The sequence below is a fragment of the Nicotiana tabacum genome, chromosome 1 (assembly GCF_000715075.1).
Source record: "Nicotiana tabacum cultivar K326 chromosome 1, ASM71507v2, whole genome shotgun sequence".
Lineage (NCBI taxonomy): Eukaryota > Viridiplantae > Streptophyta > Magnoliopsida > Solanales > Solanaceae > Nicotiana > Nicotiana tabacum.
In genome coordinates this window covers 131,865,917-131,938,005 of record NC_134080.1, presented here as the reverse complement: position 1 = coordinate 131,938,005, position 72,089 = coordinate 131,865,917, and the positions used below count along the sequence as shown (strand labels likewise).

Sequence of the window (72,089 nt, the reverse complement as noted above, 5' to 3'; positions counted from 1 at the left end):
GGTGAGAAACCACCATGGATGGTGGTGGATGAGTGATGGTGATGGTGATTTAGGGTTCAGATTATAGAGCATTTGAGAGGAGGAAAGGTGAGTGACGGCGGGTGAGAAGAGAGAATGAGAGGTTTGGGGGGTCGTTTATGGTAGGAAGGTTCTGGGTCGTTGATAAAAAATGATCAACGACCAGGATTCAACAAGAACTGGGTTGGGTAGGTAAGGGGTTTGGGCCTAGGGTCTTTTGGGCTTACTTTTAAGGGTATATGGGCTGGTAGATTTTATGTTAAAATTGAAATAAAAGAGGCTAGTTGTTAAATACCCCAAACAATTGATTAAAAATAATTTGTAAAATAACTACTAATTATAAAAAAGAATTTCATGCATAGAAATGTTTTAAAAATAGTTATTTAGTATTTAAAAATACAAAGGACTAATTTCTAGTAAAATAATACAAAAATGTACGCATAGGCTATAATTGAAAAGTTATTGCAATTATAGCCAAAAGGTACCAATTTGGCTATTTATGAAATAGTTTGGACTCAATAGGACCATAATAGTAATATTAAATCAAGACATGCTCTAAATTCATTTGTGATGAATTTTTACAATTAATTATAAAAGGTAAAATACTAAGCAAATTAATTTAACAAATGTAGAATTGTGAAAAAATACCAACTGATGCTAATGCATGATTTTGAAGATATATATGCATTTTAAAACTATATTGGGAATCAACAGCTGCCCCTCTTTACCCGAGAAGGATGAAAGAGTTTTCGGATAAAGAAATGATGGCCAATTTTGATCAAATGGGATGTTCTGAAAAATATAGGCCGAACCCTGGTCTTTGAACTGCCTACATATCCATGGTTTCATAGGAATCAGGCCTGTGTAGTTCAGATCCATCGGCGGAATATACCGATGAAGTCATTACAAGAATGGACACGAGATTTCGGGATGGATGAAAGAGTGGTTATGGTGAACGGTCAGGTTTGAGATAGTTGAAGGAACTGGAGCGAGGTCGCTCCTCTAGGATAGAGGTTGCTTACTGGTCACTTGCAGATAAAGAGATGCTACAAACATGTATTTGTGCAAAATTTAAACATGATGTAGATTCCCTTTGGACCATGAAAGTTGTCTTCGGACGGTTAAGGATGATGTCCTGGGCCATGAATTGTTCAGTGAAGGATTCACAGGCCATGAAATGATGTTCTCGGTCCATGAATATGGTGCCTGCAAACCACGACGCCTTTGAATAATGATATGCAAATTTGAGAGATCTCGGTTCATGGCATGGTGTCTTCCGGCTATAAGGTAATGCCTTTATACTATGACGCCTTTGGATAGATTGGCAATATTTCAGCCCATGAGATGCAATAATATGATGTTAATAAGACAAGGCTTAGTCTTGTGAAATGGAGGGTTGAGCTTAGCCCGACAGAAGAGCAAATAGATAGTACCAAAATAGAGCAACATTTATGCAAGGAGGGACAATGCTTAGTCCCATGCAAATAGAAGGAAATGCTTAGCCTTATGCAAATATGGAGGCATAGCTTATCCTCATGCAAGATTCAGGATAGGGCTTAGTCACATGAAAATGGAAGGCGGTGCTTAACCTTATGCAAATATGGAGGCAAGGCTTAACCTCATGCAAGATGTGGGACGGGGCTTAGTCCCATGCAAATGGAAGGCAGTGCTTAGCCTTATGCAAGATGTGGGACAGGGCTTAGTCCCATGCAAATGGAAGGTAGTGCTTAACCTTATGCAAATACGGAGGCAGGGCTTAGCCTCATGTAGGATGCAGGATAGGGCTTAGTCCCATGCAAATGTAAGGTAGTGCTTAGCCTTATGCAAATATGGAGGCAGGGTTTAGCCTCATGCAAGATGGAGACAGAGTTTAGTCTCATGCAGGATGCGGGACAGTGCTTAGTCCCATGCAAATTTAAGGTAGTGCTTAGCCTTATGCAAATATGGAGGCAGGGCTTAGCCTCATGCAAGATGTGGGACAGGCTTAGTCCCATGAAAATAAAAGATAGTGCTTAGCCTTATACAAATATGGAGGCAGGGCTTAGCCTCATGCAAGATGCGGGACAGGGCTTAGTCCCTTGCAACTAGAAGGCAGAGCTTAGACTTATGCAAATATGGAGGCAGGGCTTAGCCTCATGCAAGATGGAGACAGAGTTTAGTCTCATGCAGGATGCGGGACAAGGCTTAGTCCCATGCAAAAAGAAGGCAGTGTTTAGCCTTATGCTAAATGGAGGCAGGGCTTAGCCTCATGCAAGATGCGGGACAAGGCTTAGTCCCATGCAAAGAGCAGATAGAAAAGTAGAATGTTTCTTAGCTAGGGATACATTCAGTGTCTGGTGTCCTGATTGATAGTGATTTTGTTACGTGTATATATTTGCGAATTTTATTGCTACGTCAGATGTGCCTGAGTTCAATGAAAAATTGTAAGTTTTGTGAAGGAGAGGTTGGTTCATGCCTTTGTCTGTTGGCCTTGCTTTGCTCCGTTCTAGAGGTCTTGTTTGAGTTTCCCTGGGTAACACCTGGCTGTTATGGAAATAGATTTTTGAAAATATGCAATTATTGATAAAAAAATAGAGTTATTTTAGAAACATATTGAAATATCAAGTAATTTTGGATGAACTAGTGACTGTAACACATTTCAGAGACATTGCAGCTTTCTCGTGTTAGAATATTGAGGGTCCTCCTCAATTCTGCCCCAGTTTGGTGGATGATCCTTCGGTCATTTGCGAGTAACAAAACTTGTTGATCCATCTTCAGAATTTTGAGAATCCTTCTCAAAATTCTGCCCAAGTTTCTTAACTAGTTTCTGATTTTCTGGCATGCAATAGCGTTGGCTGAACTTGCTCTGGAATTCAAGGGTCCTCCTCAAAATTCTGCCCCAATTTCTGATCTTGGGGGAAATGAAAATTTTATTATGATATGACCGAACCCACAGGGCTGCCTACGTATACCCTCTTAAATGGGAATCAGGTCAAGCGTAGTTCAATTACATGATGTGAATGTGAAACATCTAAGCATAATATCTTTTGACTACGTCTGAATTGATTGGTTTTGGCCAGACTTCTCCGTCCATTTTTGCAAGTATGAGTGCTCCTCCTGTTAGCACCTTGTGAACCATATAAGGACATTGCCAATTGGGAGAGAATCTTCATCTTGATGTGGGAAGATCTTCTTCAGTGCCAGCTATCCTGGTGCAAACTATCTTGGTTTGACCCTTTTGTTGAAAGCTCTGGACATTCTATTCTGGTAAAGCTGACCGTGACATACTGTGTTCCTCTTTTTTCCATCTATAAGGTCCAATTGCTCATAGCGTCTCCTTATCCATTCTGCATCGCTGAGTTCGGCTTCCTGTATAATCCTTAAAGAAGGAACCTCTACCTCGGCTGGTATGACAACTTCAGTACCATAAACCAGCATGTAGGGAGTCACCCCGGTTGATGTGTGAACTGTAGTGCGGTATCCCAACAAAGCAAAGGGTAGTTTCTCGTGACATTACTTGTGGTTTTCTACCATCTTCCTTAGTATCTTCTTGATGTTTTTGTTGGCGGCTTCTACGGCTCAATTCATCTGAGGTCTATAGGTTGTGGAATTCTTGTGCTTGATTTTGAAAGTCTCACACATGGCTTTCATCAGATCACTATTGAGATTGGCGGCATTATTAGTGACAATAGACTCGGGAACTCCGAATCAGCAAACAATACGATCTTTGACAAAGTCTACGATGACTTTCTTGGTTACAGCTTTGTAGGATGCAACATCTACCCATTTTGAGAAATAGTCAATGGCTACTAGAATAAACATGTGCCCGTTTAAAGCGGTGGGCTCGATAGGACCGATGACATCCATTCTCCAGGTGGCTAACGGCCAAGGTGAGCTTGTCGCATTGAGCTCATTCAGCGGCGACTTTTATCATATCGGCATGCACTTGACATTGGTAGCATTTGCGGACATACTGGATGCAATCTGTCTCCCTAGTCATCCAAAAGTAATCGACCCTAAGTATCTTCTTGGCCAGGACAAAACCATTCATATGTGGGTCGTATGTCCCATCATGTATCTCCTCAAGTAGCTTAGAAGCCTCTTTTGCATCGACACATCTTAGCAATCCCAAATTAGGAGTTCTTCTATACAATTTTCCTCCACCGTGGAAAAAGTGATTGGACAATCTCCAAAGTGTCCATTTCTGTGTGTGGTTTGCATGCTCCGGATATTCTCCTTTTGCCAAATACTCTTTGATGTCATGGAACCAAGGTTTTCCATCTGTTTCTTCTTCAATGTGGGCACAATACGCGGGCTGATTATGAATTCTCACTGGAATGGGATTAATGAAATTCTTGTCCGGATGTTGTATCATATATGACAAGTTGTCCCATGCATCGGCAAACTCATTCTGAATACTGGGCACATGCCTAAACTCTATCTTTGTGAACCTCTTTCTCAGTTCCTGTGCATGGTGCAAATATGGCAATATCTTGGAATTCTTGGTGGCCCACTCTCCTTGTACCTGGTGCACAAGCAAATCTGAATCACCTATTACCAGCAGCTCCTAAATATTCATGTAGATTACCATGCTGAGCCTTGGTATGCAAGATTCATACTCTGACATGTTGTTGGTGCAGGGAAATCGGAGTTTAGCAGAAACCGGATAATGTTGACCTATTTCTGATACCAAAACCACTCCAATGCCCGCTCCTTTGAAATTTGCATCTCCATCGAAGAACATCCTCCAATCGTCGTATGCTTCGGTAATGTCCTCTCCTAAGAATGACACCTCTTCATTAGGAAAATACATTTTGAGGGGTTCATATTCTCCTCCCACCAGATTTTCAGCAAGATGGTCTGTCAATGCTTGTCCTTTGACTGCCTTTTGAATTACGTAGACGATATCGAACTCACTCAACAGTATCTGCCACTTGGCTAACTTTCCAGTTGGCATGGGTTTCTGAATTATGTACTTCAAAGGGTCCATCCTGGATATGAGGTATGTGGTATAGGCACAGAAGTAATGCCTCAACTTCTAGGTCGACCAGGTCAAATGTTAAACCCTATGTTTTCGTATGTTAGAGTATCTGTAAGTCAATTGATGTAAGCTCAGAAATGAGATCAACTTTGAAAGTACGCAAAGTAGGTTAATCCTTTTATAATGGAGGTTACAAATCTTTATAATCGTGAATAACGAGTACCAAAAGGGTTGGAAAGCTTAGGCGCTAAATAAATTAAAGAAAATAAGTTTCGTCGAATGTCGACAAGTTTGGAATGTTATAACCTATACTTTTGGGGTGAGACAAGGGTGATTAACATTATGATGAGGTTATGTTATGAGTTAGTTTAGTCGTATGATGGTCGTGTGATATGTTTTTAAGTCAAGCAAGTTGTGGAACAAAAGTTGGAAAAGGTCATCACAAGTTACATTCAAGAATGTGTTGAAACTTAAATTAAATGTAGCTGATATTTTATCCCAACATGCTTTGAATCAAGGGATGATATACATATGAAATGGAATATCTATGAGTCTATTTTTCAACTCATTAAACCGTTTATCAATACGATCTCAGAGTATAGAGATATTCGCATTTTCGCGAGACCGCGCAGCTAGTAGGTGACAAGTAGGTGCATCACCTAATTGCCAAAAAGAGAGGCCTCAAATAAGTCGGTCAAGAGGGTAATTTTAAGGGATTATAAACTCAGTTATTTCACCTATCTTTCAGACCAAGAAAACCTAATTGAACCCCTGCAACTCCTCCCCAAAAATCCCACACAAACCCTAGGGTATTCCGGGTGTTACGACGCGATTCTAGTGCTGAACAGTCCGCACAGCTTGCTAGTTTCTCTTTCTCCTTCTTCTAGCCGTGTTGAGTGACTTATTTTTGATGAAAAAGGACCAGGTTTCATGGGTTATACTCAGTACAAGGTAAGTTTATGCTTCTCCTTCCATTATCTATGCGTTTGCGAGTTGTAACTCGATCGTAAAGAATAGACCTAGCTAGTTTCGAAAGAATGGTATGTTGTTTGTTCTTGTGTAATGGTTGGATGGTTGTAAACTTATTTCTAAGTTGAATTCATGGCCGGTTTATTGGATAAGAGGTATAATGATGTACTTTTGGTTGTATTTCCCAATTTGAAAGAAAAGGCAAGTCGAAACGTATATAAGTAAACTGAAAAATTATTTTTTAGTTGATGAACTTGTGGGAATATTTTTGGGCTGTTTTGTATTGGTATTGGGTTGTCTCTTTTACTAATATTTTTATGGAGTTGATAGGAGGAAGGTTGCGGAGAAACATCACATAATGACAAGGTTGTTTGTTGGTCGTTTGTCGTAACATTTTCGGGTTGGTGGACACTATTATGGTTGTCGTGTTGTGTATGAAGTGATAGGGGTATGTTGGGCTGTTTGTGATTGTTTTGACTAGTTTGAAGTCATATATATAGGGGAGGTTCTGTCCGTTTCATTGTAAAATAGGTTGTGGTCGATACATAATAGTTATGACGCTTAAACGATAACGAGAGTGTCATTTCTCTTATTGTAGACTAAGGAGCCGTGAAATTGCATAGCTTGAGGTTAGGAAGAATATACAAGGTATGTTAAGGCACTTACTTCTTTCTTTTGGCATGATCTAAAGTGACATGAACATAAACGGTACGCTAATTCATAACGGATCTACTCCTAGAAACTAAGGTTGTCCATGTTGTTCTTTCCTTATAAAGTTATTCTAAACAAGTGTGTATGATCCTTAAATCCCACTAAGGTTCATATTGATGGTAGGGATGTCCATAATGTTAATCGAAGGTGCAATGACCTTACATCACTCCGAAAGGGTTAGAACGTGATTCCATGAGTCGAGCATGCATTATATATATGTATCTATTTTACTCTACCGAGCCGCGCTATAGTCGGTCGGGTATGGCACCTATTATGAAACCACTGATCAGTTGGGTTTACCGAGCTCCACGTGGCCGGGTACGATTCTACCGAGCCTTATGATGGCTGGGTACGTTTTTACCGAGTCCTCTTTGAGGCCGGGTATGATATGATGATGATGATGCCCACAGAGGCAAATGTTTTTAAAAAGTTCATGTATATATATGTATTATGCATTTCTTGTCAGTAGCCCCCAGAGGCACTCAGATGTTACAGGTTGTATCTCCTCTATCTCTCTTTACATTACTATTCTTGTTTATGCTTTCCTGCCTTACATACTCAGTACTTTATTCGTACTAACATCCCTTTCGCCTGGAGATGTTGCGTGTCATGCCCGCAGGTCCCGATTGATAGGTTGACAGTCCTCCTAGTAGTCTATCAGCTCAGCGAAGGTGTTGGTGCACTCCACTTGCTCCGGAGTTGCCTAGTTGGTCAGTATTCTTTGGATATATATTGATTGGTATGGCGGGGCCCTGTCCCGATCTTTATGATTTTATATACTCTTAGAGGCTTGTAGACAGATGTCAGGTGTAGGGACACTTGTATGGCCTTGTCGGCCTATGTTTTGAGTTTACAAATGGTCATGTCGGCCTTATAGGCCCTTATGTCACATATATAAATTTGTATATCATTTTGGGTCTTCATATGTTGAGTATTCCCTTATGTTTTATTCTTGTTATCTCATGACCGGTTTTCTGGCTCATTTACTCATAATAGTATGATAAGAAAGATATGTTACGTTGGTACTCGGTTGAGTAAAGCACCGGGTGCCTGTCGCGGCCCTCTGATTCGGGTCGTGATAAAAGTGGTATCAGAGCAGTTCTGTCCTAGGGATTCTACAAGTCGTGTCTAGTAGAGTCTTGTTTATGGGTGTGTAGTGCACCACACTTATAAGCAGGCGGCTACAGGGCATTTAGGACTGTCACTCTTTCTTCTTATTCTAGATCGTGTGGTAGAGCTCTGTTGTAAGAATTCAAACTCCTAAATTCAACTTTAGTCGTAATACAACGATACCTAAAATTAAGAAGATTGTTGGTAAAAAATTGTATGTGGCTGTGAAAGAGTTGAGTTAGAGTAGCTCGCTTTTGCATGATGCATATGATGGGTAAATATAAGGTCTTCAGTAGATCATGTGTGTATTAAGAAGTGTAAGCTTCTCGATAAGGAGCCTTAAGACAAAGAATATATATCCACCCCTAAAGGCAACGAAAGATTCAAAAGATAGATACAAGCTTCAACAAGTAAAAGGAGCAAGATGGGAAGGGTACAAGGCACCTAGTTAATAAAGATTATTGGTATTTTCATCTCCGGCAGAAAAATATAAGCATTGTAAGTTACCTTCAACAATAACAGAGGTATGTATAATTGACCATACCCATATTAGTTATACCCTATTGGGGGATAACATGTGTAGATTAAGAAAAGGACGAGATATCAGGATCCGGTATGGGTTAGGATAACCCATAATGGTGAATTGATTGTTTGTGTTAGTTGACAATTTCTGAAGGATAATGCAAATATGCTAATAAATCTCCTTGTGAGATACCCAGATGGCGCACTCTAAAATAGTACAGCTAGATATGAGTACTATAAAGATAGCCACTGGAAGCCTTGAAGGGATAAATATTACCTTAGCATGGCTCGTGTCCCTAGGAGAGAGAATTTTAGGCATCCCAAAGAGCCAGTGAGATGAAGCAAGGGGAGCTAAAAGCAAAAGAATGTCTTGTTGATGTTTTCAGAATAAAGTGATAGACATAAATGTTAGTAGGAAAATAAGAATAGAGTTAATGAATAATTATGAGTAAGATGTCCACATGGATGACAACGGTGGAAAAAAAATGATGATTAAAATGACAGAATTATGGAGTCTATAGTTAAGTGAAAGAAAATGATGAGAGGTGACAGGCCTTCAAACAACAAAGGAGTATAGGCCATAAATTCATATCTTCTTTTCGAGAAATAAGTTCGCAACTCTAACGCGATTACCAGCAGGAAAAGATATACCCTAGAGTAGTAGAAATCAGTATGGGCTGGTAAACAAGATAAACTAAAACGTGAACTAGGGACTAAATGATATGATAATAGTTGGCATCATGAGAATTTCAGAGGTTGTGTTTCGGCGATAATAGAATGGATGACAAAAGAATGCCCTTTAATGGTCATTCAGGAAGTCGCTTCCCTAAAGCAAGCAATATGAGCAAAGTTAAGCTTAAGGGACTATGTGCGCTAGTTACACTAAGTGTCATCCTCGCGAGCAAGGAATTTTACTATCCTTGGTACAAAAAGCATTACCACAAGGCGAGTAAGGGTAATCGATGATGTGAAAAGACGTCAAATATATAGAGGTAAAATATCTATAGGTAGATCGTCGTAGCTCCAGCTCTTAGTACTCCTGTAAAGGGGGAAATATGGAGTGATGTGGCATGAAGTCAAAATTTAGTGGTTCTACTAATCATGGAGTGGTAGAAGAATAATACGGTAATGTGAAAAAGGGATGAGATTGTACTTATTCAAAGCCTACAGATATGCTACGATATCAGTGCATTACACAAACACGACGTCAAGGAAAGGAAGTAAGGTTTCGTACCCGAAATGTCATTGATAGATCAGAGGCCAGTGCATGAGGTAAGTTAAAACAAAGGAAATAACCCAAGAAAGATTACGCGGAAAATTAATGTGAGGATAGGCCAACGAGTATTTGGGATTTGATTAAGGAAGAGCCCAGTTATGGCTAAACAGGAGGTTATAGACGAGTCAACAGATCATGCAAGATAAACGTAGTGAATCCTAATATAGTGAATTCAGTCTCGCAAATATGACATCATAAACCTTGAGAAATGCTCAGATAGGAGTTGGGGTATTTAAAGGTATTGTATAAGTATTACGGGAATAATGGAGGGTGCCACTAAGGAGATAATCAAAATCTGATTTTACAAGTAATCCTACGAGCACAACGGCACGGAGGTATGTAAGTAAGGATGTTTGTAGGCAAGTAAGAATATCAAAAAATTCCTTCGAGTATACAGTATAACAAGATCACAACTTTACAAGATCCAAAAGGTCTCCTAAGTACTACCACGAAAGACTAGCTGGGGAAATAAGGAAGAAGGTTTCCACCTAAGCATAGTGACCTAAAAAGGAAATGATCTTTGATCTTGTAACAGCAGTCTCACTATAATATTGCATGCACTCCATAAGAAAGTGGCACCTATCATGGCTAATGAACAGAAAAAAAAGGAAAAAAAAACATCAAAGGTGATACTTGAGAGCATACGAGTTACAGGGAATTCCAGTGTTTGTGGGCACTATGATAAGCCAAGTATCCATGTAGCAAGGGGCAGAACGACCAGAAAAAGTAATTATTTACATTTAAAGACAACTGAGAATGCGCAAAAGGGAATCTAAGGTGCTAGCAAGTTAAAGGAAGGTTCTGAGTAGAATAAATAAATATGTGTAGGTCGCAAGAGAAAGTATAGTAGAGTGAAAAGATTTTGGGTAGATGTGAGTAAGGGTGAGAAAAGGTGAGTTAGAAGCTAATAAGAATAGGTAAGACCTCGGTATTAATCCCATCAAACAAGAGAGATGATGGTTTATATATGTTATAAAAGGCTCAGTATAGCTTGAATTAACACGGAGGAGTCTAAGACTAGGAGCATTTAGAATAGATGGAATGCTCCTCTGGTCATAATGTAAGGGTGTAATAGTGGCAAATTATAAAAGGATGATATATAGGCCTTCATTTGAGTAATGATTCAAAGAGAAGAGATTTCATGGATGGCACGGGACTAGGATACCCCCATAAGATGAATCACATTGGGATGCTATGAAATACGGTTATTGAAGTATAGTATTGTCCCTAGGTGGATTAGGAAAATCATTTCAAATGTTCCCCGATGAGATGTGAGACTTGTGGATATGTATTATGTAAGAGGTTTCAAGTTATCAGTGGTGGATTATATATTAACATTAAGGTAAGTCAATAATAGATGGATAAAGATTCCAAAGTATGAGAGGAGATTATGATGTCATTCTTTAGATGAACGGTAATAAGGATTATACATATAGGATAAGCGGTGAGAGAGTAACCTGGAGTTGGGTGGAAGACCTCGATAATAGTAAACCAAAGTAAGAGTTATTGTATAATATGACCTACCTAGTTGTATTAAATCCATAAGCATAGATAACTGAGGCTATGAAACAAGATATAGCAAAAGTCGTAAGTTTAACAAAGTACCGAGTGAAGAACTTCAGTATACCCATGGATGCCCAGACGGACAACATATCAAGCTTTGTATACATTTACAACGTGCTACCAAGATATTGGATAAAAGCTGGAGGAAAAAAAAGAGTTGCATAGGCGCACATACAAGGAAAAAGTCGTACATGCTACATGACAAAAAAGAGCAATAGTTACGAGATTGAAAGGGGTCCGACCACAAGACGTGATATGAGAAGGAGTACTAAAGGGGGAATACCCTAGACTTTGAATTTATTCAAAGAACAGTTGCCTACATGGCTAGAAGAGTATTAAAGTGTTCACAAGAGCTATGGGTTATGAAAATGATAAGTGGATCAATCAACATTCGAGGACGAATGTTCCAAAAGGGTGAATGATGTTACACCCTATGTTTTCGTATGTTAGAGTATCCGTAAGTCAATTGATGTATGCTAAGAAATGAGATCAACTTTGAAAGTACGTAAATTAAGTTAATCCTTTTATAATGGAGGTTACAAATCTTTTTGATCATAAATAACGAGTACCAAAAGGGTTGGAAAGCTTAGGCGCTAAATGAATTAAAGAAAATAAGTTTCGTCGAATGTCTACAAGTTTGGAATATTATAACCTATACTTTTGGGGTGAGACAAGGGTGATTAACATTATGATGAGGTTATGTTATGAGTTAGTTTAGTCGTATGATGATCGTGTGATATGTTTTTAAGTCGAGCAAGTTGTGGAATAAAAGTTGGAAAAGGTCATCACAAGATACATTCAAGAATGAGTTGAAACTTAGGTTAAATGTTGCTGAGCTTTTATCCCAACATACTTTGAATAAAGGGATGATCTACATATGAAATGGAATATCTATGAGTCTAGTTTTAAACTTATTAAACCGTTTATAAATACGATCTCGGAGTATAGAGATATTCGCATTTTCGCGAGACCGCGCAGCTAGTAGGTGACAAGTAGGTGCATCACCTACTTGCCAAAAAGAGAGGCCTCAACTAAGTCGGTCAAGAGGGTAATTTTAAAGGATTATAAACTCATTTATTTCACCTATCTTTAAGACCAAGAAAACCTAATTGAACCCCTTCAACTCCTCCCCAAAAATCCCACACAAACCCTAGGGTATTCCGGGTGTTACGACGCGATTCTAGTGCTGAAAAGTCCGGACAGCTTGCTAGTTTCTCTTTCTCCTTCTTGTAGCCGTGTTGAGGAACTTATTTTTGATGAAAAAGGACCAGGTTTCGTGGGTTATACTCAGTACAAGGTAAGTTTATGCTTCTCCTTCCATTATCTATGCGTTTGCGAGTTGTAACTCGATCGTAAAGAATAGACCTAGCTAGTTTCGAAAGGATGGTATGTTGTTTGTTCTTGTGTAATGGTTGGATGGTTGTAAACTTATTTCTAAGTTGAATTCATGGCCTTTTTATTGGATAAGAGGTATAATGATGTACTTTTGGTTGTATTTCCCAATTTGAAAGAAAAGACAAGTCGAAACGTGTTTAAGTAAACTGAAAAATTATTTTTGAGTTGATGAACTTGTGGGAATATTTTTGGGTTGTTTCGTGTTGGTATTGGGTTGTATCTTTTACTAATATTTTTATGGAGTTGAGAGGAGGAAGGTTGTGGAGAAATACCACATAATGACAAGGTTGTTTGTTGGTCGTTCGTCGTAACATTTTCGGGTTGGTTGACACTATTATGGTTGTCGTGTTGTGTATGAAGTGATAGGGGTATGTTGGGCTGTTTGTGATTGTTTTGACTAGTGTGAATTCATATATATAGGGGAGGTTCTGTCCGTTTCATTGTAAAATAGGTTGTGGTCGATACATAATAGTTACGACGCTTAAACGATAACGAGAGTGTCATTTCTCTTATTGTAGACTAAGGAGCCGTGAAATTGCATAGCTTTAGGTTGGGAAGAATATACAAGGTATGTTAAGGCACTTACTTCTTTGTTTTGGCATGATCTAAAGTGACATGAACATAAACGGTACGCTAATTCATAACGGATCTATTTCTAGAAACTAAGGTTGTCCATGTTGTTCTTTCCTTATAAAGTTATTCTAAACAAGTGTGTATGATCCTTAAATCCCACTAAGGTTCATATTGATGGTAGGGATGTCCATAATGTTAATCAAAGGTGCAATGACCTTACATCACTCCGAAAGGGTTAGAACGTGATTCCATGAGTCGAGCATGCATTATATATATGTATCTATTTTACTCTACCGAGCTGCGCTATAGTCGGCAGGGTATGGAACCTATTGTGCAACCACTGATCAGTTGGGTTTACCGAGCTCCACGTGCTAGGTACTTTATTCGTACTGACATCCCTTTTGTCTGGGGATGCTGTGTGTCATGCCCGCAGGTCCCGATTGATAGGTTGATAGTCCTCCTAGTAGGCTATCAGCTCAGTGAAGGTGTTGGTGCACTCCACTTGCTCCGGAGTTGCCTAGTTGGTCAATATGCTTTGGATATATATTGATTGGTATGGCGGGGCCCTGTCCAGATATTTATGATTTTATGTACTCTTAGAGGCTTGTAGATAGATGTCAGGTGTAGGGACACTTGTATGGCCTTGTCGTCCTATGTTTTGAGTTTACAAATGGTCATGTCGGCCTTATAGGCCCGTATGTCACATATATGAGTTTGTATATCATTTTGGGTCTTCATATGTTGAGTATTCCCTTATGTTTTATTCTTGTTATCTCATGACCGGTTTTCTGGCTCATTTACTCATGATAGTATGATAAGAAAGATATGTTACGTTGGTACTCGGTTGAGTAAAGCACCGGATGCCCGTCGCGGCCCTCTGATTCGGGTCGTGACATCAAAGCACAGTAAGTGCATTCCAGTAGAGAGTATCGTGCTTCATAAGGTGTGAATTTCTTACTTAGGTAGTATATGGCTTGCTCCTTTCTCCCTGTCTTATCATGTTTTCCCATAACACATCTGAATGCTCCATCTATTACAGATAGATAGTGTATCAAAGGTTGTCCTAGTTCTGGCGGGACCAAAACTGATGGTGTGGACAGGTACTCCTTAATTTTGTCGAAAGTTTTCTAACAATCCTCGGTCCAGCTTGTTTCGGCATCTTTCCCCAGCATCTTGAAGATGGGTTCACATATAACAGTGGACTGTGCTATGAAGCGACTGATATAGTTGAGACGTCCTAGGAAGCTCATCACGTCCTTTTTGCTCATAGGCGGCGATAACTCCTGAATAGCCTTAACTTTAGACAAGTCCAGCTCGATCCCTCGACAATTGATAATGAGTCCCAATAGCTTTCCTGCAGGAACCCCGAATGCACACTTTTCGGGGTTCAGCTTCAAGTTGAACCTACTTAACCTGTCAAAGAACTTTCTCAAGTCTGCTATGTCATCCACGGCCCTCTTGGATTTGATAATGACATTGTCCACATACACATCTATTTCTTTGTGTATCATATCATGAAAGATGGTTGTCATGTCTCTCATGTAAGTAGCCACAGCATTCTTTAGACCAAATGGCATCATCTTGTAGTAGTATACCCCCCATAGTGTAATAAAAGCAATTTTCTCTGCGTCTTCTTTATCCATCCAGATCTTGTGATACCCTGCGAAGTAATCTACAAAGGATTGGAGTTCATGCTTGGTGCAATTGTCGATCAGGATGTGTATATTTGGCAGTGGAAAGTCGTCCTTGGGACTTGTACTGTTTAAGTCTCGATAGTCAACACATACTCTAACTTTCCCATCTTTCTTCGAAACTAGCACAATGATGGATAACCAGGTTGGGTACTCGACCACCCCGAGAACTTTGGATTTGATCTGTTTACTAACTTCCTCCTTGATTTTTAGGCTCATATCTGGTTTGATTTTTTTGAGTTTCTGCTTCCGGCGGACATATGGGATTGGTAGGCAACTTGTGAGCCACTATGGACGTGCTTAACCCAGTCATGTCATCATATGACCATGAGATAATGTCATCATACTCTTTTAAGAAACGAATGTACTCCTCTTTCTCTGTCAGCGATAAGTGAATGCTGATGCGAGTTTCCTTGATGGGCTCGGCGTCCCCCAAATTTACTGCTTCGGTTTCATCCTTGTTGGAGCTAGGCTTATTCTCAAAGTTTTCAACCTCCTTGACAACTTCCTCAAGTATTCATCTTCTTCATCTGAGTCCCTATCCTCATATTGCATTGCCTTATTACATGTCACAGTCACTGGTTCATCAGGAAAAGTAATAATAACGTTGTAGAAAGAAAAATGTGGAAGATAATAATGAATAATAAAGAGCAATACATTTGATTAAGACTTCAAACATCCAAACAAGTACGGCTCGATGAATCGAGCATTTATTTTGAAACAAGTAAGTCTTTAAAACAAAATTACTAAAAAACTTAGATGTGTAGAATGGCTATAGAAATAAAATCTGGCAAGCTACCCAGAGACTCGGCGGTCCCGGGATGGTGTAGCAGTCCAGTTCTTGAGAACAGCTCCATTCTCTACAATCTGAATAGTGAGGCCTTCTTCCTCCTCCTTCTCAATTATTGCACTGCAGTCCATGTCCTCATCCTCCAAAAATAGATTTTTCAGCCCAGCTAATGCTTCTTCTTCTGCAGTTCCCCATATTGCATCAGCTTGGTGAAAAGTTTGACCCAGATATAGCACTGGTTGCTCGAGAGGGTAATAAGGTCCACGCCATGGATGAGACCAATCATCATAATCCTGCCATGTATACTAGTATCCAAGCCCGAAGGTAGTACCATGACATTTCAACTGTATCGGTTTGGTAATACCTTGGAGATTCTTCCCGAGCCCTTTGCCGGGTTCATACCCAGACCATGCCAGTATTCTTTCTATTTTGCTACTCCACCATTTGTCTTTCTCAACTTCATTGACACGTTCGATGTGATGATTTGTTTCCACTCCTAGCCTTCTTCTGTTCCCGACAACCGGGATGGTTTGACTGGTGTAAATGGGGTTATTCCCATCTCCGTGAATGATCACCTCCTGATGGTTCCATTCAAATTTCATGGCTTGATGTAGTATGGAAGCCACATCCCCAGTGGCATGTATCCATGGTCGACCCAACAGAAGATTGTACGAGGCTGATATGTCGAGCACCTGAAATTCAACGTCAAACCAAGTTGGCCCCATCTGTAGGCAAAGATTAATCTCCCTAATTGTGGCCCTTTGAGACCCATCGAAAGCTTTCACATTCATGCTTCTTGCCCGTATTTCATGAAAACCTTTGCCCAATCTTTTCAAAGTATCCAATGGACAAATGTTGAGGCTTCAATCCCCATCAATCCAGACCCTGGCGATGAATTTGTCTTCAAATTGCACTATTATATACAATGCTCGGTTGTGATTCAACCCTTCAGGCGGTAGCTCATCCTCGTGGAAGATTATTTTATGACATTCCAGTACCTTCCCTACCATATTGGCCATCTCTCCGTAGGTGATATTGTTGGGCATGTAAGCTTTACTCAACACCTTTATCAAAGCATTCTTGTGCGCCTCTGAATTTTGCAACAGTGGCAGTATGGATATCTGAGCTGGGGTTTTGTTCAAATGATCGATAACGGAGTATTCCCTTGCTTGTACTTTCCTCCAACGGTCATTTGGCCATGTTTCAATGATAGGCTGCTTGGTAGTGGAATCCTTACTTGGTCCTCCCAAGTGTTCAGGTGTATAGATTCTTCCAGTCGTAGTCATTCCTTGTGCAGCATCAGATTCCTCCATTTTTGCCTTTCCTTTTCACCTAGCTTTGGCATCGTAATCCTAGGGTATTGCTTTTGAATTGAAAGGAGGTGTGGTTGATACTATCACTGTGAAAGGTGTGGTCACTTCCACTTCAAATGGAGCAGGGGTGGCCGCAAGTGGAGCTACCTCTACCTCAAATGGAACTGATACAGCTACCTCAACCTCGATTGGTGACTGAGTCTGTACTACAATAGGAGTAAGTGTGATTGCGGGTTTAAAGTCATCGCTTTCTCGAATAAGCCCAATTGACCCCTCAGGATCCTATTCTTCGTCCATCTCTATCACTTGTATCCCACCACCCCTATGATTCGGGAGGGGGTTGTTGCGAATATTGGGTGTAGCTTCTTTCGCCTATATGACCTTGTTATCAATCAGCATCTGGATTTTGTCTTTCAATATTCGGCACTTGTCAATGGTGTGCCCTTTCATACCGGAATGGTATGCACAGGTTTTGTTTGGGTTGATCCATTGGGACAGGTTTCCTACGGCCACAGTGGGAATGGGGGTGACGTAACTAGCAGCTTGTATCCTTTCATACAGCTGGTCGGTAGGCTCAGCAATAGTGGTGTATTGTCTGGGTGGTTTGCGATTAAAATTGGGTTGTGGTCTTGGATAATTTTGGTGGGTTGAAGGTGACTGGAAATGAGATGGTTGGGGATTATAGGTATGATAGACAGTAGCCCGTTGGGAATATCTGGGAGATGAGGGTTGATATGTAGGTGGTGGTGCTTGGTATGTGGGTGGAGGTGTTTGATATATGGGTGGAGTTATTTGATATGTGAGTGGAGATTTTGGGCCCTAAGCCACCATTACTGCCGCAACATCTTTCTTCTTTGATATGCCGCCTGATTATAATGCCTTGTTTGTGGCCTGTAGTGCCTCAAAGTTTGTTACCATCTTGCTCTTGATGCCTTCTTCGATTCTTTCCTAAGTTTGATGATATCAAAGAATTTATGGTTTTCAATAACCATCAACCTTTCATAGTATTGCAGATCTTGTGCTCTGACGAGAAATTTGTTCATCTATTCCTCGTCCAAAGATTGCCAGACGTTGGCTGCTTCCGACCTCCAACGAGTACCATACTCGCAGAAAGTCTCGGTAGGCTTCTTCTTGAGGTCCTGAATGTAGAAAACATCTGGTGCATTTTTTGTTTTGAACCTGAATCGGTCCATGAAATTAGACGCCATAATCACCCAGTTGGACCATTTCTTGGGATCCTGGCTGATGTACCAGGACAAAGCATCTCCCTTAAGACTCCTCAAAAAAAGCTTCATCCAGATCTTTTCATCCTTTTCGACCCCGACAAGTTTGTCACAATAGGTTCTTAGATGAACCCTAGGATCGCCTGTACCGTCAAACATCTCGAACTTAGGAGGTTTGTACCCCTCTGGCAGTTCTACATCTGGCTGTATGCATAGGTCTTCATAGAACAAACCTTCTATCCCTTTGCCTCCTTCGACACCCTGAACTCGACTTGTCAATTTCTTGAGTTCCTCAGCCATGTTCTTGATAAGCAGGTCCTTCTCAATGGATTCTGGTGCATAGGAAGTTGGTTGGATAGAGTGAGGTACGGTTTCCACGTATATAGGGTTGTTTTTGTGAGTGCCAGGAGCCTGGGTCTAGTGGTGGTCATTGGTTGAGTTTTGAGGATCGGGAATGGGTTGTGGTGTGTTTTGGAGAGTGTGATAAGTGGCGGTTTATGGGTACTGGATTTGTTGATGGTGGTGTTGTGGCGGAGTAGATATTGGTAAGGGATTGAGATTTTGAGGTGGGGTTGCATATTGATGTGGTGCACAAGGGTTTTGGGGATGTTGGTTCAGTATATTTTGGGGAGGTGCTGGGTTTTTGGTGTTTTGTTGGTTGACATCGGGGACATTCAGGTTGAGGGATAGGTTTTCCAAGTTGCGGACCTGCTCATGCTCTCCCTGTAACTCTAGTATCTTTTGTTCCATTCTCAAAATTAAATCATTTGGTGTCGGAGTACTCCGACCGTATGAAGTTTCTGTATTTTCCACATTCTCCTTTCGAATACCACTTAAGTCGTCCATTTTAGCTTTCCATTTGTTGTTTGTATTACTTGGAGGAGGAGGTGGTGGAGGGCCTCTAGATCTGGTGTGATACGCTGATGATGCCAGCATGTGCGAACCAACCTTAGGGGATGGGAATAAAGAATAAAGAAAAACAAAAGGTAAACAAGTCAGTAAGGGTTCTGAAATGTTTGTAGTATTTAAACACATATTACGGGAATGTAAATTCACATCCTAATTTTGGAGCCCCGTTGTGCCTGAAGTAGGCCTAGCGACAAATAAATTTGGAGAAATTTAGTGCCAATAATTGCCACATTTCATTAATGTAAAAGTAAACGACCCAAAATGAAACTAAATAAGATAATGTTACTAATGGCACTTGGCCTTATTACATTTAAAAGGAAAGCAATTAAATCTAATCTACTTAGTCCCAGAAGGACCCTCTCCAGATCGGATGTTGTTGTCGATCAATTCTCCCAGCTCGTGTAGGTTCAGTAGTAGGAATGCCCTTGCCAGATGCCCTCCTTCATTTCCTTCAGCGTTCTGGCAATCGGTGACCCTCTTCCTTATCTTCCCTTCCAATTCCATTAAACTATATTCTAGATATTACAGCCTTTCACTAGATTTAACAGCTCTTTCTTTCCACTCGTTAATCATTTCCATGTCAGCCTTAGGCTGCGCCATATGCTCAGCTTCAGACTCTCGAACTCTTTTGCGCAGCTTGTTGTACTTCACCTCTGCTTTGGCAAACTTATCTATGACCCTATTTCCTGGACCAACCATCGGCTTAAAGACTCATGATAGATTATCATCCAACCATAAGGGGTAAAAGTATGAATGGCCCGCATGATATCGGTTCGGCTTGATGGTATCATTCTCCACAATAATCTTCAAAGTCTATATATGTTGTGCTTCATTCTTATATGGGATGGTGTCACCTTGGAAATCGCCTCTAAAGTGACTCATTTTAGCTACCCGTGGTATGACCTATCTCCTACCTGCCTATCTCATAACCCTGAGAGGAGCATAAGGGTATATCCCTCTTAACCCAATTAGCACCAAATGTGGGACGTTTCTGGAACTTATGATGAACTTGTCAGTGGGGAACCACTCGAACATCCACTGAACCTGGTCTTCAGTTAACTTGTTGAAAAACTGCACCCATCCTACAGCATCCTTAGGTTGAGCAAACATATCCAGAATGTAGGTCATTCTCTTAGGGTGATGGAAGGCTATGTGGTCGTTCCATGGCCTTTGTGGAAACTCTTGGCGGTATTGGCCCCTTTGGATATGTTCTAACAGCCAGACTTGTAACAGAAAATTGCAACCCTCAAAGAATTTGAACCCCTTCTGATAGCTAGGCACTCAGCCCATTTCTATTCCGCCATATCGTATGGCCCCGCCATAGTTGAAAGAATTGAAAGAACAATTGCTGGACTTGCTGGATAAAGGCTTTATTAGACCGAGTGTCTCGCCTTGGGGTGTGCCAGTGTTGTTTATTTAGAAGAAGGATGGGTCGATGAGGATGTGTATAGTTCTTTCTAATAAAATAGTGTTTAGTTATACGTACTAGTACTATTCTATGGTACTAACATCCCTTTTTCGGGGGGCGCTACATTTTTAAATGAATGTAGGTGGCTTCATAGCGGATAATGCTGATCGCGCGTAGTGGAGTATCCTCTTCTCAAAGTCTTTGTGAGCCCTTTCTCCTTCAAGCAGTTATGTTGTACATCTTTTGTTATAGATATCCACTTTTCAGGTATAGCCGGGGCCTTATTGCCGGCATTTTCATACTCGTCTTTTGTATCCTTAGAGGCTCCGCAGACGTTTGTGTGGGTTATGTATGGGTCTATGAACTATGTTGTAATTCTAACTATTGCTTCTCTAAAAGTGTGATTGTATGGAATCTTGGAACTTAACTACGGTTTAAGGTTGTGATATGAAATGAACTAACAATGTTGAATGTGCAATCTTTCCTATTGTCTACGGCCCGGTACATGTCTTCAATGATCATAGGGATAATAGTATATGTCTGTCCCTCAATCCCGTCCATTAGAGTTTTGGCCACCATGGCCAGCCTAGTATGGATTTTATCCCCTTGGATTGGAAATACCAGCATGCCCAAGAAGCACACAATAAACACGAAGACCCTACGATGAACCCAGCCCAAGGAGGTGATTGAGAACTCATCATCAAAAATACGGTAAGAGTTGTTGTGACCGTATCTTTCATAAAGGAAATTGAAAGGTATGTAGGAATTTTTTAGGCACTCCAAATCATCATTTTTCTTTAGCCCCATCATCTTAAGGAACCCTCTGGTGGTGCGATTCTCAGGTGCTAATAGACCACGGCTATCCCATGGCATCCCAGCAAATCCTCCCATTTCTTCTAGAGGGGAGTAATTTCTATGTCTCCCAAGCGGAACACAGCCCTTTCCTTATCCCAAAACAGAGTGGCAGCCTCGATCAGCATTTTGTTCGGTTGTAGATCCAATAGTGACGGCAAACTCCCTAAGACTTTTTTTACATGACTTTGGTCACTTGAGGACCATATCAAAAGTGGAGGTATGCTACCGACCATACTGAATCTGGGGACTTCGTGCCTCATTTTCTGCAAATGAAGAGATAGTTAGACCCTTTTCCCCTCCACGTTCATCTATTTATACAGTAATGATTAGCATATTGGCACTTATTTCTCCAAATTAATGCACACAACTGTGATTACGTCCATTGGAATTGTGGAAAACCTGATGGACTTTTGGATGAGGCTTGTCTTAAAGGGTTATTATGCAGACAACATATTAACCCGGCTAGGTTTTACCATGATGCGTGTAAAATTAATCAGAGTAAGGCTGCTATAGAGGTCTAGACTGGGACCCTCAAGCGGACAACTTGAGGTGAAAAGGCGTGGAACTGTCGAACGAACCGCTGATCGACTAGTTTTATTGCAAATAAGCCTTTCCGAATTTAAAGGGTGATATATAGGAAGAGCGAAAACACTCATCAAGCGTTGCTATAGGATTGATTACGCACGAGTGGAATATGATGTTGAGCATGATTTTTGCAATAATAAATAGCATGTTGTCAAGTATTTGCACGTAAAAAAATGATAAATGCAGTATTTAAATAATTGAAAGACAGTTACAGAAAAGAAAACAAAGAGACAAGTCAGTTTCAGGAAAACAAAGAAATCATAAATAAGCAGTTAAATCCAAAGAAAGGGGAAAGGGTACACGGGATAAAGCATGCTTAGACTAATTCAAAAATAAGTTCGTTATGGTAAGAGCCTAAAATATCCTCAGCAGAGTCGCCAGGCTGTCGCGCCCCCTTTTTCCTCGCGGAGTCCGGGTTTTGACATTCATGGGGGAACAACTCGGTTCCTTTTGGGAATTGGGAATTTGAATTTGAAGAGTCACCACCTAACAGATTAAGGTACGTTAGGGCACCTAGAGTAATTAACTTTTGTAACTAGTTCACATTACCATAGATTAGGGTAAGGGCTCAAAATAATCTTGAAGGGAAGGTGTTAGGCACCCCTCGCGTTCCACAATAGTGGGTCCCGGCCGAACTTAAAATATGTGAATTAGTCATTTTAACAAGTAAACAATTTTTAACACATATTTACAAATAAAGGTAGTTTTCATAGTCTAAATACATATATGATCAAGGAAATTCAGATAATGAAAGTAAGAGAGGTTTGGACAGCTTGCACATGTATATGTAAGGAAAAAGGAAATTTAGATAATTTAAACACATATAGGAATTCGGAAAGGGAAGTCCTAAGTTGATTAGCCTACAGGATCAATCTGTGCAATGCCCGGTAATCCTCTTCAACTTGAGGGGCTACACGTGACATTAGTGCGCAGGTCATCATATCCTTTTACTACCCATTACCCTCCCCTTAATGGTTATATAAGCAAGTTTGAATAACGACCTCTAAGCGTGCTGCTACCCGTCGCTTCCTTGTGGCCCTAGAGGAATTTAGGACCTCTAAATCTGGACAGTTCTAGACAAACCTAAGGTATTTAAAAGGCAAAAATCTAGGCGACAAACAAATAACATGTAGGACAAGCAAATAGGGAAAAAGCAGTTAAAAGGCTCATGTTTACCTCCATATGTATATCGTCAAATAAACAACACGTCTAAAATACAGATTAAGGTACTTTTAAAAAGAATCCTAAGACAGGGTATCTAAGTGAACATTAAGACACAAATCTTGCAATGAGATTTCCACTTTAATGGTAGGGTCCAAATCAGTTTGCCTACTGATCTTAAACCTGTAAGACTTAAGCAGTTTATACACAATTAAAATGCAGTTTCCAGTTTTATATAAGGACATTAATCACCTAAGGCTTGCCTAGGCGTGGGGACTATGCGTAATCATAATTACTGGAACTGTTTGAATAATTGAGATTGTTCAACCTATGGGCATGCTGATCTAGGTGATACAGGTTATAACAAGTGCTTTATTTGTATTTTAAGACATGATGCCTTTGTGTAAGGCTATTTAAACCTTTTGTAGATAGTGATCGGAATAAACATGATTCAATAGAGGCAAATAGAGTTCCTAAAAACATGGTATCTAATGCATACAGGAGATGACTACTTTTATTAAGGCAGGATTATTAACCTAATAGCGGGATCTCTAAATGAAAGTACTTATACAAAATCAAAGTTGGAATAGCGATATATGACATGTAGTATGAAGAAGCAATAAGCGTGAATATCCTAAGAACAGGTTATCTAATGCACAAGTTCAACATGGTTTAAATGCAAATAGACATAGCAATCCTAGAACATGGCTTTTAAGACAGATTTCCAGAATATAAAGCCTATAGCATGTTTTCTACTCAGCTTTACCCACAGTACCATACAACTACCCTCCCGTTTCACTAGTTACCCCAATATTTGTTTACAAATAATTATTACAGACCAAGATTGAATAAATTACATAAATATGATATAGATTAAACTATAGGGAGCTTGAAGTAGGCCCAAAAAAAACCCGGGGTACCAGGCCTTCAGTAGTCTCAAATGCCCAAGATTTCATTACCACATTTGTGTCTAGGTGTGTCAAAGTTCCCTAAGGACCACAAGGATCCCAGGCAGTGCTCACACCCAGACTTTTCTCAAATAAAGACTGATTATGTGCAGTGTGGAAGAGCCAGCCCTGATATGCCAGAGTTCAGAGAGATCTCAAGGAACTCTAAGCAGTACACCTACCAGAGGGGCAGGACTTAATAACCTAAGAGTAAGTGAGAGTGCTTGACATAATTTTGAAAAGGTTTTGGTAAACAGTATAGAGAGGACTCTTAGGAGTGAAAAGATTTTCTGAAAACCAGAACTAGTTTGGTGGTAAAAATAGCTTGAGAAAAGTATGAAAACACTTTGAAATCAGAACGCAAATCGTAGAACAACTAGATTCAGAAACACTTGGAAAACATATTCCACACAGGGAGAGAGGGGTTGGGAACACATAGAATGCACCTTAGTGTAAAGTGGAGCACATAAGCAAACAAATGCGCAGAATTCTCAGAGTTTGTAGAATTAATAAGTTAGTTACAAGGGTAGGTGATTGAGACATGGAGCAAAGATTACAGCAGAGACATGTTGAGAACACATAAACCTTGGACATGACCAAACACACAACTAGAATTGCCTTGAGAGACTAGATGACTTAGCATGATCCCATTAGTAAAGGTAGAGTAGGCAAGGACTTAAATGAACAGACTAGGCAAACACCACACAAGCACTCATAGTTTAGAGATGATAATCACATATAGAACAAAACAGGGTGAGGCATGCTAGATAAAGTAGTAGACAGGTCATTAGACATACTAATCACAGATTGAACAGAACAAGGTTCAAACATGCTAGGTGAAGCAGTAAACAGGCAATGTAGTTTGGACATACTAATGAGCAAACAAGATTGAGACATGCTATGTAAAGCAGTAGACATGCAATTATCACAAGACAGGATTGGGCATGTTAAACAAAGCAGTAAATAAGAATAAGAATGGAATTCACAATTGATGAATTAGGACACATAAGGTTTAGATTTCAAAATTAATCAGGGGCATACCAGCTAGGAAGAAGAACACAGAATGTAGAGAAAACGTTGTGCAATGGTTCGCCATGGCTTTTAGCCGGCTAGGCCAATGAATATCACATGTACCAGAGAAGAACAGAGAGAGCTCTTAGAGTTTAAGTGTAATCGCGAACTAATGTTCGTTTCCAGAAGTGAGAATGGAGGAGAGTATATATAGTAGTTAGGAATTAAACAGAATAAGGTAAAAGATCAATTGTTCAGCAATTAGGGAAATTTACGAAATCAATCATGCATAGAATCAGTAAGGTCTCCCCTAATTAAGGGGTAATCAACCAACGGTAAAGGGCAGGACAGTATTTAAGAAAAGAAGAATCGGGTAAAACTTAAGCATATAATGGGCAATTAGGGGTAAATAACAGTGGTTTAATTAAGGAAACCACTTTGAGGAATCTGTAAGTATCACAGTTAATTCAAATAAGGTAAGAAAATAATTAAAAGGTGTAAAAATAGGGAAATAATCAAAATCAACACATAGGTCTTAATAGAGCACATCAGTGAATCAAAATTCGAACAAATAATGTTGATTAAGGGAGAATAATATAGGTTTCCATGAATAAACAAGTAGGCCAAGTATAAACACACGGAATCAATCGAGAATCGAATCATAAACCCTAATAGAGACATACTAGGGTAAAAATTAAAAGACATCGAATTAAGCTAAAGAAAAATCACAAGAATCAAAGCATAGAACGAAAATAGTGCACAAATAATACGGTCAAACTCAGAATCAAAGCAGAAAATGTCAAAAGATGGGGTTTTAGCATAAACTAGTTAGGTTGAGGCAAACTCAACATAATCGGTCAAAAGCACATAAGAATAGAGTATTAAACATCCAAAGTCAGAAAACGTTTTGGAGAAAAGGATTTTTAGGAAACCCTAGTTTAAGAAAATGGAAAAACACCCGTAAAACCAAAAGATTTTCATAAAAAACAAGTGAGATAAGTTCAATCCATTTCAGATCTGTATAGATTTGAGAAGTTCAAAGAACGAAATTAGGGTTTTAAGAAATAATATAGAGATGAAGACATAGGCTTAGAACTCCATAAGTTCAAGATGAAAATAAGAAATTCTTACTCTAAATCGAACCAGAATAGCCTGAAACAGGCAAGAAAGAACCAAAAGCGTAAGCGAACTAACCCTTGTCCCTTGAGGATCTTAGAGACAGAAGTACCCAACATAGGAGAGGCCATTAGAGGTTTGGGATGGTGAGAAACCACCATGGATGGCGGTGGATGAGTGACGGCGAGGGTGAGTTAGGGTTAATATTAGAGAGCATTTGAGAGGAGGAGAGGTGAGTGATGGTGGGTGAGAGGAGAGAATGAGAGGTTTGGGGGGTTCGTTTAGGTTTAATTATGGTAAGAAGGTTCTAGGACGTTGATCAAAATTGATCCACGGCCAGGATTCAACAAGAATTGGGTTGGGTAGGTAAGGGGTTTGGGCCTTGGATCTTTTGGGCTAACTTATAAGGGTATTTGGGCTGGTAGATTTTAGGTTAAAATTGAAATAGAAGAGGCTATTTGTTAAATACCCCAAATAATTGATTAAAATAATTTGTAAAATAAATACTACTTATAAAAAAAGAATTTCCTACATAGAAATGTTTTAAAAATAGTTATTTAGTATTTAAAAATACAAAGGACTAATTTCTAGTAAAATAATACAAAAATATACGCATGGGCTATAATTGCAAAGTTATTGCAATTATAGCCAAAAGGTTCCAATTTGGCTATTTATGAAATAGTTTGGACTCAATAGGACCATAATAGTAATAGTAAATCAAGACATGTTCTAAATCCATTTGTGATGCAATTTTACAATTATTTATTAAAGGTAAAATACTAAGAAAATTAATTTAACAAATGTAGAAATTGTGGGAAAATACCAACTGATGCTAATGCATGATTTTGAAGATATATATGCATTTTAAAACTATTATAGGGAAAATTGGGTATCAACAGCTGAGCCATTACCATTTGATCTCTCTGGCACCGGCTCAGTACGTTGAGTGTTTTCTGGTTCAACCATACTTGGAGTTCTATTCTGACTTTGAAGTTAAGAGATGGCAATCTATTGAGCTTGTAGCATCTCGAATATTACCTGGATGCTGACTCCCACATCTCTTATACCCTGTGTTCCATGGCCCTCAGATCGGGCTTCCCTGCGTACACTTCCTACAGGGTCTGTGCCTAAATCTGCGTTCAAAGAAATGTGTGAACTAACATCAACTGGTTCCATATTTGGAACTTCCCCAAGGTTCATCAGTGGTACACTGACCCCTACATTGTTGTTTCCCCCGTGACAAGACCATCGTTGTCGTGTACAGGTGTGTTTTGCGAGTTTGATATGTTTTAGCCTGAGAACAAAAAATTCTTGATAAGAAAAAGTTTAAAAATAATATGTGTTATCAGAATCAGTACTGAAATAATCACTATTATCTTTAGCATGGTGGGCGCCAAACTATTTACCTCAAAAATACGAGTAACAATTAAACTTGATCTGTAGTTTTAAAGATATGTGATTTAATTCAATACTAATTAATAACTAAGAAGTATAACGTATGAATGAAAGAAATAAGTAATCAAACCAGTGTGCAAGACAGTCTCGACCTTGAGCTAAGGTGGCCTCGAGGTTGGTTATGAACAGTAAAGTAAGAACAATTAAGTAAAGAGACGATTCTTGATGAAATATAGGCCAAAACGTAAGAAAGTATATTCTTTGCCAATGATTGATTGATTGTTACAAATGATTGGGGTTCCCTTTATATAATAGAGGAATCCTAAATAAGGTACATTTCTATTCACAGTAAAGAATCTTATTAGTACATCTGTATAACCACCTAGTACGGATTAGTACGGATTCGTACAAATCTATTCCAGAATTTACGCCATGATCTTGGGGACGTGGCAGGAATCTTGCTCATTCTGTTACAAACTTATAACGGTATAATCTCGGGGTTGATCACACTTAGGCTTCGACGTTCCTTGAACACTTAGTTCTTCAAGTCTCGTATTCTGTCCTCAGGCTCGGACTCGGTCCATAGTGAGTCTATTCCTCAATGCAAGCCTTCTATTCCTTGATAAGAGCCTTCGAGCCCACAAAATTGGGGGCACCCAATTTTACCGTATATATACAGATTGGCTTGGATCATATCTTCAGCAGTTAGACCTAAAGCAAGCATTGGAAGCACTAGAGAAAGTTTAAGAGGGGAGTGATTGCAGCTGTCTATAGTGCTCTAGTTTATTAGATATGTATGGCCAGGATCTGGAGGATATTTAGAAATCAATCTTGCCATGAGAACATGTGGATAGGCTTATGGGATCAATGAGAGTTCATAGATGTATTTTTCACACAGAGATCTATTTTCAGAGGGATTTCACTGGGTGGTTGGCCTGTTGTCCTCTATAAATTCCGTCGTAGAAGGTGGCTGAGGTGCTCTTTAGGTGTATCAGTTTTATGTGCTTATGGTAATATTTTACCAAAACAAATTCTAGTGTGTTTTTATGTTTATAATATATGAGATATGAATATCATTTGAGAAAATTTAAATTAAATAATTCAAATATATTTTATAACATAAACAAACTGAAAAATAAGTTTGTGAGTACTTTTTTGTCTACAGCAACTAAATAAGATTTAAATGTCACGTGTTGTTATAGACGTATAACAGTTAATCGCTATAAAAGACAATAAAATGTTCAAACTAACACGACTATTATATAAAAGTTTAACTTTATATATTGACTCTTCAAGATGCTGCATTCTTTTTTCATTTTCGCCGTTTACAATAGATGGAGTAAAATGTTTCATTTTTTATAGCTCAATTAGACCTTTGTCACGACCCGAATTTTCCGCCCTCGAGAGTCGTGATGGCACCTACTAATGGGAGCTAGGCAAGCTGACTGTTTGACAATTTACTTTATTTTCCATTTTTAATCCTTTAACCATTATGAGCAATAACTTAAGACAACGGAATTAATAATAAGCGGAAGAAAAATAATAAAGCTACTGAGTTTAACCAATACAACTGTTTAAACAAAACTACCCAGAATTGGAGTCACAGCTTCACAGACAGTCTAGGAATACTACATACAAAGTTTGAAAGATAAATGATACATTGTTTCTAAAATAAGTAAAGGAAATAGGATAAAGGGGTAGAGGGAGACGCCAGGGCCTGTGGATGCCTACAGGACTACCTTAGATCTCCGTATGGACTGAAGGCAGCCACCCAAGCTAAGGTCCAAAAGTTGTTGCTCCGGGATCTGCACACAGTGCAGAGTGTAGTATTAGCACAACTGACCCCATGTGCTGGTAAGTGCCTAGCCTAACCTTGGCAAAGTAGTGACGAGGCTAGGACCAAACTACCAAATAAATTTGTGCAGTTAAATTATATACATCGGAAAAGAAGAACAGTAATATACAGTCAAGTATGGGAGGGGGAAACATGCTGCGGGGAAACATCAATTAAGAACAGAAAGACAGAGAGTAAATACAAGAAACGCCATATTTCAAATATCAACAAAAATTAGGAATCAAACAAGTGCACGGCATCACCCTTCGTGCTTTTACTCTCGTCCTCACTAAAAGAATCAATATAAATTGCACGGCATCACCCTTCGTGCTTATACTCTCGTCCTCACCATATAATCAATATAATCAGCACGGAATTGTACATCATGCGGCACGGCATCACCCTTCGTGCTTTACACTCTTCCTTACAAAATCATACACGGCATCACCCTTCGTGCTTTATCACTCTCTCACCAAAACAATACACGGCATCACCCTTCGTGCTTTAATGCTCTTCCTCACCCAAACAACAATCACAAATAATAGGTCAAGGAAATAAATGAAATTACAATAAGAATTCCGACAAGGGAACAATGGTTCAACAATCAAGTCCCGGCAAGGGAATAACATCAAAACATCAACATCCCGGCAAGGGAACAACATCAAAACATCAACATCCCGGCAAGGGAGGCAACAATAAGATTCTCTTCTCTTTATCACTTTTACTTCATAACTCACTTCCCAACTTGAGCCAATGCTCTAAAAGGATTCAACTACCACTTATGAGTTTACCTTTCATTATACAACCCGAGCCAATGCTTCTCAATGTTCAATATCACTATTACTTCCACAAACTTTGCACAACAATAGAAATTATCACCAAGGCACGAATAATACAACGAAGTCAGAATAATCATAATTTAAGACTCACGGTCATGCTTGACACCAACGTATAGATACTCGTCACCATGCCTATACGTCATACTCAACAAATACCACATAGCAAATAGGACTCCACTCCTAATCCCTCAAGCTAAGGTTAGACCAAACACTTACCTCGATGCCACGAACATAATTCAAGTCTCAACTATCGCTTTACCTCTTGATTCCACAACCAATTTGCTCGTATCTAGCCACAAATTACTTAATTACATTAATAAATGCAAAATGAATCAATTCTAATGCACGAAAATGAGTTTTCCAAAGTTTTACCCAAAAAGTCAAAAATCGTTTGCATGGTCAAAACCCAAGGTTTGAACCAAAACTCGATTACCCATTCCCCCACGAACCCAAATATATAATTTGTTTTGAAATCGGACCTCAAATCGAGGTCCAAATCCCCAAAATTTGAAAAATCTAGGTTCTACCCAAAACACCCAATTTCCCCATGAAAACTATTGATTTTGAGTTGAAATCATGTGAAAAGATGTTAAGTATTGAAGAAAACTAGTTATAAATCACTTACAATCGATTTGGAGAAGAATTTGTCTTTGAAAGTTCGCCCTAGAGTATTTTGGTTTTGGAAGAGTATGAAAAATGGTAGAAATGCGTCAAGTTATGAATTTACAGGTTGCAGGTATCGCAATTGTAACCAGGATTCGCAATTGCGAACCCAGACTCTATTAAGCTCACATTTGCAAAGCAACTTTCGCATTTGCGAAGTCGGATTTGCGAACATCCTGTCGCATTTTGCGAAGACAGGCCCAAATGGGGAGCATCTGTGACGACCCAAAGGGTCATCACCGTAGTTCTTCCTTGTTCTACGCTTCCGAGGCCTTGAAAACCTCGCTTTTAGTTGCCTCAATTTGTGTGTGCAGTTCGGGCGCGTAGCCGGAAAGTTTTTATGTTAGAATATGTGAATTTTGTGAAAACTTTGATGAATTTTGATATTAATATGCATAATATTGACTTCGGTCAACATTTTGGGTAAACGAACTCGGACCTGTGATTCGACGGTCCCGAAGGGTCCGTAGAAAAATATGGGACTTGGGCGTGTGCCCGAAATTAAATTCCGAGGTCCCAAGCCCGAGAAATGAATTTTTGTGTGAAATTGTTTTCTGAAATTAATTAAGGAAAATGAAGGAGGAAATTGATCAGAAAACTATGGTATCGGGCTCGTATTTTGGTTCTGATGCTCGGTACGACTTTTAAATATATTTTAAGCACTATCTGTAAAGTTTGGCTAAAAACGGACGTCATATGACGTGTTTCGGACTTAAAATGGGGAATTTGAGTTTTATGAAAGTTGAAAGAAAATTATGTGTTTCGAGGTTTGATCCTATGTATATGATGTCGTTTTGGCGATTTGATCGCACGAGTAAGTCCGTAAAGTGTTTTCGAGATCATATGAATATTTGGTTTGGTACCCCGAGGGCTCGGGTGAGGTCTTAGACATTAAAAAAGCAGGTTCAGATATTGCAGGCCCAGTGCGGCCGCAGCCGTTTCCGCGCAGTCCATGCTGGCAGCCACGCGGCCGCGGTGCTTTTCTGTTTGATCCGCGTGGTGGGGGTTCAGAGGGTCGGTAGCCAGGTCGACCAGCGCGGCCGCACACCAAATCAGTGCGGTCCACGCTGGGTGGGTTCAGAGTGCCCACTTCTTCCCTCCCTCGGCGCGGCCGCGGTACATTTCCGCGCTGTCCGCGCTGGCAGCCACGCGGCCGCGGTTCATTTCTGCGATGTCCGCGCCAGCCCCCAGCAAAAATATATATATTCAGGATTTTCAGTCATTTTCCACTTTTCAAAACCCAAAACCTAATAGGCGATTTTCCAAACAACTTTTCTTCTCCAAAACGATTGGTAAATGATTTCTAACTTAATTTCTTTATTCCTTGACATCTTTTAACTTGATTTCAAATTCAAATCAAAGATTTTCATGGGGGAAATTGGGTGTTTTGGGTAGAACCTAGGTTTTCTACAAATTGAGAAGTTGGACCTCAATTTGAGGTCCGATTTCAAAACAAATCATATATTTGGATTCGTGGGAGAATGGGTAACCGGGTTTTGGTCCGAACCTCAAGTTTCGATCACGAGGGTCTGGGGGTGTTTTTGACCATTTTGGGGAAAAAACATTGTAAAATTTATTTTCATGCATAGGGAGTGATTCATTTAGTAATTATTAATGTGATTAAGTAACTTATGACTAGATTTGAGCGGATTGGTGAAGGAATCAAGAGGTAAAGCTATACTAGAAGCGTGAGTTGAGTTTGGAGCATTCGAGGTAAGTGTTTGTTCTAACTTTGGCTTGAGGGAATAGGATTAGGATGTTATTTGCTACTTGCTAATGTGGAGTACGGTGTATAGGCATGGTGACGGTTATCTATGCACCGGAGTCTAGCATGACCGTGAGTCTTAATTGCTTTAAATTCGAATAACGTGACACAATCTCCTTGTTTATTTGATGAGTTTCATATAATGTGAACGGTTGAGGTAAAATTGTGATTGGTGTACTTTTGGAGCGTTAGCTCGAACATGAATGTGGTAGTTGAGGAACAAGGGATTTAAAAAGAGAATGTGTTGTGATTACTCCCTTGCCGGGATGTGTAGATCGATATATATACTCTCCCTTGTCGAGATATTTTTGGGCTGTTAGTTGTACCCTTGCCGGGTTAGAGTGATATGTTTTTGATTTCCCCTAATGGGACTCTCCTTACAAAATCAGATGTTTCGAATTATATTATGGGATCGTGTGGCACGCCGTCCACTTTTATATGATATTATGGGATCGTGTGGCACGTGGTCCACTTATATATGATATTATGGGATCGTGTGGCACGCCGTCCACGTATGATTTTACAAAATGGGATCGAGTGGTACGCCTACCACAAATTAGAGTGATTATTGGTTATTGGCCTCTGTTGTCGGTGACATATTGCGCACTGTGATAAAGATGAAATGGGAACGAGTGGTACGCCTACCACGTGGTATATGAAAATTGGGATCGTGTGGCACGCTGTCCACTTATATATGATATGAATTGGGATCGTGTGGCACGCCGTCCACTTATATATGATATTATGGGATCGTGTGGCATATCATGGGAACCGGAGTTTCTTCTGTTTATTTCCGATATTTCATTTTTATCTGTTACTCTCCGATAGCATGTCCCCTCCTAGCTTTACTTTGTATTATCTTGTTATTGTTTTCTTGCACTTGTATATATATCTGTACAGGTTAATTGTGGTAGGTCCTGTCTAGCCTCGTCACTACTTCGCCGGGGTTAGGCCAGGCACTTACCAGCACATGGGGCCGGTTGTGCTGATGCTACACTCTGTGCATTTTTGGTGCACAGATCAGGGAGCAGCTTACGGACCACAGCAGTAGGACTTCTGGGAGCTATCTTCAGTCCAAGGACTCTCGACGTAGCCTAGCTGGCGTTCGCAGGCCGAAGTCCCTTTCCATGTTTTTTTTTCGTTTGTTCATCTTGTATCAGACAAATATGATGTATTTCCTTTCAGACATTGTTTGTAGTATTCTGTAGTAGTCCGTGAGCTAGTGACACCAGACCTTGGGTAGTGATGTGTATTAAACTTCCGCACTTTTGGTTTTCAGTTGCTTTAGATTTAAAGTCTTTCGCTTAAATTTTGTCTCGTTTATTATATTGTTTGAAAGAAAGCAGGAAAGGTGTTTTAAATATTTGGCTTGCCTAGCTCCGATAGTAGGCGCCATCACGACACCCGATGGTGGGAAATCCGGGTCGTGACAGCATCGCATTTGCGAAGAAAAGTCTCGCATTTGCGAGGAATGGCTGGCCTGGGCTGTTTCACATTTGCGACTCAGCCCTCGCATTTGCGAGCCAGGCTTCACAAATGCGAAGCCTGTAGGACTGCAATAGAACAGCTGAAACCTGCAATTTTCCCATGTCCAAATTCCACCCATGGCCTATCCAAAACTCACCCGAGCCCTCAAGGCTCCAAACCAACCATGCACACTAACCTAAAAACATCATACGGACTTGCTCGTGCATTCAAATCACCAAAATAACATCAACAACTATGAATTTAGCATCAAAATCATGAAATTTCTTAAGAACATCAAATTTTCCAACTTTTCTCAAATACGGTCCGATTCACGTCATTTCAAGTCCGTTTCTTACCAAATATCACAGACTCATCTTAAATCACATATAAGACCTATACCGAGCTTCGGAACCAAAATACGGTCCTGATACCATCATGTTTTAGACACATTTCATTTCCAAAAACTCATAAATATTCCAGAAAATAATTTTCTTTAAAAATTCATTTCTCGGGCTTGGGACCTCGGAATTCGATTCAGGGCATATGTCCAAGTCCCATATTTTTCCACGGACCCTTCGGGACCATCAAATCATGGGTCCGGGTCCGTTTACCCAAAATATTGACCGAAGTCAACTTAAATTTATTTTAAAGGCAAAATTTATCATTTTTCACAAATTTTTCACATATTGGCTTTCCGGCTATGCGCCCGGACTGTGGCATGCAAATAGAGGTGATTTAGAAAGAGGTTTTTAAGGCCTCGAAATACAGAATTTATTTTTAACACAAGTGATGACCTTTTGGGTCATCACATTCTCCACCTCTAAAACAACTGTTCGTCCTCGAACGGATAGAAGAAGGAAGTACCTGAGTCGGGGAAAAGATGGGGATAACGGCTCCGCATATCAGACTCGGACTCCCAAGTCGATGCCTCAGCAGGCTGACCTCTCCACTGAACACGAACAGAAGGAAAACTCTTCGATCTCAAATGACAAACCTACCGGTCTAGAATAGCTACCGGCTCCTCCTCATAGGACAAATCTTTGTCCAACTGGACAGTGCTGAAATCTAACACATGGGATGGATCGTCGTGATACTTCCGAAGCATGGACACAAGAAACACTAGACGCACGGCTGATAAGCTCGGCGGCAACGCAAGTCTGTAGGCCACCTCTCCCAATCGATCAAGAATCTCAAACGTGTCAATGAATTTAAGGCTAAGCTTGCCCTTCTTTCCAAATCTCATCACGCCCTTCATAGGCGACACTCAAAGAAATACCCGCTCACCGACCATGAATGCCAAATCACAAACCTTACGGTCGGCATAACTCTTTTGCCTGGACTGAGCTGCACAAAGCCTATCCTGAATGATCAGACCTTGTCCAAGGCATCATGCACTGGATCCGTACCCAACAACTGAGCCTCTCCCGGCTCAAACCATCCAACCGACGACTGACACCGCCTACCATACAAGGCCTCATAAGGAGCCATCTGGATACTCGAGTGGTAGCTATTATTATAGGCAAACTTTGCTAAAGGCAAAATCTGATCCCACGAGCCTCCAAAGTCAATGACACAAGCTCGGAGCATATCCTCCAAAATCTAAATGTTCCGCTCGGACTGCCCGTCCATCTGAGGATGAAACGCTGTGCTCAACTCAACCCATGTGCCCGACTCTCGCTGAACTGCTCTCCAGAAATGTGAGGTAAACTGTGTACCTCGATCCGAAATGATAGACACAGGCACACCATGAAGATGAACAATCTCCCGGATATAGATCTCAGCTAACCTCTCAGACGAATAGGAGACTGCCACAAGAATGAAATATGTTGACTTGGTCAGCCTATCAACAATAACCCACACTGCATCGAACTTCCTCTATGTCCGTGGGAGTCTAACAATGAAGTCCATAGTGATACGCTCCCACTTTCACTCGGGAATCTCAATCTTCTAGAACAAACCACCGAGCCTCTGATGCTCGTACTTAACCTGCTAACAGTTCAAACACCGAGTCACATATGCAACAATGTCCTTTTCATTCTCCTCCACCAATAATGCTGCCGCAAATCTTGATACATCTTCGCGGCGCCCGGATGAATAGATTACCGGGAACTATAGGCCTCCTCTAAAATCAACTCCCGGAGCCCATCTACATTAGGCACACAAACTCGACCCTACAATCTCAAAACTCCATCATCTCCTAAGGTGGCTTGCTTGGCACCTCCGTGCTGCACTGTGTCTCTAAGGACACACAAATGAGGATCATCATACTGTCGATCTCGGATACGCTCCAATAAGGAAAAATGAGCGACTATGCAAGCTAACACACGGCTGGGCTCAGAAACATCCAACCTCACGAACTGATTGGCCAAAGTCTGAACATCCAAAGCAAACAGTCTCTCACCGACCGGAATATAAGCAAGACTGCCCATACTGGCTGACTTCCTACTCAATGCATCGGCCACCACATTGGCCTTTCCTGGATGATATAAGATGGTGATATCATAGTCCTTTAATAGCTCCAACCACCTTCTCTGCCTCAAGTTTAGCTCTTTCTGCTTGAACAAATACTGCAGACTCTTGTGATCCGTGAATACCTCACATGCCACACCATACAGATAATGCCGCCAAATCTTCAACGCGTGAACAATGGCTACTAACTCCAAATCATGAACCGGATAGTTCTTCTCATGAATCTTCAACTACCGCAAAGCATAGGAAATGACATTTCCATCCTGCATCAACACCGCACCAAGTCCAATACAAGATGCATCGCAATAAACTGTATAAGGCCCTGAACCTGTGGGAAAAACCAACACCGGTGTCGTAGTCAAAGTTGTCTTGAGCTTCTGAAAGGTTGCCTTACACTCGTCCGATAACCTGAACTAGGCACCCTTTTGGGTCAACCTGGTCATTGGGGTGCGATAGATGAAAACCCTCCCACAAGCCGACGATAGTAGCCTGTCAATCCCAAGAAACTCCGAATCTCTGTAGCTGATGTTGGTCTAGCCAGTTCTTGACTGCCTCAATCTTCTTCAGATCAACCTGAATACCCTCTACTGATACAGCATGACCCAGGAATGCAACTAAACTCAACCAGAACTCACACTTCGAAAACTTAGCATACAACTGACTATCCCTCAAAGTCTGAAGAACCACTCTAAGATGCTGCTCATGCTTCTCTCGGCTACGGGAGTAGATCAAAATATCATCAATGAAGACTATCATGAATGAGTCCAAGTAAGTCCTGAACATTCGGTTCATCAAATCCATAAAATCTGTTGGGGAATTTGTCAACCCGAATGACATCACCAAGAACTCATAATGCCCGTACCGAGTGCGGAAAGCTATATTAGGGACATCGGATGCCCTAATCCTCAACTGATGGTAGCCAGATCTCAAGTCAATCTTCGAAAATACCTTGGCGCCCTGAAGCTGATCAAATAAATCATCAATCCTCGGCAATGGATACTTATTCTTGATGTAACCTTGTTCAACTGCCAGTAATCGATACACATTCTCATCGATCCGTCCTTATTCTTAACAAACAACACCGGCGCACCCCAATGCGAAACACTAGGTCTAATGAAACCTTTTTCAAGCAAGTCTTGCAACTGCTCCTTCAATGCTTTCAACTTCGGTGGGGCCATACGATACGGCGGGATAGAAATGGGTTGAGTGCCCGAAGCCAAATCAATACAGAAGTCAATATCCCTGTCGGGTGGCATACCCGGCAGGTCTGATGAAAATACCTCAGGAAACTCATGAACAACAAGCACAGAATCAATAGAAGGAACCTCAGCACTAGAATCACGAACATAGGCCAAATAGGCCAAACACCCCTTCTCGACCATACACTGAGCCTTCATATAAGAGATAACACTATAGGTAGAATGACCAGGAGTCCCTCTCCACTCTAAACAAGGTAAATCCGGCAAGGCTAAGGTCACAGTCTTGGCATGACAGTCCAAGATAGTATGGTAAGGTGATAACCAGTCCATCCCCAATATGACATCGAAATCAACCATGTCCAGAAGAAGCAAATCTACACGAGTCTCAAGACCCCCAATCACAACTATACATGAAGGATGGACTCGATCTACCATAATAGAATCACCCACCAGTGTAGACACATAAACAGGAGCACTCAAAGAATTACTAGGCATGACCAGATACGGTGCAAAATAAGATGACACAAAGGAGTATGTAGACCTTGGATCAAATAAAATCGAAACATCTCTACTAAAAATCATAAAAGTACCTGTAATAACTACATCGAAAGCCTCAGCCTCGGGCCTGGTTGGAAGAGCATAACATCGGGGCTGGGCCCCACCATCCTGAACTATATCTCTGGGATGGCCTACTACTGGCTGGCCTCCACCTTTAGCGGCCTGAGCTCTACCTCTAATACCTCTACCTCCAACTCTAGCACCTCTACCCCCACCTCTAGCTAGTTGGGCGGGTTGTGGGACACTTGGTGCCTGAACCATGGCACGAGAACCCTGATGCTGAGAGCTGATTGATGCTCGAGGGCAAAACCTAGCAATGTGACATATATCACCACAAGTGTAACAAGCCCTTGGCTGCTGAGACTGCCGCACTGACGACCTGAATGACCACCCCGAAAACTCTGGAGCAGCGGTGCACTGATAAGGGCTGGTAGTGCAATGTAGGACTGCTAATAAGAATACTGCATCTGAGGACTATGGCCAGCTGAAGCACCGTGAGAATCCTGAAGTGCTGATTGGAAAGGCCTAGGAGGATATCCTCTACCATACGAATCCCTGGCTCCAGATGAGGTACTACTGAATCGGCCTGAATGACGAGGCCTCTTGTCAGTCCCCTAACCACCTCCCTGCGATATAACCATCTCAACTCTCCTGGCCATATTGGACGCCTCCTGAAAAGAAATCTTGCTCCCCGCCTCCTTGGCCATCTAAAGTCGAATAGGCTGGATAAGTCCCTTAATGAACCTCCTCTCTCTCTCTCTCTCTCTCTCTCTCTCTCTCTCTCTCTCTCTCTCTCTCTCTCTCTCTCTCTCTCTCTCTCGGTGGGAAGTATGATAAGAGCATGATGGGCCAAGTCGATGAATCTTGTCTCATATTGAGTAACAGTCATAGAACCTTGCTGGAGATGCTCAAACTGCCTCTGATAGATCTCTCTCTGAGTGACAGGGAGAAACTTCTCCAGAAATAGCTGAGTAAACTGCTCCCAAGTCAAAGTTGGTGATCCGGCCGGTTTAGCCAAAAAATAATCTCTCCACCAAGTCTTGGCGGATCCAGACAAGCGAAAAGTAGCAAAATCGACCCCATTGGTCTCCACTATCCCCATGTTCCTGAGAACCTCATGAAAGTTGTCTAGATAATCCTGTGGATCCTCAGAAGATGCACCGCTGAATGTAGTAGTGAAGAGCTTGGTGAACCTGTCCAATCTCCACAAAGCCTCGGCAGACATAGTTGCTCCATCACCGGTCTGAGCTACCACACCCGGCTAAACTGTTCTAACTGGCTGAACTACTGGAGTCTGAAACTGAGGAGTCACCTGCTCCGAAGTGCGAATAGTAGAAGTCTGAGCTCCTCCTCCATCCTGAGAGACGGCTGGGCTATAGGAAGCAAGCCTGCCCCGGTGACACTCTCCATTATGCCCACTAGATGGACCAGAGCATCCTGGAGTACTGGGGTAGCAATGAACCCCTCTGGGACCTGAGTTGGGCCCAACGGAACTACCTGGGCCGGAACCTCATCATCAAAGTCAACCTAAGGCTCCGCCGCTAGTGTCGCTGCTCTGGGCTGAGCTCTGCCCCTACCTCGGCCTCGCCCTCTACCCCTCGTGGGAGATGCTGTTGGGGGCTCGAGCTACTGGTCGGTGGTTGAGGAAGCGCGTGTTCTCACAATCTGCAAAAGAACAGAGTAGAAGTTCAATTAGCATTGAGAAACCAAACCGCACGACAGGAAAGAATAAATGTGAAGTTTTTCCTAACTCTGTAGCCTCTAGAGGATAAGTACAGATGTTTCTGTACCGATCCCTCAGACTCTACTAAGCTTGTCTGTGAACTGTGAGACCCATATAACCTAGAGCTCTGATACCAACTTGTCACGACCCGAATTTCCCGTCCTCGGTAGTCGTGATGGCGCCTACTAATGGGAGCTAAGCAAGCCGACTATTTGACAATTTACTTTATTTTCCATTTTTAATCCTTTAACCATTATGAGCAATAACTTAAGACAGTGGAATTTATAACAAGCGGAAGAAAAATAATAAAGCTATTGAGTTTAACCAATACAACTGTTCAAACAAAACTACCTAGAATTGGAGTCACAGCTTCATAGGCGGTCTAAGAATACTACATACAAAGTCTAAAAGATAAATGATACACTATTTCTGAAATAAGTAAAGGAAACAGGATAAAGGGGTAGAGGGAGATGCCAGGGCTTGCGGACGCCTGTAGGATTACCTTGGATCTCTGCGTGGACTAAAGGTAGCCTCCATGCTACGGTCCAAAAGCTACCGGGATCTGCACATAGTGCAGAGTGTAGTATCAGCACAACCGACCCCATGTGCTAGTAAGTGTCTAGCCTAACCTCGGCGAAGTAGTGACGAGGCTAGGACCAGACTACCAAATAAACCTGTGCAGTTCAAATATATACAGTGGAAAAGAAGAACAGTAATATACAGTCAAGTATGGGAAGGGGAAACATGATGCAGGGAAACATCAATTAAGAACAGAAAGACAGAGAGTAAATACAAGAAATACCAAATTTCAAATATTAGCAAAAATTAGGAATCAAACAAGTGCACGGCATCACCCTTCGTGCTTTTACTCTCGTCCTCACTAAAAGAATCAATATAAATTGCACGGCATCACCCTTCGTGCTTATACTCTCGTCCTCACCATAAAATCAATATAATCGGCACAGAATTGTACATCGTGCGGCACGGCATCACCCTTCGTGCTTTACACTCTTCCTCACAAAATCATACACGGCATCACCCTTCGTGCTTTATCACTCTCTCACCAAAACAATACACGGCATCACCCTTCGTGCTTTAACGCTCTTCCTTACCCAAACAACAATCACAAACAATAGGGCAAGGAAATAAATGAAATTACAATAAGAATCCCGGCATGGGAACAATGGTTCAACAATCAAGTCCCGGCAAGGGAACAACATCAAAACATCAACATCCCGGCAAGGGAACAACATCAAAACATCAACATCCCGGCAAGGGAGGCAACAATAAGATTCTCTTCTCTTTTTCACTTTTACTTCATAACTCACTTCCCAACTTTAGCCAATGCTCTAAAAGGATTCAACTACCACTTATGCTTTTACCTTTCACTATACAACCCGAGCCAATGCTTCTCAATGTTCAATATCACTATTACTTCCACAAACTTTGCACAACAATAGAAATCATCACCAAGGCACGAATAATACAACGAAGTCAGAATAATCATAATTTAAGACTCACGGGCATGCTTGACACCAACGTATAGATACTCGTCACCATGCATATACGTCGTTCTCAACAAATACCACATAGCAAATACGACTCGACTCCTAATCTCTCAAGCTAAGGTTAGATCAAACACTTATCTCGATGCCACAAACACAATTTAAGTCTCAACTATTGCTTTACCTCTTGATTCCACCACCAATTCGCTCGTATCTAGCCACAAGTTACTTAACTACGTCAATAAATGCTAAATGAATCAATTCTAATGCATGAAAATGAGTTTTCCAAAGTTTTACCCAAAAAGTCCAAAATCGCCCCTGGGACCACATGGTCAAAATCCGAGGTTCGAACCAAAACCTGATTACCCATTCCCCTACGAATGCAAATATATAATTTGTTTTGAAATCGGACCTCAAATCGAGGTCCAAATCCCCAAAATTTGAAAAACCTAGGTTCTACCCAAAACACCCAATTTCCCCCATGAAAACTATTAATTTTGAGTTGAAATCATGTGAAAAAATGTTAAGGATTGAAGAAAACTAGTTAGAAATCACTTACAATCGATTTGGAGAAGAAGTTGTCTTTGAAAATTCGCCCTAGAGTGTTTTAGTTTTGAAAGAGTATTAAAAATAGTTGAAATGTGTCTAAATTATGAATTTACAGGTTGCAGGTATCGCAATTGCGACCAGGGTTCGCAATTGTGAATCTAGACTCTTCTAAGCTCGCATTTGCGAAGCAACTTTCACATTTGTGAAGTCGAATTTGCGAACATCCTGTCACATTTGCGAAGACAAGCCTAAATGGGGAGCATCGCATTTGCAAGGAAGGGTTGGCCTGGGCTGTTTCACATTTGCGACTCAGCCCTCGCATTTTCGAGACAGGCTTCGCAAATGCGAAGCTTGTAGGCCTACAATAGAACAGTTGAAACCTGCAATTTTTCCAAGTCCAAATTCCACCCGTGGCCTATCCAAAACTCACCCGAGCACTCGAGGCTCCAAGACAAACATGCACACCAACCTAAAAACATCATACGGACTTGTTCGTGCATTCAAATCACCAAAATAACATCAACAACTATGAATTTAGCATCAAAATCATGAAATTTCTTAAGAACTTTAAATTTTCCAATTTTTCTCAAATACGGCCCGATTCACGTCATTTCAAGTCCGTTTCTTACCAAATTTCACAAACTCATCTAAAATCACATATAAGACCTATACCCGGCTCCGAAACCAAAATACGGGCCCGATACCATCAAGTTTTAAACAATTTCATTTTCAAAAACTCATAAATATTCCAGAAAACAATTTTCTTTAAAAATTCATTTCTCGGGTTTGGAACCTCAGAATTCGATTCCGGGCATACGCCCAAGTCTCGTATTTTTCCACGGACCCTCCAGGACCATCAAATCACGGGTCCGGGTCCGTTTACCCAAAATATTGATCGAAGTCAATTTAAATTCATTTTAAAGGCAAAATTCATCATTTTTCACAGATTTTTCACATATTGGCTTTCCGGCTACGTGTCCGAACTACGTATGCAAATCGAGATGATGCAGAAAGAGATTTTTAAGGCCTCGGAATACAAAATTTATTTTTAAGGTCATCACAACTTTTTATTTATCTTATTCTTATAAATGATAGTAGGAGTAGTACATTATTACAGGGCAGCAATATATGGTATTCCTCGATTCCTCCTCCTTGTAGCTTGCTGCCAATTTTAGGGTTTCACGCACTTGGGCTTGAAAATTTTTATTATTTGTCAAGAAAACATCGGTTTTGTGGCTGGTACAGTTGAAGCAGGGGATTTTCCTGGAGTTTCATCTGCAGCTTTGATCTTTCTCTGAGACCTTCCTTTGATCATATCCACCTCACCATCTTCGTTTATTACTACCATGTCATATGGAACTTTCTCTGCATAGTATTCTATATTCTTCTTGTCGTGGTGCCTGTAATTTTTTAATTAGGATACACGCGATTCAATGGGGTACATAAATACTACTCCCTCAGTTTTAATATTTGTCTTTTGAATTTGTGGTATAAAATGAGGCACATATATTTTATGTGACGATAAATCATTACATAAAGTTAAATTATTTTCAAAGTATGGAAAGAGATCATCGTTTTTAGCACGGGCTGAAAAGGAAATAGGTTCACATAAATTGAAATGGAGGGAGTATTAAACAATGCGTTTGAGTTATAAAATAAAATTTAAAAAATATAAGCTCTTGAAAATGATGAAAATTAATCGAGGCATTTGCATCTATACCCGCTTTTTGTATCACGTTTTAACTTGTGCCCGCTTTGCAAAAAAAATTGCAAACATACCCACTTTTTCGCATAACTTCAGCATACGGGGCTGAAGTAGCAAAGGCAATCACGCAAAACTTCAGCATTCTAGTAGTCGAGCCTGAAGTTCAGCTCTAGAGCTGAAGTTTTTGTTTTTGTAACTGGCGAATTTCAGCTCTAGAGCTGAAGTTTTTGTTTTTTAACTGGCGAACTTCAGCTCTAGAGCTGAAGTTTTTGTTTGTAACTGGTGAAATTCAGTTCTAGAGCTGAAGTTTTTGTTTTATAACTGGCGAACTTTAGCTCTAGAGCTGAAGTTTTGTTTTTGTAACTGGCGAACTTCAGCTCTAGAGCTGAAGTTTTTGTTTGTAACTGGTGAACATCAGTTCTAGAGCTGAAGTTTTTGTTTTGTAACTGGCGAACTTCAGCTCTAGAGCTGAATCACCACAATTAGCAGTGATTTTTTAAGAAAAATAGTGTACATCTTCTCATCTCAAACACGAATAAACATACAAAAACTCCAAAATTTTACAGCTCATCCTACTGGTAACTTAAACTTTTTCCTAAGACTAATTTGCTATAAATTTGGAGTAGAAGTACAACTGTCGAACTGTTCAACTAAAAAAAATTGACCTTATAACTAAAGCAACATTGCTTCTGGAGATAAATACCAGTTTATTTTGTAACTTGAAGAAGAAAACGAAGGAGGAGGAGAAAGGGGGTTAAAGTTATTTAAAAAGTGGGTACAAGTTAAAAGTTTTTAAACAAATGGGTATAGGTTAAATGGGGGCGACCAAATAGGATGCCCCGTGCAATTTTTACATATTAATCTTATTTAGTCAACAAAATAGATGACCTAGCTAACGCTAAGCTTGAGAATTCATATTGTAAACTTTAAAGGGATTTTTTCCTTCCTATACCATATATGAAATTTTATTACCAAATATGTGCATAGTATCTAAATTACCCACCTATTCCACATTTTTTCTACAATTTCTGTACCATTCGTTTATTAGGAATTAATAGGGCAGAATCTTCCCTTAATAACGCGCGAAAAATCAGGAAAGAATCTTGGGATTGATTGATTCTACATTAAATTCAAGTTTTGAAATGGAAAGGAGATTTCGCATCTGCGTAATTTATTTTAAACTACAATTCAAAAAATTTTAAAAAAAGTACGAACAGCTTCAACAAACTACGAACAGCTTCAACAAACTGAATTCAAATTGTAGAATTCAAATCTTCGAGATTCAACAACTCAACATTGCTATATTTTGTTCTTCGTCGTTTTCAAAAATCAAATTGGCGATCATATATCTGTTCTTCATCTTTTTTTCTCTTAATCTAGAAATCCAAAAAAACCGGAAAAATTTAGAATAATACATCAGCAACAATACGCAATCATGTCTAAAATCGCAATCATGCAACAATTGAATGGGAATTGGGATAACTATGGGAGATTTAGAGATTTTGAAGTTGATGCCATTGTGGTAGATGAGAATGCAAGCTACAGTATTCTGATTTCTACAATTGCAGAATAACTATCGATTGATACTTCAGAAAAAATTGTAGAAATCAAATACATGGTGAACGACAATTGTCCTCTAATGGAGATTAGGAATGATATGGGGGTTCGTGTGTATATGGAAACCAAAAAGGAGAATAAAAACTTAGGTTCATATCCGTTATGTATAAGTGTATGAGATTTCAATAAGAAATTGGCAATCACCAATGATAACACAAGTGCAGGTTTGTATAGTTCGAAATTGCATAGAATTATGGTTTTACGGTATTATCTACGAAATTACTACATTTACCTACAATTAAACTACAAATCAGTTTAATGAAAGAATAAAGCAATGTTGTTTTCAAAATTATCTACAAAGTTACTACATTTATACGACAAAATAAACTACAATCTATGATTAGAAACTGTTGATTTCAAAATGTTGTCTTCAAATAAAACTACAATCTATGTTTAGAACAAAATCTAGTCAAATAAAATACAAATCAGTTAAATTATGTATGAAGCAGTATTGTTTTCACAAATTTCTACAAATTGCAATAGTTATAGTACAATTTAACTACAATGTCTGACATCCTAAAATGGATGACTACAAAATTTTCACTATATCTACAAAGATTCTACAAAATTATAATGACACTGTTTATCTTTATTTTGATGCAGGTTCGTCTGGATCCCTAAAGTTACTTGATATTCCATCCTCTCCAGCTATAGAGGAATATAAAAGTGAAATAATAACAAAATCTATGCAAACTGCTATTGAAGAAGGACAAGTGTATCAGGACAAGCAAACTGTAGTTGCTGCAATGAAGCACTTTTCTGTGATGCACAAGTTCCAGTTCAGAGTTAAAAGATCTAGTCATAGAAGGTATGGAGATATTTGTGGAGAAAATATCATTAAAAGCAGTGTTTTACTCAAGATATGTGTTTTTTAAACATTGTAGTTACATTGTAGTTAAATTGTAGTTTATGTTACTCTATGTTAAAACAGTCCTTTTGTTGCATATACATTTATAATCTGTATTAAATATTGTATTTTTTTGTAGCTACGGGCTTGTATGCATTGGTGAAAACTGTAAATGGCACTTCAAGGCAACGTCAATTAATGATTCTGCAATGTTCAAGATAAGGAGTTTCAACCGACAACACACATGCTCCTTAATGGGCGAAACATTCATACAGCGCAAACGTACTGCAGTTGTAGTTGGTAGCATGGTCATTCCAAAGTATTATGATCCTAAGACTGTTTACACACTAAAGGACATACAAACTGACATGTTATCCGAACACGAAGTGAACCTAAGCTACATGCAAGCATGGAGAGCAAAGGAAAAGGCTTTACAGTTTTTGAGAGGGAATCCGGCTGACTCCTATAGCAAATTACCCAAATATTTTTATATTCTTGAGGAGACTTATCCTGGTTCGATTGTTAAATTGAAGAAGACAGTAAATGAATGTTTCTTATACGCATTTGTTGCTCTTTGTACATCAACAAGTGGTTGGAAATATTGTAGGCCAGTAGTAGTGGTTGATGGGACATTCTTAAAGTCAGCCTACTGGGGATTATGCTGACAGCAAGCACCATGGGTGCAGCAGGTAAAAAGTGTAAAAATTTTGTAGTTATTTTGTAGGCAGTCTATAAAATGTAGATACATTGTAGTAATTTTGTAGTTATTTTGTAGCTATTACATGAAATGTAGATAAATCGTCTATATTATGAAGATATATTGTAGTTGTTATGTATTTATTTTTTTATATACATTTTCAAAGCTGCCAATTAATATTTTATGAATTAATAATGTAGGTACAATATTGCCCTTGGCATATACTGTGGTTTCTGAAAACGACGCATCTTGGAAGTGGTTCTTTGAGCAATTCAAGCAGGCATATGGTGAAAAACTTTCAATGTGTGTCGTTTAAAATAGGAATGAGAGTATACTAAAGGCAACATCAATTGTCTATCCGGGCATGCCACACTACTCTTGCATGTGGCATATTTGGACAAATATAAGGTCAAAATTCAAGAAGGGTCATCTACAATTACATGAATTGTACTTTGCTACAGTACGGTCATACACTCTGGATGAATTTAATGAAAGGATGTCGAAGATTGAAGAGGTAGACTCGCGTATGAAATCTTACCTATATGATATTGGCTATCATAGATGGTCACGAGTACATGCAACAGTGGATAGAACGTGGACAATGACATCAAATATTGCAGAGTCGTTGAACACTGTAACAAAAGATGCAAGAGAGCTACCGATATTTGACCTTTTAGAGTATATGCGGACACTGCTAGAACATTGGACCAACGAGAAGTTATTGAAGGCGAAGGGTACTTTCACATTTCTTGGGTCCAAATTCAACAAAGAATTAGAGAACAACAGAACATTATCTCAGAAGCTTAGGGTAAGATCTGTTTATTTGGTGCAAAAAAAATAAATTACGTAATATTGTGACGACTCGAAGGGTCATCACCGTAGTTCTTCCTTGTTCCGCGCTTTCGAGGCCTTGAAAACCTCGCTTTTAGTTGCCTCGATTGGTGTGCGTAGTTCGAGCGCGTAGCCGGAAAGTTTTTATGTTAGAATATGTGAATTATGTGAAACATTTGATGAATTTTGGTATTAATATGCATAATGTTAACATCGGTCAACATTTTGGGTAAACGGACCCGGACCTGTGATTCGACGGTCCCGGAGGGTCCGTAGAAAAATATGGGACTTGGGCGTGTGCCCGGAATCAAATTCTGAGGTCCCAAGCCCGAGAAATGAATTTTTGAAAGAAATTGTTTTTCTAAAATTTGATATGAAAATTTGAAATGAAAAGGAGTTAGAAAATATAGGTATCGGGCTCGTATTTTGGTTCTGACGCCCAGTACAAGTCTTAAATATGTGTTAAGCACTATCTGTAAAGTTTGGCTAAAAACGGACGTCATATGACGTGTTTCGGACTAAAAATTGAGAATTTGAGTTATGAAAGTTGAAGAAAAGAAAATCATGTGTTTGAGGCTTGATCCTATGTATATGATGTTATTTTGGCGATTTGATCGCACGAGTAAGTCCGTAAGATATTTTTAAGGTTGTGTGCATGTTTGGTTTGGAGCCCCGAGGGCTCGGGTGAGTTTTGAATGGGGCCTGGGAGGTCTTGGACTTAAGAATATGCAGGTTCAGGTGTTGCAGACACCACCGCGGCCGCGGTCATTTTCGCGCGGTCCGCGCTAGAGACGCACGGCCGCGATGCCTTTTTGTGCGGTCCGCGTGGCTGAGTCTGAGGGCTAGGGTTTCAGGTCAACTAGCGCGGCCGCGCACCAAAACAATGCGGTCCGCGCTGGAAGGGTTCAGAGAAGCCCCAATTTTTCTCCCACTCGGCGTGGCCGCAACACATTTTTGTGCGGTCCGCGCCAGGTCCTCAGAAAGGTATACAAGTTCGGAAAATCTCAGTCATTTTTCACTTTTCAAAAACCCAAAACCTAAGAGGCGATTTTCCAAACAACTTTTCTTCTCCAAAACGATTGGTAGGTGATTTCTGACTTAATTTCTTTATTCCTTAACATCTTTTAACATAATTTCAACTTCAAATCAAAGATTTTCATGGGGAAAATTGGGTGTTTTGGGTAGAACCTAGGTTTTCTACAAATTGAGAAGTTGGACCTCAATTTGGGGTCCGATTTAAAAACAAATCATATATTTGGACTCATGGGGGAATGGGTAACCGGGTTTTGGTCCGAACCTCGAGTTTCGACCACGTGGGTCCGGGGGTATTTTTGACCTTTTTGGGAAAAACCTTGAAAAATCTATTTTCATGCATTGGGGATGATTCATTTAGTAATTATTAATGTGATTAAGTAACTTATGACTAGATTCGAGTGGATTGGTGGTGGAATCAAGAGGTAAAGCTATACTAGAAGCGTGAGTTGAGTTTGGAGCATTCGAGGTAAGTGTTTGTTCTAACTTTGGCTTGAGGGATTAGGATTTGGATATTATTTGCTACGTGTTAACTGTGGAGTACGGTGTATAGGCATGGTGACGGTTATCTATACACCGGAGTCTAGCATGACCGTGAGTCGTAGTTGCTTTTAAATTCGAAAGATGTGAAACAGTTGAGCTAATTACTTGCTAATATAATTATGAAGTGATAGTTGAGAAGCAAATGAGTTAAAGAAGGAAATGTGGTATTTTTCCCTTGCCGGGACCTATTGTTGATTTGTTCTCCCTTGCCGGGATGTTTAATCTTGTTGTATATTCCCTTTCCCGATTGGTTGTGACTGATGATTGGGTGAGGAAGAGCGATTATGCACGAAGGGTCTTTCCGTGCCATGTTTTGATAATTATGCACGAAGGGTCTTTCCGTGCCATGTTTTGATAATTATGCACGAAGGGTCTTTCCGTGCCATGTTTTGATAATTATGCCCGAAGGGTCTTTCCATGCCATGTTTTGATAATTATGCACGAAGGGCCTTTCCGTGCCATGTTTTGATAATTATGCACGAAGGGTCTTTCCGTGCCATGTCTCTAGTTATTTGAGCACGAAGGGTAATTCCGTGCCTTGATGTGAGAGTTATGTGAGGAAAAGCACGAAGGGTGATGTCGTGCACTATATTTGACAGTTTTGGTGAGAATTGAGAGTAAAAGCACGAAGGATGGTGTCGTGCCGTTGTTGATTCACTTGCTCTCTTTCATAGATGTTAATTATTCAGTTTCCATCTCTCTGTTCGTTGGTCTTATATCTAAATTGTTACACCCCACAGCATGTCCCCTCCCTATTATCTGTTTAAATTCTGTATATCTTTCCATTGTTGCACATATATCTGTACAGGTTATTTGAGGTAGGTCCGGTCTAGCCTCGTCACTACCTCGCCGGGGTTAGGCCAGGCACTTACCAGCACATGGGGTCGGTTGTGCTGATGCTACACTTCTGTGCCCTTTTTGTGCATAGATTCGGGAGTTGCTTACGGACCGCAGTAGCAGTAGATTGGGAGCGTGCCTTCAGTCCAGAGACTCCTAGGTAGTTCGCTGGCGTGTGTGGGCCCTGAGTCTCATCTATTTTATTTCTGTTTGTTTTCATTGTATCGAAGCAGACTCCTTATGTATTTTCTTTCAAACTCTTATTTGTAGTATCTTATAGTAGTCCGTGAGTATTGTGACACTAAATCTTGGGTAGAGGATGATGTTAATTTTTCCGCATTTTCGTTCATTTAATATTAAATTAAGACTTCCGCTTGAATTTATTGTTTCTATTATTATCTTGTTGAAAATTAGTTGAAAAGGTATGTTAAGGTTGGCTTGCCTAGCTCCGACAATAGGCGCCATCACGACTCCTGACGGTGGGGAATTCGGGTCGTGACAAATATGCAGTGTTTCCAGATTGTAGATAAATTGTAGTCAAATTGTAGATAATTGTAGGTTGTAGATAAGGTGTAGAATATTTGTAGATGATTTGTAGATAAGTTGTAGATAATCTATTTTTATGATTGAGATAATATTTTTTATGTTTGCTCTGCAATTATAGGTGAGGGCTTCAACAGATCATATACATACTGTGTTAGATGTTGTGAAGCGGTACATTGTGTGTCTAGAAAACAAGAAATGTAGCTGTGGCCAATTCCAACTTGAAGAACTTCCATGTGCGCATGCTTTGGCAGCATTAAGGTATAGGAATGAAACATATGAAAACTATCGCTCTCCATATTACACAAGGGAGAGCCTTCTGCGTACGTATGAATTACCAGTAAATCCTCTTCCTGATGAAAGCAAATGGAATGTGCCACAACATATTTTGAATGAGGTAGTAAATCCACCGATGGGAGATAAAAGGCAGCCAGGGAGACCTCAAAAGGAAAGATATAAAACATATGATGAAATAAAGTCAAAGAAGTACAAGGTGTCATGTGGAAATTGTGGAGGTGAAGGGCATAACAAAAGATCTTGCAAGAATGCGCCCAAGAAGAAATGAATATCATGTAGTTAGAATAGTTATTCAAACTAACTGTTAGTGAGTTAAAGTTAGCAGATTTTTTGTGTAATCGTTTAAGTTTTTAAAGATAATTATGAAGTAGGCTACAATTTGTTTATGTGTGTTTAATATGCTTTTATGTATTGTGTCAGGCATCTAAATTTGTCTTTGATATAGTGTAATTAAATTTTAATATTTATTATCTACAATACAACTGATATTAAAAAAGTAACTTTAATGTAAAGTGTTTCCAGATTGTAGGTAAAATATAGGTTAAATGTAGTTAAATTGTTGTCTTGGTAATAATTTGTAGATGATTTGTAGATTGTGGATAATATATTTCTATGATTGGAGTATTTATTTCTTCTGTTTGTTGTATAATATAACTTCAACTGACAGTTCTATACAGATATTACCTAGAACTTGAAGGTATTTCATAAAAATTATGAACATATACAACTACAAAATTATATACAATAACTACATTGAGGGTTTCCAAAATGTAGATATTGTGAAGATTATTTGTAGGCAAACTGTATTCTAACATCAAAATACTCATGTTTAATATAATAAAGATACAGTGTTGTAACACAACCAATTTATATTCAAGTGAACAACTAATAATGAAAGATAAAATAACAAAACAAAAAGGTATGCTGCAATAAAAAATAAAAATTTTGTTCATAAAGCAATGTATTCTCCTTCAACTACAAATTGACATCAACTAAACTAGGAAAACAGGACACTATTTCTTCTTTCTCTCGACCCTAGTCTTCTCATTCAAAGCAGGAGCACTTTTCCTCCTTGCTAGCCTGCCTGTAACCTCACTTTCACTGATTGACCCATCTTCTTGCTTCTTTATAGCATAGTCCCATAGGAGAGCTCCATAGCATCTACGGTGTTGGTCGATATCCGAAAGGTCTTCTGAAGGGATTGACAGATCTCCAAGGCTAACATACTCCGCAAAAGCAGCCACAAATACACCACAATCGTTGCATAAGACAAAAAAAATTATTTAACAAATGATTATAAAAAAAAATTAAACATCTAGAAAGAGAGAATAATTTTTTTACAGTGATCCTTCCTTTTGCTATGGAATCTCCGCAACCATCCACTATATGTTGAGAGGGTTTGTAACTAGTTTCTCAATGTATGCCTTTGTGGTCTTGAAATCAATGTCTTTACGCTTCCCGTAGAAACCAGTGCAGGACAAATATAGAGGGATAATGATTGAAAACTTATCAACACATGATTCAACAGCATTATGATGGTGTGAAGACACCATAGAATCATACACATAAAGTTGTCTGTCCGCTATGTCGAAAACGACCAACAACCAATGAAAATTCTCTGCAATGTTCACGGGCATGATGACATAGTCAACTTCATCCCAGGCAACATTAGCAAGAAGTCTATACCCAAGAATATATTCTGCAACATCATCATCGGGTTTAACAACCGAATACTTTTTTCTGGCGGAGAACTTATGAACTTCTCATAGATTTGTTCAATCTTTGACTTGAACAAGCAATCGGTTGTTGTAAACCTAGTGTTGTTGTTGGGGCCATATTTGCCTCTTTTTCTCAAGTAATACATAATAACATCAATGTGCTGCAAAATAAAATAAAATCTACTATAAGCTACAGTGTAACTACAATTATCAATAAAGCAACTACACTTTAAACTACAAAGCCAGAATTCAACTAATCTAACAAATAGCTACACTTTAGCTGCTATACACAGCAACACATGGAACACAGCAGCTACCATAAGGTCTCAATAATATCTACATTCAAACTACAATTAATATTATAAGTCTTCAACTTGCTCTATAATTTAACTACAAATTAACTACAATCATGAAATACAGATATACCAATTCTGTCTAAATTATCAAATATAAAATTTTTACATACAATTCATCATCAAATATGATACATAAAGTCCAACCTAAATACAATCACACTATAAATAATAAGAGCAACATTTATAAGAAATGTCTACATTATATTTACAATTTATAATAAAAGGCATGGTCACATATTTCATATCTACAATATAACTACAATTATACTACAAAACAGAAGACAAAATATATCTTGTGAATTTATTCTTTGATACTTACCGAGTCATTGAGGACTTGTCCGGGGTGAGCAAGGGAATAAAACCAGTCCTTCTTATCCACCTTTTCAACTCCAAGGTCTAACCAAGGCTTGATTTGGTTATCCTTTATGGAAAAGGGAGCCTTCCTCCTGTAACAACAAATAAATGTCCAATCAAAAAAATCACAGAATGAATTACATATTTAAACTTTAAAATGCTGAAATGAAAGTGTCAAATTAAGCATTCATACCTCTTAGATACTTTGTCACTACGGTGGTATAACCACTTGTTGAACTTATCTAACACATCAGAATCTACATTTTCACCTATAAGAGTTGTGAAGGGGTGCTAGAGGTAGAAAATATTAGGTCCAATAGAGTTGCTGCCTCTAGAACTATATAGAGGTATGAAAGGTAATCGTGCATGTTTCTCCCGTTGCCTGGTTCTCCCCGGATAAATAGGGGTTGCTTCATCTGGTATGGGCTCGCCATACTTAACCAATTGTGTTAAGTTGTCTGGCAAATCAAAGTCATCCAATGTCACACCCTTCTTATCAATGCCTGATCCTTCAGAAACAACTTCATCCACATGATGTGCATCTTTACCTTCATTTAGCTATTTCTCAATAACTTGTTCTGTCTGACCTGCTACTGTCACTCCGTGAATGGGGGACTGTGCATTGATATCTTCAATATCTATTACATAAAACATAACTTACTTAACATGAATGTAAAATTGTATAAACAACAATTATTTATTCTGAATGAAAGTATGATATTATACCTGCTTGTTCTACCTCAGCTGCTTCTTAAAATTCTGAATATAAGTCAACATGTTCTGGAACATGTTCTGGACAAACTGCAGCTTCAATTTATAATTAAAAAAAGATAAATAATACTAGATAATGTTGCCTTGAAAGTTGTAGATATATGTAGGAAGTTGTAGATAAAATGTGAATAATAAAACTATGCTCTATAAATTTTTATACTAAGTGTATATATTTGTAGGTATTTTGTAGATACATGTGTTGCTTGTGCTTGCATGCACTTGATCACCAATATTGAACTGAAAATTGTTGGTTGTTCACTCCTTGTTGTTGGTCATTGTTTTTGGTTGAACTACCAGCAAACTAAAGATTTTATGTTAGTTTGAGTATATTGTTTCATATGTCATAATTTGTTTTGGTATATAAATATATGTCAACTCTTACCTTTGCCTCATCCACATCATATTTCCTGTTTATCAAATTCAAAGCACTCTTCACAGAATCATCTATAAACACTCGAAGGTCATGGAGTTCTTCAAATACAGCCTTCCTAAAATCCTCTAACTTTCCATCAACCTAAAAGTTAAAAATATAGTTAGTTGGTAATTTTATTCAAATAAATTACAAATCAGTTTAATTATGTACGAGGCAGTATTGTTTTCACAATTGTCTACAAATTGCTACAATTATACTACAATTTAACTACAATGTGTGCAATCCCAACAAGGCTGACTATAGAATTATACTACAATTTAACTACAATGTATACTACATAAATTGTTATGAAATGTAGATAAATTGTAGCAAATATGTAAATATATTGTAGTTAATAATATTACCTGCTCAATTCTCTTTTCTAGCTTTCTGAGCTTCTTAGCCACAGATTCCTTGTCCTCTTGACAATCTGTATGTTTGGGTTCCAATGTTGGAGAATCAGCATTTGGAACCTCTGATGATCTTGCACCTTGCTCATCTTCATACTCAATCTTGTTTGGCAGAGTAAGCACTCCAATCTCTTCTCCAGACTCAGTCATGCTTGTGAACTGAATGATGAAAAAAATAGTTCGTTCCACTAAGGCTGAAAATGTAGACTAATTGTAGATATTATGAAGGTAAATGTAGCAACATACAAAACTGGAAAAAAATACCTTAATCCACTCAGGCTTGATCATCTTCTCTTCAAAGGCAGTTAACCAAATCTGCCCCTTAGTAGCTGACCATCTTAATATGCGAGGTATTGAGTCAGAACACCTCGTAGCAAGCTCTGTGCTGACGGTCGAGCAACACTCATAAAGCCACACTGCAAGGCTAATGAGCATCCCCGTATGATATAAGAATGTACACGGGGATTTAGACGATGCCTAACGGATTCCATAACCCGATTGAACGATTTAATACCCCATGGGTATGACTCAAACTGACCAGACTCTACCAAATAGAGCCTAAAGTGGTCTGTAAAAGATACATGGTCTTTGTCATAAGGGCAAACAAAAAATTCTAAAAGATAAAGAATGCACAACTTGACTGCATCCTCATCGTTTACCCAAGATCTATTTGTTACTATGTTTTTCAAATACCACTTCTCTACTCTTTTTTTGTTAGGAAAATAGCTATTCATTAATTTGCTAACATAACTAGAAGTATATCCATAATCTGTAAACTGATTCACACAATTTAAACCGGTAATTAAACCAAACTCTCTCAATAAAAAAAATCAATTTTCCCCCTTCAAGTGGACTGAAAAAAATGATTCGTTAAACTTAGACAGTTCATACTTCATCAGAAGATGAATAGCTTGGTTTTGCATACAAATAGAGAGGAGAGACAATAAGTAACCAAAATAAGTGTTTTTAAAAAGTTTTAAAGCATTTGGAGACAATAACTCTTTTATCTGGCTAGGAATGCTAGGATCACACAAAGTGTGGAATCTAAGCACCCCATAAGCCATATTATGTGGGGCAAAATAATGTCCAACTTAAGCCTTCTTAAAAGAGACTAAGTGTCTCATTTCTTACCAAATCCTCTCTGAACTCGAACTAATCAACTCGATCACATAAAACACGGATAACGAAGCGTAAAGAAGCTGAAATGGGAAAATAGAGCGGTAACTCATAAGACGACTGGTCGGGTCATCACATTTATTATTTCTTATGTATGTTAGTGTCACCGTATATATAATAGACAAAGTGAAAACTGATCTTCTATTATATATAGAGGTTAACTTTGAAGAAAAATATGCACATCATGCTACTGAAAAACTTAGATACACCGAATAGCTTATGTAATAGTACACAGATAGTATATAGAGTTTTGACAATAGTGTAATACATGCAAATATTAAGATACTGGTCAATGTGCTTTTAAGTATATTCTTATCCCTAAATTCAACTTTCGTCTTTCGAAACTAAGGAATATCCTTTTAAATTTGCGTGAAAATAATTTTTGGTACGTTTATGTTTTACAAATATAATACATAAAGCACAAGGACAAATATCCTAAATATTGGACTATATATATCACAATATATTTTCTTGCACGAACAATTGTGCCCTTTCAAGAGGGATATACAAAATGATAAATTATTTCACATTAGTAAACTGCATAAAAATGAAGCATTAATCTACATATTATCTACATATAACTACACAATCACTACACAAATAGCTAAAAACAAATCAGGAAGAAAAAATACATACAAATCTGCTTCAAAAAAATACAGCCTACCCAAACATATAACTACAAAACACTACAAGATATCTACAAATATAAACATTATCTACAAAAATGCAGGAAGAAAAAAGTAACTACAGCTCTGTTTCAAAATTTAAAAGCTAACGACAATATAACTACAAAACGACTACAAAATAACTACAATTATAAACTGTAGAAAATCACAACTACAAATAATCTACAAAATTAAGACAACTAATCTACAATTTACTAAAACACTTAAAAAAGAGATTTTTACATCCAAAACAAAACTAAAAAACTGGAAACGAAAATAATAAATGTTTACCTTCACCAAATTTTTTTCTGAACCAGTTTTGGGAGTTTTTTGGACTGTTTCTTCGTTTTTTTGTTTTGAGGAAGCAGGAGACAACTTGGGTTTTTAACTATTGGAATTTTAGGGACATCTTCAGCAAAGTCGTCATCTACACATACCTCTTTCCCCTTTCTTTTGAGTTGTTTGCCGCCTGGTGTAGCACTTCCTCCAGCATCTACATCGTGCATTTGCTTTATTCTCATCTCGGCATGGATTTGTCTAGGAGATGAACTGTGAGTAGTAGGTTCCATTCCATGTGTAGATTTTACTTGTTTTTGTGGTGATTTTGGTGTTAAAACACCCAAATCGAAAGAGGGGATATCACCTACTATAGATTTTTTAGGTGTTTTTTTGGGAGATTTGATATTCTTCATGGTTTAACTTCAACTTGACTAAAGATGGGAACGAATTTTGTAGAATGATAACTTCAATATTTGGTGAATTTAAATGGAGAATAATGAAGAACGTGGGTAGCTTTTGTTCTGTAAAGAAGAAAACAGACGCTAAACATGGGGGAGTGAAGGGTAAAGGTAAAACGTGGGGGGAGTTACGGGTAAAGGTAAAACGTGGGGAGGGGGGGTTGAGCTGAAAAGAAAGAGAAACGTGGGAATATACGGTCCTATAATTATACCTCATATAAATGCCCCATTAATTATATCCCTGTTTTAAATTATGGTATATAAATGGTAATTTAGTATACTAAATGTAATTATCTCTAGCCTTAAACATTGAGGGTAATAAGGTTTCATATGTGGCATAGGAAGGTAAAAATTCCAACTTTAAAATTTAAATATTAGTTTATCTAAAATTTAAAATATTAAATTCTTGAGATTTGAAGGTCGGATATATTCATTCTAGTATATTCTTAATATCTTAACTTTTATATTTTATTTTTATCTCCTTGCAAAAAATTTGCTAAATTTGGTTATTATCACATCTTCAAATCAACAGGACCATTAAGAAGTTTCATCAAAATTATCAACATTAATTTTTATTAAAAAATAAGAAGAAAGAAGGTGGTTAAAAATTTACTGCTTTCCTAACATTACCCACACAAAAATAATGGTTCTTATTGATTATTAAGGTCATGAATTTTAGAAAAGTTAAAGTGGTTGCTATCTAACTTTATTACCGAGCATCTAATTTAGTTTAAATATGATTAAAATAATTCTGAAAAAAAAAATAGACAAGCTTAGAAATAAGTGGTTTCCAAATGATTCCAAATTAGTTAAAACGACCATAAATTCTAGGAAACTTAAAGGAGAAAAGTAGGATTCTTATTAGTTTTTACATGATTAGGAATACTTGTGGTAAATTCATAATTACATAGGAGACCACACAAATTTATTTTTTATGTAGTATATGTCATATATTTGTTAGTATAAAATTATCGCTATTTAAAATTGAGTTTAAGAAAGATATATGAATAAATTCAAAATTAAAGCGAAGACAAAAGCTTGAAATAAAAGCCTTAATAACGATCCATAACGTTTAAACCCACGGAAACGTGAAAGGATTAGATTTAAGGAAAATAGATGCACAATTTAAATGTGAATTATATAAAGTAAAATATTACTCGATTTTAAAGTCCGTAATATTAGGATTTTCTACATATTTCAAATAAGAAAAAAAAAGAAAAAAAATATTAGTTAATTAATATTAAAAAATAATTAATTATAAATTTGTTCAGTGTAAAATTTATTTTTAAAGAATAGAAAAGAGGAACGATATTTTTATTTTTGAAATAACATAAATATAGATATAGATATAGATAGATTAGAAAGATTTTTATACAACCTTACAGGTAAATAATGAGTAGAATTCAGTAATACAAGTAACCTTCAATAGAATAAAATTAATTGCGGTGATAGTGTAAAGAGTGATTACAAGGGCATGATATTAATACCTGTCGAATACTACTAGGTTTGGTTGAAGGCTAGTGATCAAATGAAGCACGAGGAATTTCAGTGGATGGCCCATCTCAGTTCTGATTTTTGGTTCTACCTAAATGAAATATCAGAAAGCAAACTCCAGTTGTAGAAATCATTTAAATAAAGGGATGATATATGATAGGCAGTGACGTACCCCATATTTTTGGCAAAGGTCAATTAAATACTGAACTTTGTGATACTTAGCATACTCACTTCTCCAGTACTGGTCCCTTTTTTTTGGAACTTATTCAAAATCCACACTCCAGATGTCCGACCATGTCTTCGTGGAGACTATATATATATAAAAAAACGCAAAAGCAATTAAGCAAAAATATACCTATATATTTACAACTCTAGGAAATGATTTTAACATGAAAGTATACGAGGAATATTGAGCCAGGGCATCATGCCAAGAATGGTAACAGTGCAGCATGATTTCAAGGCAACATTCTTGAGAGTCCATTCAAGAGGTTCAATGGAGAATTCTTTTAATGCATCCATAACTATAAGCACATGTTTAGGAACATCTGATGACCCCATGAGTGTCAGTTGAAAGTTGAAATGTATTTTCTTCCCCAAGTTGTTCTCTTCTATATTAGTAGCCATGGCCTCCATTTTAATTATTTCTTTTCTTTTTTTTTTTTTTGAAGGAGAACGGAAGGGATTTGCTCAAGGGCTTTCAGATAGTTATATAGAAGTTTTCAGGAGCTGAAGAAGAGGAAGAATGAAACAGGAATATAATTTGTTCGATGTTAACAAGAAATGCTTTATAAAACCTATGATGTAAAAGAACATCATGCAAAGAAGCCAAATAAGTTGCCTGGTTTGAGGTGATCTCCTTTCTCTTTGTTTATTGGAGATTCTTGGATCCCAACTCTTTCTTACGACAAGCTCAAAAATAACTCTGAACTAAGCACGTATTTTACTCCTAAAACAAATCTAACACATAGGAAAGCTCCATTGGTTTTCTGCATTCTAAAGAGGTTACATCTTTTTTATTAGTGGTTTCTTTTGCACAACCAGTAATTTGAAGTTACAATTATTTTTTGTCTCAAAATTCTAAAACTTGATTATTCAAATATTCAAGTTTTAGATATTAACCACAAGTAGGCATTCTGGTTTTGAAAGCGCGAGATTTGGACAACTTTAAGTTTTAAAAAAACTCCTAACTTTACTCAAAGACTAATTAGATATTGAGAATTTGTGTCAACTAGTTTGGAATTAATTTATGAAATTTAACAAAATTTATGAATGAATAAATTAGTGGCACTTATGTAGTACAGAAATTAAAAGTTCCTACAAAATCTCGCTAGGTATATAAGAGATTATAATTCTCAACTGTGAGAATATAACATAAAACTCTTACTCTGCACTATACAGTGGAACTCGGAAATATAAACAACAAAATAACAGCTGCTATTATCTAAAAACTACCCCTCATGTTTGTTTGAGGATACAGATCAAGACCCTATTCCATTGGTTCAGATTTTCCAGTTAAAAATTTCATGAGATACCAAAATTATTAGTGTTATTGCCAAATGTAACCTGCTCATCTTAGGCTTCCAGCCGTTACAGTACGAAACACAGAGCCAAGGCTAGACCTCCGGCGACCGGTAGAACTACTATCATCTCTACTTGGAGATACATCCATTCTTCTCCTTTTCTTGTTAACAGAACTTCCACTGTGTGACCCGCCCATTGCAGCTAGTAATTGCTGGGCTCTAGACCCACGCATGCTTTTCTTTATCAGGGTACACGCCTGCTTTCTTTCCATATTCTGCTCTAGCTCCTTCGGCAGTTGCTTTTTGCAGGAAACCCAGTCTGCTGTTCTTAGATGAGGACGGGGAATATGGTAATCATTTTTTGCAAATGAAAACCAATGATCTCGCACCAGCTTCTCTATATTCACTATAGGCAACAAGTCTATAAAAAAAAATAGAAGTGCAAGATGAGTTTACCTGGGGGATCTTCCCGATATATCTCTGGGCTCGGAGATCTAGACGGCGTTTTGGGTGTGATATATATAGTTCTGCTAGGTGCACCGGGGTCCAGAGTACTGCAGTTTTCTTTGAGTATTGAAGGAAAAGACACTTTATCCACTTCAGGTGACTTGGGATGCAAAATGTTACTTGCACCATGTGGTCCAGGAGCAGACCTCGTCTGCACATTTTCCTTTCCGTCACTATCCTGAACCTTGTTGAGAGAATTGGGAGATAACTCATTTGCAGCATCATTGGAGCCTTTGACACATAAAGCCCGCGGATTTGGCGGACGCGGAGAAGTAACACAGACAACATCTGTATTATCTAAAACTGACTTGGGAGAGGTGTTCAGTATGGACGGATCTATAAAGGGCTTTTGCACTTCAATAAAATCTGAAAACCAGGGAGTGCCCCTCTTTGCATAAAACAGAACATATGCTTCCTGCGACAAAACAAAATCTTCTCCAACCTGAATAACCTATAAGTTTAAACAAATATCAAGTCAGTTCATCATAATCGCTTGTGCTACCCTTTATGCCAGGAGAATTGCAGAGTACTCTAACAAAAATAAGCATTGACGAAACGATATTGAATGCAGCACAAAAACAAAATGGTTTCTGAGTTAGAGGCACCAGACTATTGAGAAACAGATTAATCCTACAGTAAAATCATTAAGGGGTCATTTGGTTGGAAAGAAGTTATCCCAGTATTAATTATACGGGGATTAATTATCCCGGTATTAGTTATTTCACCTTTCCATGGGAATAAAAAAACACTGCAATCCCCGGATAACTAATCATGGGATTAATTATACCGTAATTTTTTCCCAACCAAACATGGGATAAACTTTTATTAAATTTAGTCCCGGGATTAATTATTCCTTATCCCCCTACCAAACGAGCCCTAAAAGAAAGTAGGAAGCTTGATTTGCAGTATATTACATACCTTTGAGTCATCAAATTTGTACCATTCATTTGGAGCAGAGCGAATAAAGCTGTAATAGTGCCCAGAAGTGTATGAAAATCCTACATGCCTTATAACTGCATAAAGATCGTACTTCATTTCTTCCTGTGCACCGGAAGGAAAATTAAAAATCATATACAGTTCCAGTTAATAAAGATTAAGCAAAAAGAAAGAAAGATCTTAAATTAAAAATATTATAGTGAATTTGTACACAACATTTTCCCTGCTTAGACTCCATTTCCTATCTAATATAAACAAAGGAGGAAAATTTAAATTCATTTTGATAAAATACTTCTCCCAAGCTATTAGCTACAAGCCCTCCAAAATTCCTTTGCAACAAAATATATATATATTGTAAGAATCCCAGAAATTTCAGCTACTAAACTTAAGTATGCAGGAAAAGTTTACCTCTAAAACTTTTTTTTTCTCAGGAACTATACTAGTATATATTTAAGCACTAGTAATTACTCTTCATCAACTTCTTTACCAGACAAAAAAAATTCACTTTATTTCATCTTTTTAGACTCCTAAAAAGAAAAGAATCCCTGCAACACTAATTCCTAGCATAGACTCAGAGTAACAGGAACTCACATTATCACTTTGGTTGTTATCAGCATAAGCATGCAAGTCCAATTCCAGTGGAAATGAAACATATTTGTCAATCTTCTCAACAAGAGAACCATCAGTTTTGAATCTCTTCAAATGAAGGGCAGCAACAGAAGGGGCCTTATCCAGCACAAGCTGCTTCTCAATGGAGACTTGCTCCTTACATTTTTCACATGTAAATTTTATTTCTGAATCCTCTATCTTCTCAACCTTTGTGAAAGACTCCAGAGCTGTGGCTAGGCTGTCAACATCCTCAATCTCCAAACTCAGATCAATTAGTGTCTCGTAAGTGTCAGAACAATGGCCACAATTACAACACCGCAGCTGCAATTTCGAAAAAAAAGGCATCCGCAGAATGTTAGTTCTACATTTGCATATAAGAATGAAGAGCAGAACATATATGTGAATGCAATTTTACAACAAAAGGCACAAAGAATTGATAAATCATTTGTTCTTACTTTGCTAACTAAACGACCTCCAAAAGCCTGCTTCACAAAGTTCTCAGTCTCCAAAGTTGGGCTGCCTTTTGGTCTTGAAACATCACAACATTGTTCAAGTTTATCCAGAAAACATTGCAGAAATTCGTGAGCATCTTCTTGTTGGAACCGATGGAAAGTGGAAGAAAAATCTTTTTTTTTTCAAGAAGTTAAGGATGACAGTGAAACAACAGCTACAGATTCGCAAACAAAGCAATGAATTTATACAACCTTCATACCAAGCTGGCCTGTCTGATTTGAATCTTCATATTCTATATAATCATTTAGAAAGGTAATTTATTAGACAATTGACTAACAATCAATTCTTTTGTATGTAACTAAACATTGACTATGATAAAGGAAGCTAATTTAATGAAAGTAACTGTTTAGGTTAGCTAACATAATCCAAACCAAACAGGCCCTAAACGAGATCTAGGTTTTTCTTTTCCTGCATAATAAAAGGGAATGAAGAAATGTGAATGTACCAATAGTGTGTACCATACCAAAATCAGTCATCTTTCTTATATGTCAGTAAGAAATAAGGGTAACGAATACATAAGCAGAAAAGATAAACACACATGAAATGTGAACATTATCCCAAAAATCACAAACAAGTAATTTTAAAGGATACAGCTTAAATTGTTAACAAATTTGCAGGGAGAGACAACACCAGTCTCAGAAACCAGTAAAGCATCAATAAGCTCTTTCAACGCACAAATTACACAGAAACCTTTCAGGTAACCTGCAATTGTTACATAGACAACAAAACAATAAGCAACCTCACAAACAGAGAGAGAAAGAGGAAATCTCTCCACTAGACAAGATTAATTAAACCAAATACACTGACATAACTCATATGGTTGAATAATTGGCAATGCAGAGTTCGGTATCAAAAAACAATTAAAGAGTTTCGATCTTAATTTAAACATAAGTTCCTTTAATTTTTTCCAAAAAATAAAAATAATTACTCGTTCAGAAACTATGTAAGAAGTATTAAAAAATTTATAAAAAAAATGACTACTTGACTCTCTAAATAGTACTTAATAGAGACATATAAAATGGAACAAAGGGATTAATTGTCATTTCTTACTATCACAGGGTGTGGCATGATCGTTCAACTTAAGGCCCTGAATCAGAGACACTGTGTGCATGAATGATTGCAATACCGAGTTTAGAAAGCACGTGTTGCCTAAATTAGCAAGCCCTGCACCCTGTTAATAATCCCCAAAAAAAAAATCAACACATAACAAAAGTACCCAAGAAAAAAGAAAAACTGGAGCTACTGGCGAAGCATGAAGATTAATACCAGCATAAACGACTTAGCATCGTCATCTCTATGACAATTCCACAGAGACCCAACTGATACCGATTTCGTAGTTTCAACTTTGTTAGGCCCGTCGGGCCAACCAGAAGCTGATGGCTCGTCGTCGTCGGGCTCAGCAGTAGAAGTCAATTGTGAGCCCAAAGGCTTTGAATTGGTGATTGGACCCCAAGGTTGAGACCAATGGCTGGTGTACGAAGAATATGGAGTGTACCTCCGAACAGGTGATGAATCCAATTCTTCTTCCTCCATTTGTAATCCTTCAAATTTGTTCGAATTAGCTGAGTTTTCAGGAGAATTTGGGGAAGACCGATCTAGGGTTTCGCGAGGATTTACTGAATTAACCAGTTCAGTGTCAGTTTCTAGGATTTCTGAGGAATGAGTTTCCATTGAATGTGGAGAAAAAAAGAAGAGAAAGCAGAAATGGGGGTTGTTAGGGTTTTGAAGGAGTGGGAAATTTGAGGATTTAGAATTTTCTTAAGGTTTTGAAGAATGGAGGGAAAGGAAAGCAAGAGGGAAAAGGTTGGATATGAAAATTGGTAAAAATTGCAAAGTGATTATTGAGATGAATGGAGAGTTTTGAAAAGGGGAGGGAAAGTTAAGCCGCCATTTTGGAATTTCAAGGAATACTTCAATTTAGGAAAGAGGATGCAGTGCGAAAGTGTCGACACTGAATTTACCAAGACCAAAACCATAGAGATTAATTATTTCTAAGCCGCCACTCTCCGCGTCTTTTTAAATACATAACTAGTCTTATAGCCCGTTTGGACATACAAAATGTTTCCTTTTTTTCAAAATTTTTTAAATGTTTGGTTATCCTATTCTTACCATTTTTTCCTTTTTCACTTGAAAATTCATTTTCAAATTTGAAAAACTAGTTCTCACTTTTTACCACTTTTTCAATTGAAAATGGAAATTTTCTAGTTTTTAGTTTTACAAATTTATCTTATATTTTTAAAATTTATAAAATGACCCCATCAGTTTTTCATCTTTGACAGATACATCTTTAGCGACTGATGGTGGAACATCAGTCCTAGTTGATACTTGAACCCTGCCTACTGGAAGTTTGATTACATGATTATGAGAAATATGTGGCTATGCCTGCTTTTGCACCTTCTCTATGTGTTAGTAGAATTAGAAGATGTGATATTGATTTTGCATCTTCTCTGTATTCAGTAAAGCATAATATGATAACAGTTAAACAATAGCTTTTTGATTGTTTATTTCAAGTAGGATAATCATATTGGGGTGGTTTTGATATTTTTTACAAGTTGTGGGGTATAAATCATATTTCATGATTTTGAAAAGAAAAGAAAAAGACATCCAAATATGTTGCAAAAACTATAACCAAACACAACTTCATCTTCAATCCAAATTTTAGTGAAATTCCAAATTTGAATTTTTTTTTTTTTGGAATTCATGTCCAAACGCCTACTTAGAGTACGCGCGTTGCGCGTGTATCTCATATCAACAAATATTTTTTTTTAAAATTACATAATTGTTATTGACAAATGTGTCTGGATTATTAAATAAAAATTATGAAAAATCCAAATTCCTAAAAAATGATGAATGTTAATTACATTTATCTAACTCGATAGAAGAAGATCACTGATCTACAAATACCTTATTATTTTGGACTTTCGTTAAGGATAGAATTAGGTTCTCACGCCATCCTATCTGCGTATATTCGGTCATTATCGTGATAAAGAGATGGTATATACTACTAAATATTGCTACTTCCTTTAGCTCAATAGTGATGGGTAATATCATCAACCACATATCGACACTATGAAAAACTATAAAACTCAATGACAACACTTTTGAAAAATATTTAATTAATATTTTCTTAAAAAGGAATAGCTTGAAATAGCTAATATTTTGAACATTACCAACCTCAAATCTATAAAATTTTAGCAATCTGAAAATAAACGTGAGCTCCTGAGTATTTCTGTATAATTTTCTTTAGGTTTCGTCTCTTGATATCTTGAAGTAGAAAACTTCTAATATCACATGGATTATTATTGTTATGTGTGAATTCAAACCATGAGATCTTATGAAAATTAACTCACTTGATTTATATAAGTAATCTTACTACATTCCTAAATATTAGGAGTTCCTATATAGTTTAAATAAGAAAAAATATAATAGTCAAAATTTTAGTTAATTTCAACATCTCAAATATTAGAAAATATTAATTAAATGATAATTTTGTCCAATATAAAATTTATTTTTAAATGATTACAAAGTCGATCAATATTTCATGTTGAAGTTTCGTGCTTTTATGATAGTCTAGACTGATTGAAGAAGATAAAATTAAAAGAAAAGTGAAACATTATTTTTCCTTTATATTTAGTATTTAATTTTAGTCTCACATAATTATGACATAATTAAAATAAATTAAATCAAGTTGTTGCAAATACTAATGAAGTAAAATTACTCTTCAAAAAAATTTACTCATTAATGTTAAAAATGATTTTGTTCACCATAAATACAATTTGAGTACCAGTAGGATTTTACTTTCCAAATGCCATGTAAAAACTACTTCAAACGAACTCTTTAAATTTTGTATTAATATTCCAAATGATTGACTTTTTAAATCTATATTTAAGGTAAAATTTTAATCAATTTTAAAGTCCTCAATTTTAGGTGCCTAGTTTAAATAAAGAATGATCTAATAAGCAATTTTTAAGGAATTTATAGGTCCTAAATATTAGGAAAGTAGTTAAATGACTATTTTATCCAGTGTGAACCCTATTTTTAAAAGGTAAAAAAGACGAACGATATTTTATTAAATGGCTTCGTGCTTTTAATGTAGTATAGATAATAAAATGGAGTGAACTGTCATGGATTTGAACTTTGTACCTCAATTATGTAAAATAAAGTTGCAACCGTTAACCATCAAAACTTAGGAACTAATGGTGGGGTAAAAACTTTAGCATCGGATGTACATCTAGTTTAATTAAGTTAACTATACTAAGGTTTATTAGGAGTTGTTGTTAATAAATAAATTTTTAAAAGGTATTGAACTAATGTTATAAAGTCTAGGGTTACCGTCCTCTTTCGACTGTTCATCTTTATTTTATTCTAAGTCGTATGAACGACCTTCAATAACTGCATCTAATAATTCTTTGGCTCTCTTTTTGTCTTGATTTCACATAAAACTGTGTTTACTTATGCAATGATGCATTTGAAAAATTAATATGCAGTTTTATGTAAAAATAAATTAATCTGGGAGTATACTATGAGAGACAAGTTTTTCATTTTCTTCTTTGTATTCTTACTGAGTATAGTAACACGAAAAGAATAATATGCCTTTTTTTTTCTTTTTCTTTTTCTTTTCCTTATCAATAATTTCTCTTAAAATGTTTCTTCTTTTTATTGTGTAAACTGTGGAATAATTTTTGAGATAAATGCAGTGCCAATAGGCAGCTAAAAACTTTGAGTTTATCCCATGTTTCTGGTTTCCGTAACTTGTCGATGTTCCCACGTTAATCTACTTAAGTTAAAAATATAATGGAATAACTGGATTATTAAGTATATTGTAACTGTATTAGGTGTTATCGTATTGATTAGTTTGTCTTGTTTCATGAATTACCATTCCATTTTCCCCATTTCTACTTCTTTATGTCTTGTTTAGCTGTATTAGGTGTTATCGTATTGATTAGTTTGGGTTCGGAGTGGTTTGGTAGAGAAATGAGACACTTAGTCTTTCAAGTTGGCCTTTTGTTGGAAAGTCAACCGGAAGTTGACTTGTGAGTAAACAACCTCAAAATTTGGTTTTTATGATTCGAATAGCTTCGGAATGTGATTTGGGACTTAGGAGCGTGATTGGAATGTGTTTTGGAAGTTCGGAATAGATTTAGGCTTGAATTGACGAAATTGAAATTTTGGCGCTTTTCGGTTGGTAATGGAAATTTTCATATAGGGGTCGGAATGGAATTCCGGAAATTGGAGTAGGTCCGTCGTGTCATTTGGGACGTGTGTGCAAAGTTTCAGGTCATTGAGACGAGGTTTGATAGACTTTTTGATCAAAAGTGGAATTTGGAAATTTTGGGAACCTTAGGCTTGAATCTGAGGGTGATTTGATGATTCGATGTTGTTTTGAGTATTTCGAAGATTGGTATAAGTTTGAATAGTGGGTATATGATTTGTTCGTACTTTTGGTTGAGGTCCGGGGGGCCTCGGGATGGATTCGAAAGATTTTTCGGAAGGTTTAGCTTTAGAAATGAGCAGCTGAAGTTGCTGCCCCTGTCAAAATCGCACTTGCGGATTGGGGACCGTAGGTGCGTGATCGTAGAAGCGTTGGGAAAGCCGCAGAAGCGGCCAATGGCTAGAGGACCAGAAGTCGCAGGTGCGAGAGCTTGAGCGCACCTGCGAGACCGCAGGTGCGGAAGGAGAGGCGCAGATACGGTCCCCGGAACTTAAGTGAAAACCACAGAAGTGGTTGGTTTGACCGCAGAAGCGGTACCGCAAGAGCGGAAAGAGGACCGTAGGTGCGAAATCCTGGGTTAGAAATGTATATAAGGCTTCCTTCGCGAATTTTTGCTAAGTTCTCCATTTTTTAAGACGGGAAGCGAGCTAGGGCAGTGATTTTCAAGGTGAAATCGAAGATTATCAGTTGGGTAAGCTATCTAAACTTCATTACTTGTGTTTATGACCATTTTTCCATTGTTTAATCATGGTGTTAGTGGAAATTAAGGAAGAAAATTGGGGGACTAGGGCTTGAAATTGGAAACCTTGATTTAGGAATTTGAGGGGTCGTTTGTGGTCGGATTTTGATGTTCTTGGTATGTATGGACTCGTGGGAGAATGAGGATACTATTGATGTGACTTTTATCGAATTTTGAGATGTGGGCCCGGGGGTCGGGTTGGACCAATTTCGAGATTTTTGATATAATTTGATTATTTTCGCATAGGCTTCGTTCCCTTAGCATAAATTGGCATTATGATTCTGTTTTTGGATAGATTCGACGTGAGTTGAGGCTGACTTGAGAGGCAAGGGCGTCGTAGAGTAGTATTTCACCCGGTTTGAGGTAAGTAACCATTGTAAATCTAAACCTGAGGGTATGAAACCCCAGAATTTCGTACTATTTTGATAAATGAGGTGACGCACATACTAAGTGACGAGCGTGTGGGAGTGCACCCGTAGGGATTGTGACTTGGTCCGTCCCGTGGCGACTGTATAGTTGAATATTTTGATATACTATATATGATATCCACATATTTTAGAAATTGGTTTGTTAACTTGGGCTGAATGCCATGTTTGGGGTCTTGGTGCCGACCTGTTTAGACCCGTAGGGGTATTTTACTATTTTCCTCATTCTGTTTGATCTGAAAGCATATCCTCAGTCATGTTTTACCTGTTATTTGTTTAAAACCAGTTTCATCACTCAATTTCTTAATATATGAAAATTGTTTGGACTGAGTTCCCTGATTTTTCACTGATATGCCCGAGTGGTCGTGAGGTTAATGAGTGAGAGAGGTTTAGGACCTAATGGTGAGGATTACATATCTATTATGGATTGGGTTGCACGCTGTAGTGATATTATATATATGGATCGGGCTGCACGCCGCAGCAATATATTGGATCGGGTTATACGCCGCAACAATATATATTGGATCGGGCTGCGCACCATAGCGATATAACGCTTGGGCTGTAGGAGCCCCTCCGGAGTCTGCACACCCCCAGTGAGCGTAGTCGACTATAAACTATGGATCGGGTTGCATGCCACAACGATTACTATTATTATTATTAATATGAGGTATCAATTGAGCCAGAGTGCTCAGTGTGAGTACTGATTGACGAGAGCTGAGTCACGAGTGACCGAGAGGCTATACTTATGAGCGATACCTTGCCCGATAGGCTTGTATGTGACACTTTGATGTTTTCACTTTTCTTTTATACTGAGCCTCTTTTGAAAAATATTGAATAAGTGTTTTCAAAAGATTTTGAATTGGAACTAGAGTTTTACGAGATAACTAGCTATTGATTTGTGGACTTTGACTTGATATTTCTGTTGAGACTTCTTATGTGATTTTAAATGCTTGTCACTGCACTCAGGCTTTATTTACTTTAGTTACTTACTGAGTTGGCGTACTCACGTTATTCCCTGCATCTTGTGTGGAGATCCAGGTGCCCGAGCATCAGAGTGAAAGCTTCCAGCACTCTTAGAATTTATCCAGAGATCGCAAGGTAGCTGCACGCGTTCCCAGCCCTACCTTCCTCCTTCCTATTTTGGTATTTTTTTTATTTCAGACTATTTGTATTATTCAGACCGTGTTTTGGCTGTACTTAGAGGCTCATGACTAGTGACACCGGATTCGGGCTGTGTTAGTGTATTTCATACTATTTCCCGCACATTTCTGTTGATTTATATATTACATTTGAAGAATTTGAGACTTAATCGGTTTTAGAAAATGATTTTTATAAAAGAATTCGATGTGGTAAAATGTTGGTTTGGCTTGCCTAGTACTATGATAGGCGCCATCACGACCGGGGCATTTGGGGTCGTGACAAGTTTGTATCAGAGCCTAGGTTACATAGGTCTCGCGGGTCATGAGCTAGTTTAGTAGAGTCTCGCGGATCGGTACGGAGACATCTGTACTTATCCTCGGGAGGCTGCATAACTTTAGGAAAAACTTCACATTCTTGAAATTCATGTCGTGCAAATCTATAGTTTCTAGTACTAAACTCCTATTATTCTATTCTCTCACAGATGGTGAGTACACGTGCTACCGGTCAGGACGGATGACCACTAGTACCACCAGTTGGGGCCACTAGAGGTTGAGGTCGTGGTAGGGGTAGGGGTGTAGCCCGAACAACAGCTAGGGTAGCACCTGCAGATCCATCAACCACCCCAATTCAGGATCAGGTCCCAGTTGTGTATGCTTCAGCAGCACCAGCTCAGGCACCGACTGTGCCTATTGTGATTCCAGGCCTTTAGGCGGCTCTGGCTCAGATTCTATCAGTGTGCACTGGCTTGGCTCAGGCAGTCTCAGTTACTACGGTCATAGCTACTTCTCAGGCTGCGGGAGGCACTCAGACTCCCATTGCTCGCACACTTGAGCAGGTTGTACAGGGACTTTAAACACTGGGGGCATCTCCAGCCCAACCGGTTGCACCGGCCCAGGATTATGTGGTACCAGTTATGCGTGACGACGAGTAGCGTCGATTTGATAGGTTTGGTAGACTTCAGCCTCCGACTTTCAGTGGTGTAGAGGGCGAGGATGCCCAGGGTTTCTTGGGCAAGTGTCAGAGGATTCTTCGTACAGCAGGTAGTGAGAAAATAAGTTAAAGTTTGAAGAAACAAGGAAGTTGAAATTTGAGAAAAAGGAGTTTGAAATTTTGAAAGTAATAAAATAAACAAGTAAAGGGAAGGGGGGTCCTAGCTTTATAAATAATATGGATTACATCAATGCAATACCCGGTAATCACTCCTCAGAAGAGAGGTTACACGTGGTATTAGCATACCGGTCATCATATCTATATCTACCCTTTCCCACCCCGTTGAGGTATTTAAACGCGGAATGGTTTCATTACTTATTGCATGCTAGTACCCGCCCCAATCATATCAGTCCCGGAGGCATTTGAGACTACTAGTCCTAAAGG

The 72,089-nt window shown here is 38.5% G+C and overlaps 3 protein-coding genes and 1 long non-coding RNA gene across 8 annotated transcripts; 2 read left to right on the top strand and 2 right to left on the bottom strand.

The window, feature by feature from the left end:
- The first annotated feature begins 47,434 nt into the window (after positions 1-47,434).
- On the top strand, positions 47,435-51,289 carry LOC107814693 (uncharacterized). Its single transcript, XM_075221192.1, has 2 exons — positions 47,435-47,746; positions 50,846-51,289. The coding sequence occupies exons 1-2, from the start codon at positions 47,435-47,437 to the stop codon at positions 51,287-51,289; spliced, it is 756 nt and encodes a 251-aa protein (XP_075077293.1).
- Positions 51,290-51,948: 659 nt separating this feature from the next.
- Positions 51,949-58,620, bottom strand: LOC142181126 (uncharacterized). 5 transcript variants are annotated; one of them, XM_075253457.1, is made up of 9 exons: positions 55,307-58,617; positions 54,998-55,201; positions 54,603-54,734; positions 54,415-54,521; positions 54,176-54,256; positions 53,643-54,087; positions 53,415-53,541; positions 52,363-52,900; positions 51,949-52,247 (listed from the first exon to the last, which is right to left on the bottom strand). In XM_075253457.1, the coding sequence occupies exons 1-4, from the start codon at positions 55,475-55,477 to the stop codon at positions 54,444-54,446; spliced, it is 585 nt and encodes a 194-aa protein (XP_075109558.1). In that variant the 5' UTR covers positions 55,478-58,617; the 3' UTR covers positions 51,949-52,247; positions 52,363-52,900; positions 53,415-53,541; positions 53,643-54,087; positions 54,176-54,256; positions 54,415-54,443. The 5 variants fall into 5 exon arrangements, with proteins under 5 accessions (XP_075109558.1, XP_075109557.1, XP_075109568.1 ...); XM_075253456.1 differs by having other exon boundaries at positions 51,949-52,900; positions 53,643-53,907; positions 53,998-54,087; XM_075253467.1 differs by lacking the exon at positions 54,415-54,521 and having other exon boundaries at positions 51,949-52,900; positions 53,643-53,907; positions 53,998-54,087; positions 54,176-54,250; positions 55,307-58,620.
- A 985-nt stretch (positions 58,621-59,605) lies between these two features.
- On the top strand, positions 59,606-59,970 carry LOC107814695 (uncharacterized). The gene is made up of 2 exons (XR_001654607.2): positions 59,606-59,695; positions 59,783-59,970. It is a non-coding gene; the product is annotated as an uncharacterized LOC107814695 (long non-coding RNA).
- Positions 59,971-60,457: 487 nt separating this feature from the next.
- On the bottom strand, positions 60,458-65,207 carry LOC107814694 (ubiquitin carboxyl-terminal hydrolase 20). The gene is made up of 8 exons (XM_016640143.2): positions 64,466-65,207; positions 64,250-64,370; positions 63,791-63,901; positions 63,142-63,311; positions 62,669-63,007; positions 62,060-62,182; positions 61,091-61,592; positions 60,458-60,956 (listed from the first exon to the last, which is right to left on the bottom strand). The coding sequence occupies exons 1-8, from the start codon at positions 64,868-64,870 to the stop codon at positions 60,682-60,684; spliced, it is 2,046 nt and encodes a 681-aa protein (XP_016495629.2). The 5' UTR covers positions 64,871-65,207; the 3' UTR covers positions 60,458-60,681.
- Positions 65,208-72,089: the final 6,882 nt, after the last annotated feature.

Bases quoted from the DNA above. Each gene is read 5' to 3' on its own strand.
- LOC107814693 (XM_075221192.1), top strand. From the start codon at position 47,435: ATGTCGAAGATTGAAGAGGTAGACTCGCGTATGAAATCTTACCTATAT. The intron at 47,747-50,845 runs GTAAGATCTGTT...CTGCAATTATAG, and splicing joins CATTATCTCAGAAGCTTAGG to GTGAGGGCTTCAACAGATCA.
- LOC142181126 (XM_075253452.1), bottom strand. From the start codon at position 55,477: ATGCTCATTAGCCTTGCAGTGTGGCTTTATGAGTGTTGCTCGACCGTC. The intron at 54,735-54,997 runs GTAATATTATTA...TTTAACTTTTAG, and splicing joins TAGAAAAGAGAATTGAGCAG to GTTGATGGAAAGTTAGAGGA. The intron at 54,522-54,602 runs GTAAGAGTTGAC...TAAAATCTTTAG, and splicing joins ATGATGTGGATGAGGCAAAG to TTTGCTGGTAGTTCAACCAA.
- LOC107814694 (XM_016640143.2), bottom strand. From the start codon at position 64,870: ATGGAAACTCATTCCTCAGAAATCCTAGAAACTGACACTGAACTGGTT. The intron at 63,312-63,790 runs GTATCCTTTAAA...GAAAAAAAAAAG, and splicing joins ATTTGTTAACAATTTAAGCT to ATTTTTCTTCCACTTTCCAT. The intron at 62,183-62,668 runs GTGAGTTCCTGT...TCCGGTGCACAG, and splicing joins ATAACAACCAAAGTGATAAT to GAAGAAATGAAGTACGATCT.